Consider the following 71,705-nt stretch of genomic DNA (forward strand, 5'->3'; position numbering starts at 1 on the left):
TTGGTGAAATTCTTTCAAATGAGAGATTAGTACAGAAGGTCTTGATTAGCCTTAGTAAACCTTATGACCCCATATGCCTAGTTATTGAGAATACAAAGTGTTTGGAGACTGTAGAGTGCAGGAGGTAGTTGCAATTTTAAAAAGACAAGAACAACGGTTTGACTTGCATACTGTTGCTGCAATTGAGAGAGCATTCTCCTCTCTCTCTGTGAATCAAAAGGAACAAAAGATGAATGGTGTTTACTACAACACAATCACAGAACCAAAGGTGAATGGAGAGTGGTATATAGATAGTGGTTGTAGCAATCACATGACAGGAAATGTAGATTTACTTGTTGAGGTCAGAACCAATGTAGTTGGCAAAGTTCAAATGCCGACTGGAGATCTTGTGAATGTTGCAGGAATGGGATCGTTGGTTATGTTGGAAGTATGCCCACAAAGCCACTCATTTGATGTAATAGCTTTTGGAATACTTATTGTATTAAACGTTTATATGTTTAATGAAGGGCAAAGCTTATTGTTAATCACTATTTATTGTATCATGTGTTTAAGCAATAAAGGAATCCAAGGAATGTATTTGATCTAAGAGATAAGTGATCTAAGTGAGTTATATTATCGAGACCTTTCTCTTATGTTCATTCCTAAAACGTTCCTAGCCATAGGATTGCCAATTGGGCATTGACAATCCGCTAAGGTTAGTATGTGTTATGTTAACTCAAGCGTGAGTATGACTAGTCTCAAGTCATTTAGTGTTGGACACTAAGACAAACACATAGGTGCTCGAAAGAGTAATCGAGTACACTGAACAACGATCAAAAGAGAGTTCGAACATACATGTCATGTAAGAACTCGATAGTTGCAATATGCAAAGTAGTCCTTTGACCTGAGACATCATAAATGTCTAATGGTTAGGTCATTGATCTTTGATCATGTCAAAGGCATTCCATTGGAGTGTCCACGGCATTGTTGGGGTCAAGCTATCTAGTCATGTAGGCATATGAATGTACAACAAGGAATCTCTAACCTTCCATGGTGGAAGGAGAATACTCTAAGATATGATTCGAGAGTCTTTGGCCAAAGCATATAAATATAACTTTGGAAGTTTGTTCCAAATCATATTCAATTGAATCATATAGAGAAGTATCACATTGGATAGTAGACATGAAACAAACTATCATTCAAACAATGTGATTAAGAGTATTGTATTAGAGAATGACCGTATTGCATTGTAATTGTAACTGGATAGGTTCTCCAACCACTTCTACTTAGCTTGGGTAACCATGACATACTGCTAGGTGTCACTCATGGTTTGTGGAAGCCCTAATGATTAGCAAACACTAATTTTAAGGGAGAATTGAAATGTGGTTTCAATTCACAATCGATTGTTAAGAGTAACAATCGCCCACTACCTCGCTAATTGGAACCTAATGGATCGTACACCGAGTAAGGGCGATAGTGAAGAAATTAAATAAATGGATATGCAATTAAATGGTTTAATTGAAGAATGGTCAAAGATTAATTAAATTAGTTAATTAATTTTACGAAAGGTTCGTATTGGGCTTTTAAGTTGGTTTTGGGTTTCGGGGCCCAAAAGCGTTTTGGTCCACAAGGCCCATTATGTTTAAGTTGTATGACAACTAAAACAAAATGGGCAAATTAGCCCAATAACAAGGTAAGGCCGGCCATTAGGGTGAATGGAGCAAACTTGGATTAATTACAAGTTTGCCACTCACTTGTAATGAAGTATAAAAGCAACTTTATAGCTTTATTTTCATTAGGGTTTTCTTTGAGGCAAAGAGGTGAAACATTTTCTCTCTTTCTCTCTACAAAGAGGCCGGCCACTTAGAGGAGATTTAGCTAGCAATCTTTTCTTCTCTAAGTCATCCATTTCATCTTCACACCTCACCCTTGGTGTGGAGACTTAGAGACACTAAACCTTTGGTGTTTTGGAGATCCTTTCCTCACATCCTCAAGGAGCAAAGGAGCACTAAAAGGGGAAAATCACAATCAAGATTCAAGTAGCTTGGAGGTGACTTGAAGGCCCTCCACTTGGGTGAATCCCTTGTGTAAACAAGGATGAACTTCAAGGGTAAAGAAACTCTAAATCTTTACTTCTCTTTAATGTTGTTAAAGAGTCTTTTTGGTTCACCATATACTAGGCTTTGAAAGTCATGGGTTTTATGAATTGTTTTTTAATGTATGCCTACTTTAAAGTGTTAATAGTTTGCATATGTATTTAAATGTTCTTACTTGTTCTTAGCTAGGACAAAAATTTTCCTTCAAGTGGTATCAGAGCCTAGGCCTAGTTTATGGTGAATCCTTTTGGGTTTTGTGATTTTCATAATATGTGATTTAAATGTTGTAAATGTTACAAGCTTTGTTCTTGCTTTTGAATATAAATTTTTCTTGAAAATTTAGCATCTCAAATGTTGTAGATGTATTTCATTTAAGCATGAATATTAGAACTAAAATTTGGTGCCATGTATGTTGGGAAATTCGGCCAAATCCAAAGGGTGATTTTTGGGTTCATGTTTATCTTGTTAAAATGGTTTTAAAGTGACTTTTGGAACCCCTAAGTACCCTAGGATATTAGCCCTCTTTTGAGTGGTGAAAAATTGAGTTTTGGTGAGTGAAAACACTCATGGAGCTATTATGAGTTTTCATGAGTGTTTTTCAATGTTCTTGAAGTTCTTGCCAAGCACAAAAAGGTTTGAAGTTTTGATTTAAAAGTTTTATGTTTTTCCATAAAGTTTTGGTTTATTATTTGATGGTTGATGGTTATTGGTGAGATGTGATGAAATGGTTTTAATGTTTGTCATAGACTTTAAGTTTTCTTACAAACCATCAATTTCACCTTTACCTCACCCACCAAAATCAACTTGCAAAAACTTTTTAGAAAATTTTTCATATCTTCTCTAAAGGCCGGCCACTCCCTAGTGGGGGTACTTTTGGGGCCTTTTATGCAATTACATAAAGTTTTGATACTTTTGTGTATTTGCACGTTGGCCCAAAAGTTTACGTTTTTTACGTTAAGGCCCAAAAACTCTAAAGGACAAATTGTTTTGATCCTTTAATGATGTTTTTACATTATTAAAATTTTGGGTTCTAGTTGTAATTACATGAAGTTGTGGACTTTTGTGTTTTTACAAAGTGACCCCAAAAGTTTTTGTATTTGCATTGTGGCCCAAATGTTGTGGTCATAGTTTCCTTTTGGCCCAAATAAGATGAGAACAAAATGGTTTTGTCTCTTTAATGAGAATTGGATTTTCATTTCATTTCGTTCCATTTAAATCAATTCTATGGATCCGAAAACCAATTGTTTAAAGTTGTTTTCTTAGTTAATGTGATTGATTAAGAAAATGGTGATTATGAACCAAAGGCCTCGATAATTGAGTTATGTGATTGGCCGATTTACATTATGAATGTTTGGGTTTAGTAGTGTAGATTTGAATGTAATTTGATTAATTCAATTTGTTGTAAATGGACATAAGTCCATCATTTGTGTTGTAAAAGGGCATAAGCTCTTATTATTATTTCATGTATTCCTTTTTGTTTATATGTATGCAAAATGGAATAGTTGGGTTCAACGCCCAATAGGAAATAACGGTTTAATTGGATTAAACCCGTAACTAAAATCAACAACTACCTACCTTAGACCCAAGGTCCAACACAAGGCTCGTGTTGGATCAAATTAAACGGTTCATAATCATCCTAAAACCTAATATGACTATATAGTCCATATGAGGATGCAATGCATTCGTTAGTAGTTCCATATAGTCTCGTTTGTTTCTTCGAAATAGTGGGAGTATTATAAACTACTAATTCATATTAACTTGGACCAATGGTTATGATAGGCCCAAGTTCTTTTAATGAGATTAAAATGATTTTGATGTAGCCCAACACTACTCCCTCAACAAAACGAATATTAAGTTGATAAGCGAGAGATGTTTTGAACATCTCTTTGTAGGCCTTCCACCATGGTGGGCTCCAATCGTTTGTGACTCATGCACCGGCTTCATCCTATCATGGGGGAGTTCAAAGTATGTGCTTACATCCAGGAGGAGTCCATAAACATATGATGAGGTGAGTGTAGGCAACAAGGATAGCCGACATCGTATCATCGTGAGGCTATTCTTGAACCCCTTCACAAACTAAGCATGGTGGGAATAACTTAACTAAGTGCAATGGAGCCGACATCGTATCATCGTGAGGCAACATTCTCTAGAGGCCAAACGGATGGGTAAGTACAAAAGTTGTAAATGAATAAAGCGTTATTCTCTCATCATTATTTTTGCTAACCAACATCGTATCATCGTGAGGTGGGCTTGGTAATGGTGAGTCTCCCATACCCCGCTAAGAGTTCAATATAACTCTCGAATTATATTGTGGGACGTGGAATTTGCCAAAAATAGTGGGTGGTACTATTTGATTCAAAGACCCAATCAAATAGTTTTAAAACAAACAATCTAATACGATTTCTGTTATGTTATGTAGTTAACGACATGCCTAAAATTATACCCACCATTATACTTGACAAAAAGGGCCTTAAGGGCCAACGTTTCCTTGCTTGGTATCGCCACATTGAGAATGTCTCAAAGGTGAAAGACATATTGTATGTGCTTAAGCAATCCCCTCCTCATTTACCTCCTACGAAACTAGCTTCAAAGGAGGAGTGTCAAAAATATGTTAGACACTATGAGGATGACCTACAAGCAAAATGCTTAATCCTCACTAACTTAGTGAGGAGCTTATGAAGCAACATAAGCACATGGACACTTCTTGTGCCATGGTTGAAAGTTTGCATAAGATGCATGACATTGAGACTAGTAATGTACGATTCTCAAATGTTTGTAGTCTAATGAATGCCAAAATGGCAAAGGGGACATCGGTCCATAAACATGGACAAAAGATGGAAAAGATATTTAAAGATCTTAAAAGTTTAGGAACTTCCATCGATGGGAAAATGGCCCAAGACTTTTTCCTTGCATCTCTCTCGGATGATTTCACTAAGTTTATTGTAAACTATAAAGTGAATAGATTCGATCATGCTTTAAACGAGATGATTGACATGTGCTGTAAATTTGAAAAAGGTTTCAAAAGGGACAGTGGGAGCCTCGAACAATGAAATTGTTTTGTTTTCAGTTTATTACCGTTAATTAGTATTCAAATGCTCTTATAGAATAGTCATAAAACAGGGAGTATGATTCTCTCCCCTTCTATTCCCATCCCCTTTCCTCTCACACATTTTTTTTTTGTCTTATTGTCTCTATAATATTAGTTTACTATCCTCAAGTTTTGTGGTTTTCAACATTTGGTACATAAAGTTTTTTTCGTCCCAGAGTCATACCTAAAGTGTTAATTTTGGGATAGTCTCATACATCCGTTAGTCAAACTGTTAACTCTGCCGTTAACTGATGATGTGCCGCCTATGTAGACAATGATTGGACGTGGTCCACGTGAAAATTCAAAATTCAAAAAAATAATTATTTAAAGAAAATTTAAAAAAAAAAAAGCAAAACCCAGATTGTCTTCCCCAAATCCCCTCGTGCCCACCCTCCCACCCACACCCAGATCTTCCCGTCGACTCGTCCCTTCTCTCATTCTCCCTCCTTTCTCTTCCCTGCACCCATCCTCCCTGCAAACCCACCCATTCCACTCATTCTCCCTCCCTTCTCTCATTTGCACTCACCCTCCCCGCACACCCACCCATATGCCCGCTCCTCTTCCACCCATCTGCCCACTTCCAATCACATTCTGATCAAACAAATAAGAAAGAAAGTATCTATTCCAAACCCATTGCAACTAAAATCGAAAGACTTAATAAATGATTTTATGAATTAACCTGATGCAAATCATCACCAATTAGTATAAGTAATTACCTGGATTGACATGGTTTTTTCGTTTGTTTTAAGCTGACTTCCTGTTCAAATCAAACAATTAGCCCAAATCAATATTCGTATTAGACCAACAACCAGATCTAACCATAATTCCTTATAATTTCTCACAGTGGACATTTTTCAATGAAATTTTACACAATAATCCCCAAAAGAAGCTTGCACGCAAGTAAACCTAATTCATGATAGAGTTTGCAGGGATCTCTAGGTTTCTGACGGTGAGATCAACAACTGTCCGAAATGGTACCGGATAGAGATTCGAAGAGGAGGTGGATAAGAGGAAGAAGAAGACAAGGCGAGAGAAGCAGAATCCGAGGAAGAGGCTGATGAGGCAGCAGAGACCGTGGAGTAGTAGTCAGAACACCATCGTCGGCGACTTGCTGTCTGATGTGGAGTCCAACGGCACCGATCCCCTGAAGGTGTTGCTCCGTCGGGTGATATAAGATCCCACATCGCCCAGGGGAGTGATCATTATATGTATATTCTCATCCCTACCTAGCATGAGGCCTTTTGGGAGCTCACTGGCTTCGGGTTCCATCAGAACTCTGAAGTTAAGCGAGTAGTGCGCGAGAGCAATCCCATGATGGGTGACCCACTGGGAAGTTCTCATGTGAGTTCCCAGAAACAAAACCGTGGGGGCGTAGTCGGGGCCCAAAGTGGACAATATCGTGCTACGGTGGTGGAGCGGACCCGAGATGTGGTGGACCCCGGGCCGGGATGTGACAATTTGGTATCAGAGCCTAACCCTGGCCATGGTGTGCCGACGAGGTCATCGGGCCCCTTAAGGGGGTGGATTGTAAGATCCCACATCGCCCAGGGGAGTGATCCTTATATGTATATTTGAAGGAAAAAAATTGTCCTAGCTAAGAACATGTGAGAATATTTGAACACATATGCAAACTATTAACACATTAAAGTAGGCATGCATTCAAAAACAATTCTAAACCCCATGACTTTCAAAGCCTAGTGAATGGTGAACCATGAGACTCTTTAACAATATTAAAGAGAAGGTAGGATTTAAAGATTCATTACCCTTGAAGCTCATCCTTGTTTACACAAGGGATTCACCCAAGTGGAGGGCCTTCAAGTCACCTCCTAGCTCCTTGGATCTTCCTTGTGATTTTCTTCCTTTTTGATGCTCTTTTGCTCCTTGAGGATGTGAGGAAAGGATCTCCAAAACACCAAAGGTTTGGTGTCTCTAAGTCTCCACACCAAGGATGAGGTGTGAAGATGAAATGGATGACTTAGAGAAGAAAAGATTGCTAGCTAAATCTTCCCTATGTGGCCGGCCTCTTTGTAGAGAGAAAGAGAGAAAATGTTTCACCTTTTTGCCTTAAAGAAAACCCTAATGAGAAAATAGCTATAAAGTTAACTTTATACTACATCACATTTGAGTGGCAAACTTGTAATTAATTCAAGTTTGCATCCACTCTCCCCTATGGCCGGCCTTGTCTTTGTTATTGGGCTAATTGCCCATTTTGTTTTAGGTGTCATACAACTTAAACATAATGGGCCTTGTGGACCAAAACACTTTTGGGCCCCATAAGGCTCAAAGCGGACAATATCGTGCTACGATGGTGGAACGGGCCCAGGATGTGGTGGACCCCGGGCCAGGATGTGACAGGTGAGGTAGCTCAGGTGCAAAGCCGAGAGCTTCATAATCTCTCTCTGTTTCTCTCAACCCTAGAGAGGGAAAGCCGAGCTAAGAATTTGAGAGGTGGGCTTGTTTGTTGTGTGGTCTCTGGAGTTAAGAATGGGAGAGAATGGGTAGGTTTGCAGGGAGAATGGGTGCAGGGAAGAGAAGGGAGGGGTTGGGAGGGATCTCATACATTTTGTTGTCCACATGGACGCCACATCATCAGTTAACGGCAGAGTTAACTGTTTGACTAACGGATGTATGAGACTGTCCCAAAATTAACACTTTAGGTATGATCCTAGGACGAAAAAAAATTCATGTACCAAATGTTGAAAACCATGAAACTTGAGAGTAATAAACTGAGATTTAGCCAAAAATTAATATAAGATGTTAACATGACTTAACCGTGACCATTCAAATAGGAGGGGAGGGAAAGAGAGAGAGATTAGGAGCGAATAGAATCCTTTGTGAGAAAGGTGCAAAAAAAAAAAAAAAAAAAAAAACAGGCCTAATAATGTGTGATCATTAACTAGCTTATGCATGTTTTGTGAATGGTTGAACTTTAATCCAATAAAATGTAAAAGCACAAAGACAATAGCTAGCAAATTTTCGGGGTGATCCGAAAGACATAGATGGCGACAACGGTATCCAAAGCACCATTAGGAAGGCTATATATACGAAATGCATAAACAATAATGCAATTTTAATAGCAGTTAAAGTACTGGTAAACCAAGCTGCAATCAAAGCAGAGCTAATAAGTATTGGTTTCACGTACGCTTGTTGTGGAAAGATTCTCACAACCAATAAGTGACTGACTGAGCGCTTGAATGTGCCTCCGTGTATATACGATAATAGGGATGTTTACCACCTGCAAAAGTAGGGATAAAAATATTTTAAATACTAGCAAGAGTACAAGGTTATCGTAGTATAGCAGCTCTAGCAAGGTCGTTCTCCATAGGGACTGAATGAATAATTTGTATCAAATCAAATCTTAATTAATTACTTAAAACAAAATTTAGAAAAATGTGATTTTGTGATTTTAAATAATAAAAACAAATTTAATAGAAAATAATTAAATAAAATGATAAAATAAAATAAGCTAAAAGAAAACGGTGTTTGAAAATTAAATTGTAAAAGCCTAGGGTTTCGCCGTCACCTTAACAATCCTATGTAGTTCTTCCAATTACTTATGAATTACACATGTATATTTTGAAGGTTAGGTTTTCCTGATATATGCCTACTTGGACCCCCAACATAGAGTATATACCAAACATGCAACCCGTCTGTGGTATTCATATCAAATCTAAACATGCATGATTCATTAAGCTTTGTGAAACCTTTTGAAAAATCATACAATCCTTAAGACGTGGTATTCATCTTAAGTGAACTTACACATATTAATCACAAGAAACCTTCGTCAATTTCAGGGACTGACCTCCGACCAAAATTGCATCAAATTACTTTTCTAAAGATCTTAATGGTAGCTAAGCATCAAGACAATTAGACAATTTAAACCGATGATCAATAATTCAAAACTTGCATGCATAATATCATAAGCAAATTGAAAAGAAACTACATATTCTTACTAAGACTCAAGGCATCGCCTTAGCAAACGGAAATTAGTTATTATCAATCATAAACAAAATATTATTAAAAATGATAGAAAATACCTTGAAAATACAAAGTAGTGCGTTCTCCCAATTGATGAGTGTGTCCCCCTGTCTTCTCTAAAAAAACCCTAATGGCTAAAAAGCCTTATTTATACTACTAGAAAATAAAACCCTACCTAGAAAAGGTCTTAGAATAAAACTAGGAAACCAAATAAATTAAAATAAATTATGAAACATAATCCTAAATTGACTAGTAAAATTCGCCCAAAATCTGCATAGTCTCAAAACAGCCACATTTCTGGATCTTCAGGGCTCCAAAATAAACTCAAAATGGCTAGAATTAAAGTTTGAGATGTCCCGAACATAATTGCAAAAGGCCTCGAACCTAAAAAGACACCATCTTGGACACCAAAAAGTCCAAAGAAGCCGAAAATGTCACTTTGACAGCATTGCACGCTGCTCTTTTATTCCATCGCCATAAATAAACTGCTTGGTAGAAAATTATGAAACTTTGACACGAATAAGTTAAGAGACACATGAACATCTTCCAATTAAAATCAATCTAAAATTCATCCGTTTGTCTACTTTTTGCTCCAGAGGAAATCGAATACCCTACATTGAAAATATATAACAAAGTATCAAAGTTCACATAAAATAACCAAAAAATTAATACTAAGATAAAGGTAAAATATATTGTGGAGCCAAAAATATTCAAGAAATTTGCATCCACATATATAGTATAATATCAACTCATCATACAGCACGATCAATTCATGACTTCCACGTCTACTACAATCAAAAGAGTTCATTTTCCATCCACATTGTTTCTTTCGGTTACCTGCAGGCATTGTCCCCACGTTAGTTAAAACCCTGCAATGAGATCAGCTATTAAATCAATATGGCATCAGTCCAATGACTCTAGCTAATTAAACAACTCAGTTGTTGAAAACATCGCAAATAAATATATACCTCATAAAATGTAAATTAGTAATCTGAATCATACAGCTACGTACCCCAAGTAAAACATGAATCCATAGTGTCCTATACTTGAAATCTTTAAATAAAAAATGAAGCATTTTATGCAATTCTCTTGAAACAATGGATTTGGGTACATGTGAAAACTCAAATTCTGCTTGAATTATTCAGACGTAATACAAGTTGTGGTAGCAGAGTAAAAGCTTACTGAATTTTGGAGAGACAGAAGTATTCATAGGAGGTGGCCGGCCACGACGTTAGGATTTTACCCTACACATGATGTCATTCTACTGGCCAAAATATGTCATATGTAGGTTGCGCAAGCAAATAATATTCTCATGAAATATTAATTAGGAGATAATGGTGAGAATATCCCTAATTGATTATGACCGGGATTCCTTACTTGATATGGTTATCTTAAATGGGATGATATTAAAGATAAGATTTAGCATTTAATCCTATCTTTAACGTCTTTGACTTTTCTGTGCTAAGAGTAGGGAGCTTTCAGCAATCTTGGTTCGCTACTTAAACTTCCAGGGATGCTGAGCTATGCACGTGGGAGTATCTAAGAAGCATGCCCATTTTAATGAGGGCATTGTCTTGAGAGAAAAATCCATGTGTCACGTCCAGGATTTTTGGGATTATTTTTTGCTCCACATATTCCCACACCTGCTGGGATGCGCACTGAAAAGGGTAGTAGGTATAGAAATCTAAAGCTGCTTAGGTGAGGAGAGAATTGTTTCCCAATTTGATGTGGTTCTTCCACTTTGACTTCGAAATAAATTATTATAGGAAAGGGAAACCAATTGCCACCAAAACCTATTTAAGCCTAATATAAGTAGAGGGTTATTACTAGTTATAGATGCAACCACAAAAATTTTGAATTAGTTATCTTTAATAACATTAGGACTCTTCTGTATTAATTAAAAGACTTAGACTAGAAGATGTAAATATGCATGAATTCTATTCCCAATAAGAAATATGCAAGTTTGACATCTCATTTAGTTTTCTTTATTTGATTGGCGGAATCGTCATAAAAATATGTAAAATTAGGTTTTGATTCTAGCCAAGGTGGATATTTTACATCTTCCATTGGAGGAGAAATAATATGCCAGAAATCCGTCCAGGTACACCAAGTGCAATAATACAATTGGTTGGAAACTTAAAAAACAAATTTTAACCAATTATATTATTATATTTTGTGTACTAGGCTGTGTTTGTTTAATTAAAGCACCAATATCACTTCCACTCTAGCGTTACAATCATAAAAAAGAAAGTCATTATTATGATTTTATTGAAGTAGAAGAAGAATTAAAGATACAATAAGTTAAGAGGGGATGTCAAGCCATTCCTTAACAATAAGTAGAAACTACTAGAAGAAAAATCAATTAGACAACTCTTAAGAGTATCGAAAATAGATTATGGGCAAAAGCCGCAACTGTACACGGCATACAAGAATGACCCCCGGATCCGTGCATATCAAGTATAATGCAAACGGCAAATACTTGTTATGGGCGCCGGGTCAAACCGGACCGCCATTGAAGATCGTTGCCACCGCTGAGACACCAAACGAAAACGCGACCGATGAAAATTGCACTTTGTTCGAGTCTGAGAACGTCGGACCAAATACCCCCACACAAGTGGTCTTCCGATTTTTTCATGTGCAGAGCAAGCTCTATATAAGGCCAACCTATGTGCAAGGTTTAGAAGGTGTCCTCTGTGCATTGAATGCCAACACTGACGTCAATGGAGTAGCGGATCTCCTTACAGCCGTTGGGCTTCGTTGATAAAATTACTACGTGATGTTTGTGGGAAACGTTTTTGGAAACCCTCACGAGACTTCACTCATCCCATACGGGTCATTTATGGGTTTAAAAAGCTTGTTGCATATGCTAAATGCAATCGAATTACCTGCGAAAGTGGCATCAATTTTCATTGCAAGTTTTTTTTTTTTTTTGGTAGTATTTTAGTTTCACTGCGTGTATTAAACCAATAAACAGAGATCGCATGATCGCATCAGCTATGGTTATGTCCTTTGTGTAGTAGTGTGTTCAATAAAAGTTGTGTTTCTTGCGAAATCCGATGGGTGTAGGGTGATATCTTGCATCAACTTAGGGGTTTAATCTATTTTCATGCATCTTAAGCCAAATAATATGACAGGCCTGAGAAAACTTCGTGAATATGAAAATATAAAGTTTCCTTAAATGTGTCCATAGTTTCCGTAAAGTTGTTCGTATTTTTTTCTTTCCAAATCAAAGTGGTCATACATCATTAATAACTAACTCGATCAAGAATCTTCCAAAGGTAATTTCAAGTTCCGATAATTTTCTAATAGGAGGCACTAGAGCGTCTACACTGGAGAGATGCTAATTTGAGATGTGAATATCATATTTACATCTCATTTTACGATTCTAGAAGATGTAAATATGCATGAATTCTATTTCCAACGAGAAATATGCAAGTTTGACATCTCATTAACTTTTCTTTTATTTGATTGGCGGGATGTTCACAAAAATATGTAAAATTAGGTTTTGATTCTAGACAAGGTGCATATTTTACATCTTTCCATTGGAGGGAGAAATGTTAGTATGTCGGAAACGTGCTCAGATACACCAAGTGTAATAATACAATTGGTTGGAAACTTGAAAAGCAAATTTTAACCAATTACATTATTACATTTGGTGTACTATGCCGTGTTTATTTAATTAAAACACCAATGTCACTTCCATTTCAGTGTTACTATCATGAAAAAAGTCATTATTGTGAATATATTGAAAAAGAAAAACAAATAAATATACAATAAGTTAGGGCAAGGCGAACGGGCCTGGACCGGCAGGCCGAAGCAGTTCAGGGCGGGTACAGGGCAGGTTCGGGTCGGGGCCTTATATTTGATACACGAAACGGGGCGGGGTGGGACATATCCAAATAAATGGCAAGGTGGGACGAGTCCAATTTCTGAGTACATAGGCCCCCCACCCGGACCGTATGCACATGCATTCAATTCTTCTCACACACACATGGGGGTGCCTCTGTGTCACATCCCGACCCCGGCTCCACCACATCTCGTGCCCCACCTCCGCTGTAACACGATATTGTCTGCTTTGGACCCCTACCACGCCATCATGGTTTTGTTTTTGAGAACTCACACAAGAACTTCCCAGTGGGTCATCCATCCTGGGATTGCTCTCGCGTGATCTCGCTTAGCTTCGGAGTTCCTGTGGAACCCGAAGCCAGTAAGCTCCCAAAAGGTCTCGTGCTATATGGAGGTGGGCATGTACATATAAGGCATAGGGGATCCACTCCCCTAGGTGATGTAGGCGATGTAGGATCTAACAATCCACCCCTTTAGGGGCCCAACGTCCTCATCAGCACACTTCCGGCCAGGGATTGGCTCTGATACCAAATTGTCACATCCTGACCCAGGCTTCACCACATCCCCAGCCCCGCCTTCATCATAGCACGATATTATCAGCTTTGGACCCTGACCACACCCTCACGGTTTTGTTTCTGGGAACTCACACAAGAACTTCCCAATGGGTCACCCATCTTGTGATTGCTCTCGTACGATCTCCCTTAACTTCGAAGTTCCTATGGAACCCAAAGCCAGTGAGCTCCCAAAATGCATCATGTTATATGGAGGTAGGCATGTACATATAAGGCATAGAGGATCCACTCCCCTGGGCGATGTGGGATCTAACACTTTGCAAATTCCTTTCTTTGTTTCTCCGTTTCTCCTCAGATTGTCTTCGTCGAATCTTGATTGTCTTCGTCGAATCTTGATCGTCTTCGTCGATTCTTAAACTCAGAGACTTTCCTCCCTCTCGATCCCTTTATCCCAAATTGTCTTCATCCATTCTTAAACTCGAGGACTCTTCTCCCTCTCAATCTCTCTCTCCCAGATTGTCTTCGTCAATTCTTAAACTCAGATACTCTCCTCCCTCTCGATCTCTCTCTACCAGACTGACCCATTCTTGCTATCCCAGACTGACCGAATTCTTGATAGTTGAGCTCCTTCCTCAGCTCCTCTCAACTCCGACCACCACCTGACGATCTATCTTGAAATGTTCAGTGTGTAATAACTGCTGTTATATGAAGCTCGCTCAGATCAAAATCTTTCTTTTTTTTTATTTCGGTTGAAGATTGCATTATTATGCATGTGTTTTTTGAGTTCTTGCTAATTTCGTAGCTAATTTGATATATGGGTTGGTGTTTTTTGCAAGAATTTGAGCTGAAACATGCAGGTAAGACGCTGGAAACTTGAAATTTCCAAAAGCTTCATAGCTTATTTGTTTGTTGTTTATTGTAGGTCAAGAGAAGCACAGTAGGTAGGAAGAACCCAGGACCCGTATGAACTAGCCCGTTTTATACTGGCCAGGTTAGGTCCAGTTCCAACTTTCATTTTTCCTATTCCCCAGCTCAACCCGCCCTTTTTTATTTTCCACATGGTCCATTCCGGTTCCTTCAATTTTGGGCCCAGCCCTACAATAAGTTTGATTGGACATGAAGTCATAACTTAACAATAAGTAGAAAACTATTAGAAACACAAATAGATTAATTAGACAATCCTAAGAGCATCGAAAATAGATTATGACCAAAAGCCGCAACTACGCACGGCAAACAAGAATCCCATCAATGAACCACAATAATCAATGCATGGTTTGCCAAACAATCTACCACCTGATTTCTTTCGAAATAAATGTGAGAAAACCGTATTGCATGGAAGAGAGAATGGTACCACAATTTGCCCAATCAACCAATAAATGCCAAGGCACCTGAGAAGATCCATTAGAAATAAACTGCATTGCTAAAGAAGAATCACACTCAATCCAAAGAGAATACTAACCCTTATCCAAAGCCACATAAACAGCATGAATAATAGCTTTAAGTTTTGCCTCTAAGGCAGTAGCAATGCCAAAAGATCCTACAAAGCATTCAACCAATGACTCAAGTGGTCACAAAAAATATCACCAAAACAAGCCATGCTTGGAGCCATCAAGGCTAACTTTTGACTTGAAAAACTCAAGGGGAAAGCCTATGAACCTTATGAAATATAGATAGAGATGTGAGTGAATTTAGATGGGAGTGTTAGACAACAATTCAGAAATTAAAATAATAACATAATTTGAAAAAACTGATTCTTTATTAACGAGAAACAATAACAAAATAATTACAGACAGTAAATTATACTAAATTGATTGACAAATACAGGCTAGCAAAGCTATTTTCTTCGAACCCTATTTCCGTCCAATTCTTGTGCTTGTGGTTCGATGACGTATGCATGACCAAGATACAACTGTCTAATTCTACATTCCAAACCAGATTGTAGAATTTTGGCGAATTGTTTTGTGTGTTTACTCTCTGAAAGTTTTGTACAGGAAAGAAAGAAAAGAAGAAGATGACTTATGTTGGAAATGAGACTTTAGTTATATAAGTATTTCATACCTTTTCAAATACCCTTTGAATGTATATAAAAACATTGTGTCTCTTAATCAAAACGTATTTAATATTAATTAAAAACTTAATTCTAAATTAAAATTAATTAATTTTAACTTCAAAGACCTCAATGCCCAAGGCCTAATTAATATTAATTAGATAGGGTATAATTCAAAAGCATGATCCACACAACACAAGGCCCAAGCTTTCTATCCTCATTCCAAATGACCCAAGCCTTCCAAGCATGAAGATAAATCCTAATATGAATCCCATTTGAGGAGTAGTGTTCCCCTATGTAGGATACTTTGAGGCACAAAACTCCAACAACACCCCACACTTTGAGCCAAAGATTAGGTCCTTAGGCAAGCTGAGGTGCGAGAGTAAACAATAAATGTGACATATATCAGGAGAGGTGTCTTTTAAACTTGAACCTACCTTAATGTATACTTATCGGATTTACTAGATGACGCAATGAATATGAAATCTGGAATTGTCCATCTCCGAAGTAAACCAAGACAATAAGTAACATGTATGTCCCACAAGCACATTTCAAATTCATACGTTTGTGTTCATTTTGGTCCTGAACAAATACTGGATTCATAAGAGTTGTAGAGAATGTAGTCATGTAATTCTCATAAATGAGACCCCACATTTACTCTCATACAAGTGATATTGATAAGAATAGGCTGCTTCTATCCCACTTGATTTACAAGCATCAATATCATTAGACTAATGTATGCTTCAAACATCAGCAGTCAACACACTTTTTCCATCTAGGAATGGGTCTGTAAGCGTGTTTCTTCTTTGAACCTAGCCAAACCAGTTTGCCTATTGAACCTAGAGTAGGGAATCTCCAATCAACTAGGTTAGGTTTCCGTTTGGCAGACTCATTTACTCCATTAGCTTAAATCCATTCCTTTTGATGTATACTTAACTTGAAAACACAAAGAGAAAGCCAAAAACATCATGAAATATGAAATATAGATGTAATATAGATAGAGATGTAAGTGAACCATCAAGTGTACCAAACTTGCATTTGTTTAGGTGAGTATAGATAGAGATATGAGTGAACTTAGATAATAGATGGGGTGTAAATAAATAAAACTCTGAATAGCAAACGATGCACTCTATCAAGAAAACAAACGTTAAATCAAGTATACAAATAAAAGCCAAATCTTTTTCTCATTTTGCTAACATGTATAATATAGGGGTGTGCTATCCACACACCCCTTTTTACTTCTCACACAGCCTTTGTTAATTTCTGTCCGTTGATCTTCTTCAATTCATCCGATCCGACGGCCGAAAACTAAAAAGGTGTGGGAGAAGTAAAAAGGGATGTGTGGATATCACACCCCATAATATATTAGCATTTAGCAACTTCCTTCTTTCAGATAGAATAGTGAACAAAAAAGTTTAATATAAGCATCTAAAGAATGTTAAGTCTTTGTCATCAAAGTGCTGTAGTATCTTGTAAACGAATGCATCTTGGTTCGAATTCACCTGCATTTGAACCAACATAATCATAGCTTCCTTTACTATTTAAGTCAAAATGTATGGAACCCCCCTCAACCTTAAGCTTTGTATCTTTATTCTCTTCTCTTATTCCCTGTTCATAAATCTGAAAAGTTGATCCACTGTTCTTATAAGCATCATTCATCATCTCTGTTGTGTTTCCTCCTCGGACTTGTTCGCTCATTCTCCATAAAGTTCGATAAAGCCACATTGAAATCCGTTAATTGGACTCTTGTTGCTTCTATATTATCGGGCCCTTTTAAGTCGTGGGTGAGGCCTTTTTGCGCCTTCTCCAATATGGTTTGCAAGTACTTCCCTTGAGCTTCAATTCTCATTTGCAACTTCTTTTGAACCTATATTAAAAATTAGCGACAATGATTAGAAGATGAGCCGAATGTTGAGGTTCTATCCCCAAACCAATTAGAAATGAGAAGTTACCCTCCTTAGAAGTCACGAGAAAATATGTCCGCGCGTTGCAGCGGAACTTGAATGTATTAGTCGCAATAGGCATGAATAGTTTCCACACAAAGCAACTAAAAAAACGTAGCACCTAAGAATCAATGAACAATTGGGACATCTTACTCATATGAGAGTCTCAATTCCTATTTCAAATCCCTATTGGACAAAAGTCCTATTTCTTCTTCAAATTGAATCGACATCATTGATCAAGCAATTAAACATTCCTATTGGCAAATAATTGACCCAAGAGTTGAGCAGATATATAGGGATTGGAAAAAGAGGACGCAATTAAACTATATAATTTAACAAAAGTAAAGGTCAACACAACTCTTCGAATTAAACTAAATATCTAATTTACCAGAAAACTATGTAAAATTGATAGTTTACCTGATATAAGCACTTAATTTTCCTATTTAAAACAGTTTACCCATTCTTGATAAGTAAAATATAGCTTAAGCTTATTTTATTAATAGCTTAATGCAGTTCAAAAGTATTTTCTGTTGTGGCGAGAAGGAGAAGCTACAGCCAACCCCGCCTTAACTTTTAACTTGTTCCAAATGCATATGTATAGTTTACCTGCACCCTCATACCATGTGTCTTGAGCTGTTATCTATCCTCCACTTGTAGCATTTTCGCTCTTCTGCACGGGAACCCCGACAGCAAACAATTTCATATGTTACCAGTTAATGGAGATGTCTTCTGCACGACTGGATTACAAAGGGAGAGAAAAACACATTATACTCAAAATCATCACTAAAGATATTTTCAAACAAATCACAATCCATTACACAAAGTGGATCCAACTCCAAGGCAAGACTAAGCAAACACACAAACTGTATAAAAACCCAATAAAAGTAGAAGTGTAGCAATATTGTTATGCATGTAGATTTATTCTGACAAATAACGAATATAAGAATTTGATGATCTTGTTACTCAAGCTCCAAGGAAAAATGAAATAAAATTCAATGGTTAAAATTAATCCTTATGTAAATGTATTCCCCGCATCTATATCATTCAAGTACAACAAAATTCAATGGTTTCAACCAAAAAAAAATCCTGATTGACTTGAGTTCAGGACATTCAAGTACAACGTAATTGAAATATGTGCAAGAGATTCCATGAAAACATAACATACAAACAAAACTTATTTGAAAGCAGAAAGAAAAACTTGGACTTGAGAACCGATAAACACATTGTACCATAAAATGGCTCTACATGAGAGAGGGAGCGAGGGAAGAAAAAGTGTGTAGAGAGAGAGAGAACGCACAGAGTCATAAATCTTGAAACATCCCAACGTTACAAAAGCAGTAGTACAAAATACCTCACACAAATATAGAAGAGCCCAACAATAAGTAAGAAAGACATTAGTTGCTCCATCTATAGCACATTTTGCAACAACAGTTGGGCTCTTGAAACTAAAAGATCATAAATACATTTATGTAAGGGTAATCGGAACAAAAAAAAATGGAATTGAAAGTCAATTACGGACTACTCCGGTGTTTACCCAATATTGGGGAATCAAAAATTTGGGAGACCGCAAATTTTGGAATCCAACTCCAAAATTTAGAGGAATTGGATTCCTTACAATTTGGTGGAGGTTGAATTCCAAGTTATTGGAATGCATTTTTCCTCCTCATTATACCGTCGAAAAAGATAAAGAATCATTGGAGACCGAGCAGCACACACTCATAAATAAAAGATTAGCAACCTTTACTTGAAGATAAACATAATGCATACAGAAGAATAAAACTGTAACAAAAAACTTTGTACACTAACTTTTGCACTGAAGATGAGAATTACAAGAATCACACCAGACTTACCCTTTCAAAAATAAATCTTGGACCTACAGATTCAGAAAAACCCTGTGAGCCGTTCACATATACCTGTCAAAGTGCACAACACCATTAAATGCTAGAGTTGACATCTACCTGTTCATCCACAAAACAGATACAATGAAGGAGACACAAAAAACAAACCAAGCTTCAAGTCTTGATGTCTAATCTAAATTAGAGTACGCTCACCCAGAAGACAAAGTAATACACATTTCTTAGGAAATTGTTTTGCAGTAGAGGCTATATAAGTGATCATTTCAACAACCTGTTGCTGAACCTGCGTTTATCAAGACGTAACAAAGTAAAGTAAACAAAAAAAGGCTTTGTTAAATCTTCCTAACTACAAATTCATAAAGTAACACCACCAAAACAAACAAAAAAACGCGTTGTTAAATCTTCCTGCATTTAAATCTTCCTCACTTTAAAACAAAAATTAAGGAATATCCCCACCGTAAAAAGTAACACCCCAAAAAACAAAAAAAACAAAAAAGACTCCGTAAAGACAGCACTCTTGTTAAGATACAACTAAATCAGTTAGCAGCAAGAGACCAACATGGTAATGGGAGTCTACAAAAAGGAAAAAGAACAGGAGATATAAAATAGTAGACAAATGGTCATAGTTATATTAATTGAAATTGTTCAGAAAAAAACAATGTTGAATACATACTTCCTTAGAATAAAAAAATGATTAATTCATTATAATGGTTTTTTGTAACCCAAGTAGAAAAGGATACAACTTAATAACGATGGAAGACACAGACCTATGTCATTTCTTATTCGGGATCAAATAGAGCATATTTCTTATTCGGGATCAAATAGAGCATATTTCTTATTCGGGAACCAGAAATTTAAGATTGCAAGCTCGAGACTTCCATACCTCAAACCAAAGTCGGTGTGCTGTCTAGTAGTCCAAACCTTGATCCTTGATAAATTGAACTTCCTTCTTTGATCTAACAATCGAAAAATAGATAAATTAGGCAGCATGTCATTTAAATACAACACCCCTATACGTACACACACATACCAAAACAGCCTACATTCATATTTGCATCATATCCTTGTTTCTAACTCTCTGGGGAATTTTCACAAACACCTAATAGGCAAGATTTGCTTCAATATAAAAGAAATATGATTTAGTCAGAGATCTCAATTGCATGTATATCTGAACGACCATACTTGTTAGTCAGTCATGTTATAGGATGTATTTAACACTTACCAAGCGGTTCCAAAACAACATCCTACATACATATTATGTTGCCAAACTATGAATCAAGACCGAACTTTCCTACTTTGGTAATGTAATCTCCTAGCCTAGTTACGATTTGGTTCCTGTATTTACCTGAAAACAATTTTGGTCCCCTAGAAGTTGCCAATGGCACCCGAATTGTAACTGGAAAACAACTCAACACAGCTATGAAAAATTAAAACTCGAGGCACCATAGCGTGAGAACAAAGAAACCAAAATAGTTAAATTTACCCTTTTATATCATACATACCATTAAAAATTTGTTTAGAGATAAAAATGGTAGTCATAGTAGAGAATCCAACATGACCAAAGAAAGTGGATTTCCTCACTTTCTAGTGCTATTATATTTACCGTGCTTGAGACTATTCAAAGATGAAAAAAGTGGAAATTTCATGCAATATGAAAACAAATCCCTGATAGTTAATACTGCTTACCATAGAAGCTAACAATCTTATTTTGTACGAAAAACATGAAGATCACTAAAAGACAACAGAATATAACTTTCATCAATGACATACTTTATGAGAATTTTGGATCCAAAAGTGGCTCCAATAAAATAAATTTAGGCTCATATATGCAATATATTAACATGTGAAAAAAAACATGCATACCTAATGAAATAATGAGGAGAATGGCCTTTGACCATTTGTTGTCTTTGATACAACTCTTTTCATCCATGCCTTCATGTTTGTATCCTTTGGGACATTGACATGAATAATTTCTAGGTGAATTTATGCATGTTTCAATATCTGTAAAGTAAGGAACCATGGACGAACATCAGTTAAAATCCCAATTTTTAAATTGGTTGAATTGGGAAAGAACCATTTGTACATTCACTTGGTGTTGAGAGAAATAACCTTGAAAATAAAGCACTACACATACACAAAATCTATTCAGTATAAAAAGCAGCAAGAAACTAATGTAATTTTCAGCTTCTAACTCATCCATCTGATTTGTTCAGTTTCTAACTCATTCATTTGATCAATATCATCCAAGTCAAAAAAGATAGAACATAAAAATGATTAGGATATATAAATAGGGGCTTCATCTGAGTCAATATCAGCCACCATTCCCCCAAAAATTGATGTCAGGACTCTGCCAAGCATCTATGAAGCCCCTTCAAAGTAAGACACTTGTTAAGGAACAAAATGGTGAAGAATACAAAAGGTAAGTAGTGACAATCATCAACTCACCTACATATCCAGCACAGTAGCCAATGTCTTCCTCTCTTTTAGTACTATGCAAATCCCTAATCTGCAAACAATAATTTGGAATCTTGAGATACCAAATCAACTTCAAAAGGGTTTGAAGGTTGCATTTTTCATAAAATTTAAAAACTAAAAGCAACAACAATATTAATAAGTGAGCACTCACCAAAAAATAAAGGAATGGAAAGAGCGATGATATTGTCAGTGCTACAAAACGATCATCAAACAATAGATCAGGGTTAAAACATTTATAAAAAAAAGTTAGAAGACGGTGTAGATATAAACATTACTTAACAAAAATGATTTCGAGTGTGACAAAGCAATCAAATTACAGGATCAGCTCTTCCGCCTTCAAACACACTCATCAACACCATATTAAATTTCACATTTTTAGGCAAGGGCAAACTACCAGAAACGAAAAGGATTTATACCTTTTATCAAAGATCTACAACCTTGGTTCCTCCGCCATTGCTTGTCTTCTCCGGTCGGGGTTTTACTTTCCTGGCAGTCTCTTCCTTCCCTGGTAGTTTTTTGTCCTGCAAAGAGAAAAAAATTAGGATTAAATTCTAAGCGCAAGGTTCCTTGATTCTTCCGCTTCAGAAATTTGTTGTCGCATAGCCAAAAATTAGAGAAAATAAGCTTTGGTTCAGAACTTACTCACTCTCTGTAAACATGGGTTCCTCCTCAATTTCGTCATCCTCCTCTTTCTGCGATCTCTCTCTATCTCTCTCCTTGTCTCTGTACAATCGTTTTCTCCCTCTCTTTCTGCGTTCTTCCCTCTGTGCAAGCCCATACTCACCAACTCCCTCAATCAACTCTCTCCATTCTCTGTCCGTGAAGCATCAATAATCTGAAAACCCAGTTTGAATTTTCATTGCTCAGATGGAGAAAATTGAGGAATGAAAGAACAAATTAGGGTTAGCACTAAAGTTGAGAGAGATGGAGAGTTGGGAGAAAGGAAAAGTCTGAAAGAGAGTGAAAGATAAAGGATTAAAGAGAGGTTGAGTGTGACAGAGATGAGGGGAAAACACGGGATGGGATTACCAATCCCTGAAATCACTCTCCCTGCCCCCAAATCCCTGAAATCACTTATCTGAACGTGCAACAGAGCATGGTCCCATCGACCCCATTCCGGTTCAGAAACAAAGGAAATGAAAGTTCCCCTATAACCAATGCTCGTTCAATCACTGACACCAACAATTGATTTGAGGAGAAAAAATCAACCCTAACCCCTTTTTTGGCAGCCTCACTCCTCCCTCTCCGTTCCCCTCACTGCCATCCCACGCCTCTCTCCCTGAAATTCGTCCAAAATTCCTCCCATATATCTCTCTCTCAGCCTAATCCGTGAGTTTTGGCTGAAGCACAACCACACCAAATTTATATCAAACCCTAATTTCCAGAATAATGATAAAAATCGACAAAAAATATATACAATGGGCACGTTACCATTGATTCGATTTCTGGTAAGGAGTGCGGCGGCGAGGTAAGGCGAGGGGAAGGCAAGGTGTGCGACGGTGAGGCGCCGAATCGACTTTGTCGTTGGAGAGCTCTGGAGCAAAATGGGTTTGTCGTCGAAGAGATCTCTGGAACAAAATCGGGTTTGCTTCCATCCCCCACCCCCACCCTTTCAATGATGGTCGATACGTGCACGCAGAAGGATGGCAATTTCGTAAATAAATCGAAATTTTCAATCTAAAATTGAAGAGGTGGTGGCAATTTTGTAAATAAACTGAAATGTGGTTCAAAACGTACAGTGCAATTTTCCCACCTTTAGACTAAAGTAATTGCAAGGTTTATTAAACCTGCGATGTAGGACTTTGCCTTTCACATCCTCACAAGTGAAAGTTAGAATTTTAAAATACAAAGGCATTAGTAGATTATGAAGTTTTCAAGTCAGTTGAGCAAGGAATCTAATTTGTTTCCAGTAGTTCGTATTCCGCTCATCGTTATTCTCTCGGCTTTGTTCTTCGACGAAGTTGTGTTTCCGAGCATGCTGTCCAAGCCTATACTTCTGTGAATTGATGACTTTAGAATATGAGAGTGAATGAAGCTAAGTGTTAAAAGTGAACAAAATAAAATAAAGAAAGAATAAGCAAAGAAAATACCTGCAAATGGCTTTTCAGATGGTACAAAGTTAATCCCTTCAATCCCATGACCCTCAAGATTGACTTTAGAGTTGCTTCTGAAAACAGATTAAACTAACTGGATTAATTAGAGAATTAGAAGTAAGGCTGGTATCGGTTTGGTAAACCGAAAAATTGGTTAGGGCTTTATTTATTGGGAACTTTAACGAAAAGCACCCGGTACTGTTCACTTTAACGAAAAACCACATTTTTACTGACTTTGAGTGCCAAATTTTGACGTAATTTTTATGTGAGTTCGAGTGTTTGAATTCGAGTACCAAATTTTATGTAACTTCAAAATTTAAATGACATAATAAATAAGTTTAATTTCAAGTTCAAACTTGAAATAGAAAGTAACTAGTGAAATTCTCTATAGCCTCTTCGGTCCCAAAGGGCACCGTAGCTTGCCACCAGTTTTCCCCCTTTCTAAGTTTTGCTTACCAAAATTAGACCGAAAAGTTCGGTAATTTTTAGTTTGGTAATTTCCATTTCAATACTTTCGGTTTCGTTTTGATCATTTCCGATTCAGTTTCGGTATTCGATTCAGAAAATGTCAACCTAGTTAGAATTTATCGTGTAACAATATTAGTGGCTTAGTGTGTTTTAAAATTTGAATGGATTAAACTGATCAAGAACAAAGTAGTGACAAAATCTAATACACATTCAAAGTTTCACCATGAGCATAAACATTATGCACGATCAATACTACAAATCCATTTATTAGTGTCGCTATGAAAACCGCCAAGAAATGTGTATTACTATCGGATATTAAGCAAAATCCGACAGAAAATAGATGCAGTGGCGGATATAAGAAGCGACAGAATTGTCAGCGTCAGGAAATGAATTTTCCGACAGAAAATACTCTAAAACCGACAGAAATTGTATCGGATATAACTGACAGAACTTGTGTCAGATATAACCGACAGAGAATTTATTTATAATGAATAAATAAAAACATTCTTGTCGGATAAAACCGACATAAACTATATTAATAATAAAAAAAATATAAACAACTTTCTGAATTATTTCTTTCCCTTTCAAGTTTCAAGTTGAGCCAGAGAGCGAGAGGAGAGAAACAGTTGCTTCCTTCCTTCCCGCACAACATGGTTATCAACTTCTGCAATTCATCCTTCCTCTTCTGTTTACCAATGATACGAAACAAACCAACCAATGTGCAGCCAAAGAAAATTAAATTACTTTTTTTAGACCAGGACAAACATCTTCACCTTTGAAAACAACAGGGACATCAACTTTGATTTAGGGAGCAGAATTTATACATTAGTTGCCTCTTTTAACTGCGTCTAATTGCTTCAATCTTCCAATGAAAGTAGATTTGTTACCTTGCCTTTAGATTCTCCTACACAATCAATTCCACTTAACCAGTGTGAATGGAACCCTATAGCCACCATTTCAGCCCGAGAGTAAAATTGATGCCCAACAACAATACCTTCGTCATTTATATTTACAATAAGCAAAATATCTTTTGAAAAATGGTCGGCCTAATGATCAAGCATAAGAAACAAGCCAACATTCTCTATGTACCCAACTAAAACAAGATAAGACTAAAAAGGTTAACCAGCAAAGCAAAAACAACGAACCCGGAAGATGACCAATTTTCTTTTCAGGGAATAAAATTTGGTTCTTCTTCAGCATCTGTTATGAATCAAAATGACAAAAACAGCAACAAAAAATCGTCACAGTTAGCATAAAAACAGGAGGGGTTAAAAACTTAAAATGGCAGGTTACTATATGTTTCTGAAAGGATATAACGCGTGGTTACTACTAATAATCCTGAATCACACAATCAAACAAGACAGACAACCAGACATTATAATAATCCTGAATCACACAATCAAACAAGGCAGACAACCAGACATTATAATAATCCTGAATCACACAATCAAACAAGGCAGACAACCAAACAAACACCAAATTCAGAATCTTCCCTTCTAGCTTGTTGCAGCTGCTTTTGCTTGTCCGCCAAGTGATTCTCAGAAACGCAGAAAGTAGCTCCTGAGAGAGACTGATCGGAGTGGAAAGAAAGACAGAAAGCAGAAGCAGTAAGAAAAAGAAGGAACATAGAAACAGTAGCAAAAACAAGAATGCGTTGTTTTCAAGTGGTTTATTTATACTCATTTATTCAAACAGCATATGTTTGTAATCTAATGTAGAACCTTAAAGATTTCGTAGCGTTTAACTAAGTTGATCAAAGCAATATACTCCGCTTTTGCATTCGTCGAGTTTAGATTTTCTCCCCTAGTTAAGATTAAACTATAAGAGCACTCAAATCTCAACTAGATACATAGCTACTTAATACGCCACTAACTGGCAATGCATTTTTATAATAATCGCTAACTAGTTAGTAACGGTAATACGGCATGAATCAAACCGTTAATTGTATTGTATATTTGAATCGGAGAGAAAGGTTGGGCGACGAATCTGAAGAGGAAGCAGCAATGATTCCCGGGACACACCGGCAGGAATGAGTCATACAACCTTTCCCGGGACACACCGCTGTGTGGCCCGAGCACAGTGATAAGTGAGCAAGGGCGCTCATCTAATGTATTAAGCTAATGAGTCATACAATGAAGCTCTGGGAGAGAGTCATTGAGCATAGATTGAGGCAAGAGACACGGGTTTCGGACAACCAATTCGGGTTCATGCCAGGGCGCTCAACCATGGAGGCAATCTATCTCTTACGAAGATTGATGGAAAGATATAGAGATGGGAAAAAGGATTTACACATGGTCTTTATAGATTTGGAAAAATCGTATGATAGGGTCCCAAGAGACATTCTTTGGAGGATTTTAGAGAAGAAAGGAGTACGAGTAGCATATATCCAAGCTATAAAGGATATGTATGAAGGAGCAAAGACTGCCGTAAGAACTCATGAAGGACAAACCGAAAGCTTTCCCATAACTGTAGGATTACATTAAGGCTCATCCTTAAGTCCTTACCTTTTTGCGTTGGTAATGGATGAGTTAACAGGACATATTCAAGATGATATTCCTTGGTGTATGCTTTTCGCAGACGATATAGTGTTGATAGATGAAACTCAAGAAGGGGTAAATGCAAAGCTTAACCTTTGGAGAGAAGTGTTGGAATCTAAAGGTCTTCGCCTAAGCCGATCAAAGACAGAATATATGGAGTGCAAGTTCAGTGCAAATGGAGGCCAAAACGAGTTAGGGGTGAGGATCGGAGATCAAGAAATACCAAAGAGCGACCGTTTTCGTTACCTAGGATCTATCTTGCAAAAGAACGGAGAATTAGATGGAGATCTCAACCGTAGAATACAAGCTGGATGGATGAAGTGGAAGAGTGCATCCGGCGTGTTATGTGACCGTCGTATGCCACTGAAGCTCAAGGGAAAATTTTATAGGACGGCAATAAGGTCGGCGATGCTGTATGGCACAGAATGTTGGGCGGTGAAACATCAACACGTACACAAAATGGGTGTAGCGGAGATGAGGATGCTTCGTTGGATGTGTGGGCACACGAGAAAGGATAAGATTAGGAATGAGGATATCCGGGGTAAAGTAGGAGTAGCCGAAATTGAAGGAAAGATGAGAGAAAATCGGTTACGGTGGTTTGGACATGTGCAAAGAAGGCCTACTGACGCTCCGATTAGAAGATGCGACTATGGGACAGAGGTTCAGGGCCGAATGGGTAGAGGAAGACCTAGGAAAACTTTGGAAGAGACTCTAAGAAAAGACTTAGAGTACTTGGATCTAACGAAGGACATGACACAGGATCGAGCACAATGGCGTTCTAAGATTCATATAGCCGATCCCACTCAGTGACTTGGATTTTCCAAGTCTCCAACCGAGAAGTTTTCCTCACTCGGAAAATTAAGGGAACACTACCCCAACCTACATGCTCCACTCAGAAAGCTTCAACATACAAGCTTCAACAAAAGAAAATTCAAAGAACTTAGCGAAGAAGGCTTTGGTGTATTTAACACAATACGTTGAAATGAAGGAAAGCTTATTTATTGATATCCCCGATAAGCTACAAATATGTACATATACATGAGTCAAAATAAACACACAAGAGGGAGCCTTCACAAAGGTTGCTTAGGAGAAGTCTTAGCAGTCGGTAGAGCCCCAGAAAGAGAAGGCACCGGAAGGGGATCATTTGGAGCCTCAGTACTGGACAGAACCCTAGAAGGAGGAGGCATCAGAGGTTGATCATTTGGAGCTTCATTACGCGGTACAGCCCCAGAAGACGAAGGCAATAAATGTCTTTGGAACAAACCCACAAATCTCTGATGATCAAGTAAAACCTGACCATCAGTTTCCTTCATCTGGTCAAGCTTCCTCTTCATGTTTGTAGCATAGTCATGTGCGAGCCGGTGCAACTGTTTATTCTCATGCTTGAGCCCTCTAATCTCTTGTTTGAGACTCATCACTTCAACCGCCAATGATTCAACTTGGCGGGTTCGAGCAAATAGGCGTTGGGCCATATTAGACACAGAACCTGCACACTGAACACTGAGAGCTAGCGAATCCTTAACAGTTAACTCATCAGACCGTTTGGAAAGTAGTCTGTTATCTTTGGGAGTGAGAAGGTTCCTGGCCACCACCGCAGCGGTCATATCATTCTTCATCACGGAATCCCCAACGGTAAGAGGACCAGTAGGGGAGACGAAGGATGGGCGCCATATGTTGTCTGGAGAAGGCGGGGCTGCCTCTTCAACAAGGTTCAAGTCAAAACGACGGTCGGAGGGGCCAGACATTTTCAAAGGTGTTGAAGAGAGAAGAGGTCGGACAAATCAAGATCTTAGAAGTGCAAGAATGAAGCTTCTACTGGTGGAGATTCAAGTGTGCTTTGGAACTTAATGCCAGCCCCTATAAAAATCTGCACTCGACGGAGCTTCAGAAATCGAAGAGGCGCCTGCTCAGAAATCGAAGAGGCGTTTGCTTTCTCAAAAGCTGGGCTGCTTAGAGATCACGAGGGTTGATCTCAGAAATCGAAGAGGCGTTTGCTTTCTCAAAAGTTGGGCTGCTCAAAGACCACGAAGGCCGATCTCAGAAATCTAAGAGGCGCTCGCTTTCTCAAAAGCTGGGCTCCCCAGAGACCACGAGGGCCGATCTCAGAAATCGAAGAGGCACCTACTTTTCCAGCCTTGTCAGCACCTGTCACACGCACACTCAGCTTTGCGGAAATTATGGGCATTCTGTCGAATACTCCTGGGGAAGTAGAAAACACATGAATCTTACTGTTCAATCACCCACTTCCCACACGCAACAATAGCTCATGGGTACCACAGAAAACTTTGCCAAAGTTCTCTGCCAAAGTTGAGCACGTGAAGCTTGCAGCTCCCACTACATCGCTCTGACCAAAAAGGGTAAAAGAATAGCAAAGAAACAGCACTAACAAAGTTTAGACCCATAAATGAAGGTCTAGCTACCATATTATTACCCACAAGGGTAAAGGAACAGTACCACTGCTGGATAATTGGAAAGTCCCTGTGTGTCAACCTCTGTGCTTCGTGGCAAGGTAGGCTAGCAAACATGCCCAACCTTTACTCACATTCGAGAAAACAATCCCAACAAGATTGCTTGCTCCAAAATCGAAGAGGCACCGTCCTCCGAATCTCGAGAGCCAGACTCCCAACATGACTACTTTCTCAAAATCGAAGAGAGGGTAAAGGAACAGTACCATTGCTGGATAATTGGAAAGTCCCTGTGTGTCAACCTTTGTGCTTCGTGGCAAGGTAGACTAGCAAACATGCCCAACCTTTACTCACATTCGAGACAACACTCCCAACAAGATTGCTTGCTCCAAAATCGAAGAGGCACCGCCCTCCGAATCTCGAGAGCCAGACTCCCAACATGATTACTTCCTCAAAAATCGAAGAGACACTGCTCTCCGAATCTCGAGAGCCAGACCCCCAGCATGATTGCTTTCTTAAAAATCGATGAGGCATCGTTCTCCGAATCAATCGAAGAGGCGCTCGCTTTCTCAAAAGCTGGGCTGCTCAGAGACCACGAGGGCCGATCTCAGAAATCGAAGAGGCACCTACTTTTCTAGCCTTGTCAGCACCTGTCACACGCACACTCAGCTTTACAGAAATTATGGGCATTCTGTCGAAGACTTCTGGTGAAGTAGAAAGCACATGAATCTTACTGTTCAATCACCCACTTCCCACACGCAACAATAGCTCATGGGTACCACAGATAACTTTGCCAAAGTTCTCTGCCAAAGTTGAGCACGTGAAGCTTGCAGCTCCCACTACATCGCTCTGACCAAGAAAGGTAAAAGAATAGCAAAGAAATAGCACTAACAAAGTTTAGACACATAAATTTTGAAGGTCTAGCTACCATATTATTACCCACAAGGGTAAAGGAACAGTACCACTGCTGGATAATTGGAAAGTCCCTGTGTGTCAACCTCTGTGCTTCGTGGCAAGGTAGGCTTGCAAACATGCCCAACCTTTACTCACATTCGAGAAAACACTCCCAACAAGATTGCTTGCTCCAAAATCGAAGAGGCACCGTCCTCCGAATCTCGAGAGCCAGACTCCCAACATGACTACTTTCTCAAAATCGAAGAGAGTGTAAAGGAACAGTACCATTGCTGGATAATTGGAAAGTCCATGTGTGTCAACCTTTGTGCTTCGTGGCAAGGTAGACTAGCAAACATGCCCAACCTTTACTCACATTCGAGACAACACTCCCAACAAGATTGCTTGCTCCAAAATCGAAGAGGCACCGCCCTCCGAATCTCGAGAGCCAGACTCCCAACATGATTACTTCCTCAAAAATCGAAGAGACACTGCTCTCCGAATCTCGAGAGCCAGACCCCCAGCATGATTGCTTTCTCAAAAATCGAAGAAGCATCGTTCTCCGAATCTCGAGAGCCAGATACCACAGACCACTTTTTCAAAATGCTCTGACAGAGTTAAAACATGTGAAACTGACAGCTCCCACTACCGTGCTATGACCAAGCAGGGTAAAGGAATAGCATTACTACTTGTTGTTAGGAAGACTCCTATATATGTCGACCTCCATCCCCAATGGACAGGCAGACCTGCAAAAATGCTCAACCCTTCATCATATCTGAGAGGGCACTCCCAACGAAGCCTTTCGAAATATTCAGATTTCTTTCCCCCCGATAATACCTCTGCAAACAAGCTATACTAGAGCAAGAATATCTCATATCATCAGGGTTAAAAGCAAGAGTATCTCATATCATGCTTTTTCCATGTCTTTTCCTTTGGCCTTGTTTTTACCTGCAAGACAAGGAGAAAGAGAGCAATCAGTCAGAACTTGGAATCAAGCTTCCAGCCAGGAACTGACTACCTGGAACCCCTTACCTGATTACTTACCTGTCATTGCTCTCGAGTACTCATCTTCAACATCTTATGTTTCCAGGGAAGATTCCGCATCTGCTTGAGGAACAGATAGGGCAAGTGCGAAGGATACAAGGAAGCATGTGGAGACAAGCGTAACAGCACACGTGCCGATACATCCATTACTCTGTCAAAAGCAAAAGTATCCCATATCAGCAGGGTGGAACGTACTCTAGATTTGATGGACTTGTTTTGACCCTCAAATTCTTTAGTCGGCCTTATACTCTTGAGGAAACCAGAAAACCCTCCAGCTCAGTTCAAGAATAAGCCTGTGGAAAGTTACTTCTTCAAAAGCAAAAGTATCTCATATCATCTCTTCTCATTTTTCTTCTCTTTATCCTTCATGCTGCTGCAAGATATGGAGAAGGTGAACAATTAGTCGGAGCTCTGATTGCTTACCTTGTCTGTTACCTCTTTCAGCAGACCCCCTAGCTCGGCGACTTGGGGGACTCCTACTACATGGTTTGTATCGCGCTTGACCAAGCCTGAAACTACAAGTAAGCTTCAAGTGAAATTGATACATTACCTTATGCATCTCCACCAGTTAAAGATACCACCCATGGATGGAGGAAGATTACTTCCAGAGAAGATGCCACATCTACCTATGAGACAGATAAGGCAAGTCAAGACGACACCACACTCCGATACTTAGAAGTTTCGTGATTACGAGATCATTCTCCCACAATATTTCCTAATGTCATTTGTACTAAATCATTCACTTGTACTCACTAAAAGAGAGCTTGAACCTATGTACTTGTGTAAACCCTTCACAATTAATGAGAACTCTTATATTCCGTGGACGTAGCCAATCTGGGTGAACCACGTACATCTTGTGTTTGCTTTCCTATCTCTATCCATTTATATACTTATCCACACCAATGACCGGAGCAATCTAGCGAAGATCACAAAAAGCGACCGTTTTCGCTACCTAGGATCTATCTTGCAAGAGAACGGAGAATTAGATGGAGATCTCAACCATAGAATACGAGCTGGATGGATGAAGTGTAAGAATGCATCCGGCGTGTTGTGTGACCGTCGTAGGCCACTGAAGCTCAAGGGAAAATTTTATAGGACGACAATAAGGCCAGCGATGTTGTATGGCACAGAATGTTGGGCGGTGAAGCATCAACACGTACACAAAATGGGTGTAGCGGAGATGAGGATGCTTCGTGGGATGTGTGGGCACACGAGAAAGGATAAGATTGGGAATGAGGATATCCGAGGTAAAGTAGGAGTAGCCGAAATTGTAGGAAAGATGAGAGAAAATCGGCTTCGGTGATTTGGACATGTGCAAAGAAGGCCGACTGACGCTCCGGTTCGAAGATGTGACTACGGGACAGAGGTTCAGGGCCGAAGGGGTAGAGGAAGACCTAGGAAAACTTTGGAAGAGACTCTAAGAAAAGACTTAGAGTACTTGGATCTAACGGAGGACATGACACAAAACCGAGCGCAATGGCGTTCTAGGATTCATATAGCCGACCCCACTTAGTAGGAAAAGGCTTTGTTGTTGTTGTTGTTGTAAGGTTGGTTTTGAATGAACAACTTAGCTGATATGGATGCACCGCTAAATTACATTTTGTGTTAAGAAAATAAAGATATGTGAACAAAAATATATGCATAATTTTGTTTCTTTGACATGAAGCGTCATTGTGGTAGTGTATCCTTGTCCAACCTTCGAGTCTTCAAATTATCGAGTTGTTCCAACAAAGGAAATAATGGTGAATGATGGTACACATGATTGGATTAAAATAGAGAACCCTCAAATTGCATAATGAAAGTGGAACTGTGGAATGGTTTTTCATTTGAAGGACACGAGAAAAGGGTTAGCTACGAAGGAAATTCATCCCTTGTAATCCTACCATTTTAAGCAGGATTGGATTGAATGAATTTTCTTCGAGAGTAATCCCTCTTCTATCCTCTAGGCAATCATAATTTTATATTTCTTCTTTCAACATACCTTAATTTCGTAGGCTATAAATTACAGTCCAATCACGTGTAAACAAACCATACATTCTTAATTTATCATTACATTAAAGAAGAAGAAACTCTATCCCATGAGAATGTCAAACATGTTTGTAAGATGAGCCAAGGTCCAAAAGACAGTTTTCCACTAGCAAAATTTGATTAATTGGAAAATATAACTGTAAACGCAAAATTCATGTAGCAAATGAAACAAGAACACATGTACAAAATCATTGTTACACACTCATGCCTTTCGGATTAAAAAAATGCACGAGCGACATACCTAACACTTGAAGATAAACATTCACTGAATGAAAATAATGAACCAGTTACAAGTTTGAGAATTAGTCAATACAACAAGGAGCGCGAAATAAAGCACCAGTTGGGATTAGATTTTGACATAATCGACCGTCCAAGACGACAGGGCAAGTGAAAAAAAAGGGGAAAGAATTGGACAGTCCGGTTGAAAAAATGGTTAAATCTTATGAATCCCCACCAGGGATATGCATATAGACCCTAGATACAAAGACTTTCAAGTTGAATTACCGGTGAGGGGGGGGGGAATCATTACTCTTCGGTCTCGAGAGGCAAATTTTTTGTGAATTGGAAGAAGTTTGAATGAGAAAACTTATTGGGGAGAGTCATGAGTGGATCATTTCCACTGAGTTTTCGAACTGCCAATCCCAACGCATATCCTAAAGCTCGTGCAACCGAAACTGGAACTGCATTTCCAATCTGACAATACCTGCACAAAGAAATAAGACAATCAACGATAACTCATCTTATAGAATATTTCAGTTTTCTCTTTCATTTTCTTCCTCAGTCACATCCTGCAGAAATAACTCATTCAAAGCACAAAATGAAAAGTATATGCAACTGTGTCAAACTGTATCGTTTGGAAGGAGAAATGGTCGTTACAGTGGAGATGAGTGTTTTCCATATTAAAATACGGATCAACAAACCAGACACGAATCATAAACAATTCATCATTTATTGAATAAACTTGCAAAAGGAGTCAAATATTCAACGTCACATTCATAAGAAAAATTGAAGGACCATACCTCTCTTTAACTGTCCCACAGAACCTATAATAATCAGGAAAGCCTTGCAATCTTGCAGATTCACGTACAGTGAGAATTCGGTCCTGCTCCGGATGTAATACTACCTGCAGAAGGCTATAGGGTTACCCCAATATTCAAAAGATGAAATGCCATAAAGAACTAGACTAGAGAGGATGGTTAAACCTGGTTGTGACAACTTGGGAAAGTAAGCACAGTGGGCACTGTCTCATCCCACCATAACCTCGCAAACGGTCTAAAAATATAATTAAATTTAAAAAAAAATAAGAAAAATGTGAGGAAATAGAATAGCAGTAAATGGTAAAACACATTAGAAGGCTAACAAAAAAAAAAAAAAAGAACCTTTTCGATTTGCCTTGTTCAAAAGTAAAGCAATAGTCTGGTACCTGGAAGGAAAAAACACTGGTTACACACTAGCCAATTTTCATTTTACTTAAACACATATTAACATTGAAAAAATACATCAGTTTCAATAGCACTCTTTATTTCAACCTACAGAGGTTCCTGTGAGCAGTTTTGTGTCCTTTCAGTTCCATTCAGCCCTTTAAGATGACCTAAATTCTCACTATATATACTTTCGTACATAGCTAAATTATTTTGTTTCTTATTAACATCTAAGTAACAAAACTTAGAGTATCAACACTCACTAATGGCCTTCCAGATGGCAACAGAGAATGCTTTTCAGTTGACTCTCTCCGAGCCACATTGTCACTTCCAACAACAACACCAGGTAGATCCCGGAAATTTGCTCCCTGAAAATAGCTATAAGTTAGAAACAACAGATGGTTACAAAGTTAACAAAATTTGAAAGACAAAGAAACGTGAAGTTAAACTTATCCATGCTATATAGAGTGTGTGTGTGTGTCCAACCTTTCTTTTTGGAATCTGACAAACTCGTAAGTAATCATCTTCGTTTAAGTGGTAAGTCCGATGGTCATATAGTGAAACTGTTGCTTTCGTAGTGCCATCAAACGCAGATCCCATCATCTCTACACAACCAGCGTAAATGAAAGTTAAAATGGAAATCATTTAAATAAGTGTTGATGGACGTAGAACAGATCATATGAATAGCCTGCCACCCAAACCAAAATAACAAAAATAACAAACAATTACAGGTAGCCCTGGCATAATGAAAATACAAAAAATTCAATGTTGCTAGTAAGTATGATTTGTCAGTTATATTTGCAATTCTACTATACAAAAGTTTCTATATGTTAAACACAGATGTCAAGCATTTAACATCATTATTTTTCAAATGTGGATATGTAGGGGCAAAGGATAAGAACACACTTTCTCATTTGAAATACTTGGAATTTAGCACATATCATGACAGAGGAGCTAAGCCACATCAACCTTAGAAGTTTACCAAGAGCATACTAACGGGGGCTCTAAGGGCCAAGAACAAATTTGGTATATGCTGATGATGTTAAACATTAACTGTATACAACAAGTTCTGAAAATAGTGATATTACCATGCTGTGTTGACCTTATATATCTTTGGAAATCTGTTTCAGGAGGCTTTTGGAATGGCATTTCTTCTCTTTTTTCATTGTTTGAGACCTATAAATTTAAACACAATTAGAATTTTGTTGAATTGTAAGAGAAGAGCTAAGCTTCAAATACGATGAACTTACAGAAGGAAGATCCGATATGGCATCGCAAAGAACAAGAGCTTTTTCTAATAATTCACGAGGTTGTTCTTCATCATAAGCAACAGTGTTCCGCTGCACATGAAGGCAAACAATTTAATTCATTTTCATAAGGATTCGACGTGATCATGGAGTGCCGGCTGTCGACTACCTGACGCCCTCCCCCTCCTCCTTTATCCGGGCTTGGGACCGGCCATGAAGGCAAACAATTTAATTAGTAAAGAAAAATAGAACTGAAAGTTTAAGGTTTGCTTAGAAGTACCTCAAACTCTGGTGGAGGCCAGTATCTCACTATGACATCATGTGTTGGAAGAGGAAACTGTGGCAGATTCTGTGAAGATAAAAAAGAGGGGAAAATACGTCAGGCTCTTTTGGCCTTCCAAAATGAATGAATGCATTATTAATCAGTAACGCGAGAATTTGAGTGAGCTTGAATTATGTTTCATAAGTCTAGTTATGGATTTTATGCATGGGGCATGCCTTTTAGCTTTGTCTGTGCATGTATATGTGTGTGACTCAGATATACTAAAGATATATTTTCTGTTTCTTATTCTTTTTCTAATGTTTGACAATGAAAACAGTTATATGGCCCCTATACGTATTGAAAAGAAACGCAATAACCATACTTTTATTTTGGGAAACCTAAATTGAATAGTAACCAACAAGTATCTAGCTATCACATAAAAGAAATTTCAGGTCAGATTCATGGAATGCCCATTGTATTTTTCGTGTTACTCTCGATCATTTATTAAAACAATGAAACAAAAAGAGATCACCTCACAAGCATGAGCACCCCACAAGAAAACACGCAACCGAAATTGTGGAAGGCCATAACAACCGGCAGCAAGTATTCCCAGCCTCGCTTGGTACTTCATATGCACCAAACGACTAAGTGCATATCTTCCAAGAGAAGCTTTGTCAAATCTCAAAATGTCAACAACATTTTCCATCAGCACAAACTTTGGCTTCAAGAAGTTTACAATATCCATGAAGACTACAATTTGATGATTCCTCTCATCATCCAATGGAGAATCAACGTTTCTATAGCGATTATAGCCACTAATTCCTTGGCAAGGAGGGCCCCCGCAAATTACATCAACATCTCCCTGAAATTGTACATATCTATTTAGGATTCGGATAGCGAAACACAAGATCAGTATATATGATACTACTTTAGCTTGTTCAATCAGTTACTACTTACTGGAAGCGGCAAAATTTTCACTTTCCTCCCATTTCTTACAAAATCCTGTATACTTTCTTGGCAGTTACTGAGAAGATAAAAAAATAAAAAATTAAAAAAATTAGTGCTGATGCGGAAAGTCATATTCATAATCATATCATAAGAAGTGGTATACCTTAAGCCTTCAATTGGTTCCCATGTATCTTCACTGCTACCATAACCTTTCCAATGCACCTAGAAAAACAATACGATTAAATATTATTATGATAAATAATTTTGTAGAAAAATGAGATAATGTTAAGAGTGAATGAGGAATTCACAGTCGAATTGCATGGAGCAAAAATAACAGTAACAACTATGAAAAAAGACTAAAAACCTAACAATGGAAAACGTCACTTTACAAAAAAGAATCTTAGGTTAATAGTTGATATTGAAGACTCCCTAAAATCTGCAGTTACCAATGCCAAGAAAGCTGACCAAAACCTAAGTCAATCCTACAGTTCATCCTGCTGACTTGTGTACATTTAATTGTAAAGATTAGCTGCTGAGTAATTGTATAGACATTTACACGAAATTTTAAAATTATAGACGACTTTTGCCAATTCCCAAAACCTCGCAATGCAAAATTATGGACGTGAGTTTTGTGAATTCCGAAAACCAGCAACTCCTAAACTAAAAGCGGATTTAACACTACAATCCTCTACCTAATGTAAGAAATCATATAAGGTTTTCCAACCCAACTCATGCATTGATTGCCTTACATGGTAACACACAAGTTTTCTAAGTAGCGGTAACAGAACAGTAGCTAAACCACTTTGCATCCCTCAATGACATTGCAGATATTGTCATCAGACATCTTAGAAGCATTTTTGTTTTACCTTAAGGTTCACTCCACGCTTGCCTGTCTTATTAGGATCACCAAAGCAGATATCAACAATCCTCGAAACTTCATATTCACCGGTACCAACCTCATTACCATTCTTTGGTACACTTAAGGTCTTCGATCTTAATGGATGAGTTCTTTCGACATCATTGGCCTTATGCCTTCTGCATAACTTTTCCCATTCCTTCAACAGTTGTAGAAAATCCTCAGCAGTTTCATTCCTGACCTACAAAAAGAAGCATAGAATTATTCTGTAATGTCATTGAAGGGTAAATTGACTATTACCTAGAAACGGATAAGATATCTCACTTGCGTATCTGGATGATTTAACTTCAAGCTTTCACAGGCAGATTTATCACTGTCAAGGGCCCATTTCTACAAAAAAAAAAAAAAAAGTAAGATTAGCTATTCATGACAACATGTTTAAAGGATACAGAATCCAAATACAAATTATAAAAATATTTATATAGTTGAATACCGTGACAAGATTAACACAGGAAAGTTTAGCACCAAAGCACAATCCAGTTGACATTCCACCACAACCACAAAAAAGATCTAAGAGGGCTAATTCTGCTTTGTAAGTTTCAGAGCTGGGCATATTCTCCAGTAAGTTTGAAGTTGACAGTGTACCAACTGCTTGGATTGAATTGCATGATGGCATGTTGTGGCTCTTCACAGAATTATCTGAAGTAAAAATAGACAACGCTGAACTGTCAAATCTTGGGAATTGACGTTTCAGTATAAAGTTTAATTTCTTTGTCTACATTTTGTCCCTTTGGGTAGATCTTGGAGGGCCAATTAGTAGAAATACAAACAAAACGTTTTCTATATAGGTAATACAAGGACTACCAGACTATTTCCGTATCCCATTAGATATAGTTTCTTTAATAAGTCATTCAAGATTGTTTATTAAATTTTATAATAAGTGATGAATGAATTTTAATACAAACGTCCAAAATTACAATAGAGGTGAACAATCCCCAAAATTCTTTTTGATTGACACCATCCGTATGACCAAAAAACTTCCACCACACTGAAGCCCAAGGAGTTCTACCACATACATAGCAACTAACAAAAAAATTTTGGGAATCACCCAACTTGCATGAGCTGTAACGTAAAGGGAGAATGAAGAGAAACGCGATCTGCAAAAGGTGGGAGAATGAAGAGAAACGCGATCTGCACTTTCTTCACCAGCCTCAGAAAGAATGCAGCACTGAGGGCTAACTTTCTCTTTACCCAATAAACATAAAAGAATTTGTATCTTAGGAGACTTTTTCCTTCCAAATCTGATCAATAGGTTTAAAGCATGACAATGCACATTCATTGCATTAAAAAAAGCATGTACATGTTTCTAAAACTTTCGAATTAGTAGTTGCCCTACCCCCTCCCTAATTTTTTTGAGCGGTATAATCCAATCTTATGGTACACCACACCAAACATTGCATGGTATTGAAATAGTCTATTCCAACTATTGAGCAAAGCCAATCTAACCAAATCATGCGCAAAAAAATAGAACCAAACAAATAAACCTATCATTTTCACAGTATGATCCACTAACCAGAGATGAAGGAGCGAAATGTGGAATAGTCCACACAGTATTCCATATCATAGTAGAAGTCAGACGGCGAAATGGAGTTCACTTTTAACCCTACCTGAAAAAGTCAAAAGATTAGTACTTCACTAGTATAATATACAGCACGTGTTTGGCCAAATAGCAAGATACAAGAAATCATTAACAGAAGTCAATTTTTAAACAGTAGAAATAATACCTTAGGGGATATATGTGTAACATTGACTTTTGAAATAATGCAATCTATCAAATTATCGTTCATTACGGTAGAATAGAATAAACGCCTCTTGTCATGAGAAGTTCCTACTTCTTTAATAACCTAAGAAACAAATAGAAAAACCAAAGAATGGTTAGTGGGATATACCTACCATGGGTCCGTACTCAACAATTTCAGAAACTCACCGTATCTTCAACTTTATAAAACCACTGGACTCTAAAATATTTTTCTCCATCAGCTGTCTTGAAAAATTCTATGATCCTTCCCACATGCTTTTGTCCTTCATCACCCTGTAAAAATTACCTTAACATTTATTTCAAATGCTCGTCGGAATGCAAATAAAACTACATAATACTATGCATGAGCTCTCCAGGATAGGTCCAAACAAACTATAAGTCTGCAACTAACACTACTCTGAAGAGTTAAGGTCGTATTTGTTTTTTTCCATACATCATACATCCAACAAATTTTCCAAAATAAGATTATGTATCAATATTCAATACACCCATAACTACAGATTAAGAAGGCATCTACGCAAGTAGAGCATGTGGAAGCAATCTGTAATCGCTTAAAAAAAACCAATGATCAGTAGGACAAAAAGAGAAAGTACCTCTATGTAAGCACAATCTCCAAGATCGAAGATACAATCGCCAATTTTAGCTTGAGAAAAGTGACATTCAACGTCCAAAATTATCTCATCTTCTTCATCTTCACTACAACCATGTATAAATGAGAAAATAAAAGGCATAACCACAATAGATGAAAAAGGATCAGCTTCTCACTACTCGGGAGCACAATGCCTAAGTTCTTAACTAGTGAGGGGGTCCAATAACATGTTCTGTGTAAAACTGTGAGCAAACATGTTTTATTTTCCTTAAAAGGAATCAAAATATCTTTTATAAGACACATACTCCCTTTTTTACCATTTTCTCTTGTGAACTGTCAACATGTCATTGCTCCTTTTTCATCACTACTTACCCAGTACAAAAACAAGAACAACTAATCACATCCCATATGGTGCGGGATAATACATAGCAATGAAGTCAAAACCCCCTTATAGGGAGAGCAACTTACATAAAATGGGGTTCACCGAGAGCACGGCGTCCCGCCAATAGTCATTGACATGTGGAGAGAAGACAATGAGTTATTGGACCAGGACACTATGTGGCGGTAAACCCATTCCATGTAAGTCATTCTCCCTCCTGCACTAGGAAGTGACATACCATGCCTATCCCTCTTTCCAACAAAGAATATTCCCTGCCTGCACATTCTTTTCCATCCAGGTCATGAGTGAATCTATTTTCCAATTCAAAAGAAGAGGCATCTTTCACTCCACATTCATTTCCATCCAGGCTGTGGGTGAATCTAGTGCTTTGAGAACATATGTGATAAGATTAAGAATAAAAATTCTGTGGTCACAAGAGAAGTAGATGTGTTGATCCAAGAGATGCAACATGTAGTTAGCAAGACAAAAGAGAACAGTGGGAGTAAGTCTATGACAAAAGACATATTATACTTTTAAAAAAAAACAATGTTTGGTAACAAGGTTATATGAACATATGCCACTACATGTTTCTACCACCTCACCAGTCAAGACAATGTTCTGTCCATGAAGCTCTGAAGAAAACTATAACCAAACCCTCAAAGAGATAATTTATGAACTATTTATTACTCACTTTAGCTTCAAGCTTTGTCTTTTAGATCTTTGACTCTGCAAAACTCCAACACAGGCACAACCAGAACTAAATCATATTAAACACAATACTGTTGTGGTGTTTAACTAAAAACTCAAGAAACCCTACAACAGAGTTTAATCTATTCAAATCACCAGATGGCTTCACAAATAAAAGTTAAATAGTCAAGAGCAAAAAATTATTCTACCAACATAAAATGAAATAAAAATTGCATGGATAGACATTAATACATGTGCACTCATTTATATACATATAAAGTGCACTTATTTATATACATGTTTTTCATGGATATCATGTATTTATGTAAATGCTTATAAAATCTGAATATAAGTGCAGATGAGGCCTTCACTACAAGAAGTTGAGTGGCTAAATATGCATCTTTTACTGCTTTAGTTTCCCACCGACGATAAGAGAAAAACTTATGGAGAACTTTTTATGCTGTGTCAACTTTAATCATTTTAAATTGGAGGTTTTTTTTAGAAGGTGTTAGAATATGAAAACAAATAGTTTACACCATGTCATGCTTTGATCCAGCTGATGCTATTTGGGAAGCAACTGTTCAGATTATGGTGAAGATTATAGGGGGAATAATGTGATCTGCTACAGAAAGAACTGATGACTTCCTCCTAGCTAGTGCATCGTGGGTAAGATAAAAGGGGAAAGTGTAGATCTCTTGTTGAGAGAGCAAAAAATGGCACACCAGTCCATCGTGAATTTTTATTCAAGTTTGTGGAGTTCTTGAACTTGAATTATATCTATTTTTTATTATTAAGCATTAATGATGATATTCTTGTTGAATTATATTTGTTTTAGTTCATTTTTAAGCATGAATGACATTTTTATGGTATACCTCATAAGTCTTAAAAGGCTTATGCCACACATAGAGGTTAATTATCATGGTATGCCTCATAAATCTTAAAAGGCTTAGGCCACACATAGCGGTACTTCCAACACTTCCCCTTATGCCTCAACAATTTCAAGCTTTGATATGTATAATGTGCTCTGATTGCATAGTGAAGTTCAAGTAAGAGTCTGAACTTAAAGAAGAAAAACGACATGCAAATGAATAAATCGTTAAGTTGATTTATTACCTTCATTTGATACCGCCAACCCCATCTTTCTTGAGCTTCAACATCAGGAATTGGATCTCCAATGAAAGAAGCACTTTTGATGTTCTCTTGTTTGTTTTGCTTGTTCTTTGATGAATCTAAGGTTTTCTTTTTCTTTGGTGTTTGTTTCACATAGGTCTCGGGCAATTCAATCAAAGCACATTCTGATTCTCTTCTTTCAGCCTCAAACATCGATCTGGTTCTTCTTTGGGATTGCCCCAAGTGTGTCTCGTCAAAAATTTTTGAATCAGATTTTCCTAATGAGATCAATATCTTCTTGGAAGAAAACCCATCTTCCGAATCAGACAATCCAATGAAACTAGAATTTAGATTGGAAGTTTCCTTAGCCGCGTCCAAACAAGGGGAAAACTTAGGAGATCTTCTTATGTGCTTTTCATCCAACTTTTCACCATCAAAATTGTCTTCAGGAGCTGACATTAACCTTGAAGACTTCCTCAAGGGTGTAGGTCTCTTATCACTCTCTCCGTGCCATGAAAGAGATAGATGCTTGACTTCTGTGTCTCTTGATGATGTTGCGACATTAGAAGTATTTAATGACAGGGCCTTGGGGCAGCCTTCTTCAGGGGATTCGAATTTTCTTAGAGATCTCTCTTGCGAAGAAACTTTCAGACAGCAGCTTTCCACTGCAGACTGATTCATCAACCTTAGAGATCTCCTCATAGACTTCTCTGCTAAGCTTTCTACATTTGATACTGTATATTTCTGTTCATCATCACTGCAACAAGCAAACATGCAGAAGTCAACAAAATTGACGTATGAATCATATGATGAATGTGAATGCCCCACAGCTAAAATGTTTGAAAATTTAGGACTCACTTTGATCCGATGGTTCCACCCTTGTACCCTTTATGCTGCATAAGCCAATAATCCATTCTTGAAATTAGAATGTGTAAACTGATGTAAATGGTTAACGAGACATAAGACAACTGACATAGCAAATACAATTATGACATATTGGGAACCATCACCAAAAAATGAAACAAACAAACAAGAGCTTCATGGGAAATGTTAAACTATCATGAGGAAGACGAAGGTGTCAAGATTTCAGAGAGATGGCAATCAGACCACAACATTTTCATAGGGACAGGGAGGCCTCAAAATTGCCTACCTTGAAATATTATTAGCTTGCTCATAAAATTATTCTATTTTTCTTTCTGAACTAAAATTTTGAACAATAAGTGTTTGGGCGTGTTCAAAAAGGTTTGCAATGTATTAAATCATATCAAGATTGTGTAAGATGTGGAAGGGGAACATCACGAAAATGTTACAACTCTTGCCAAATTTATGGTTGCTATACATAGGAAGGAGACCTAACTTCAAACAAGGTTTATGCTTAATGAATTTGACGGTTTTGATTCTGGAGTATAATGCCGCAATGTTGTATTTGTGTTAGCATTAACAGGCCAAGTACAGTTAATCGTATTTTTCCAGGCGGTTCAAGGATCACACAGTATTTAAATGTGTATGAGAATCATTTGACTTCTTAACTTTCCCGGCGTTTACTAACACATGAAATTGGAAAAGCGTGAGCTTCCCCTTGAAATTCATAATCAAATACCAAAAAATCAGGAATCATATCAACTAAGGGGGACTAGTTTATCTGATTCCCTTTCCCAAATTCTCTGTTTCTTTAATGTGGCCTTTCTCCAATGAGACCCCTCATGTTTCATAAAAACGGAACTCATGGCTGTCAATCACTTTTAACATTTTTTTTTTTTGAACAAACAATGTTATCTACACTAAAAAGGAGGGGGTGGGCTTAGCCTCACAATGAGCTAGCAATAATGTGGTTAAAATTCGTCTTTGGCCAAAATCAAACCTAAAACCTCTTAGTTACAAGTGAACAGAAATATCACTAGACCGTAGTAAGTGGTTTAACAAAAATTACTTTTTTTTTATTAATAGTGACATTTATTTTATTTTATTTTTTAAAACTCATCTTTTTATTTTTATTTTTACTATTATTAGGGGTTCGAAACTATTAAAATAAGTTAGGGAGGGTTTTGAATTAAAGACATATGGGTTGAAACTCAACACTCTATCCTCTAGGATATTTGACCACATGAACACAAAAAACCTATCTATTTACCTCATAAGTCAAATAAAAATTACTGACTGAAATGCAAAACAAAGACTAGATACATAAAACATCTGAACCAAAAAAATATTCTTTTATTTGTAATATTTTTTAATTTTTGTTCTGTATTAAATCAAAGTATTATTTTAGATGTAAATTAATAATTCTAATAGGGATTTTCTAACAAATAAAGATAAAAACTGTGGAATACGTTCGTGAAGAAATTGCTTCTAATTACTTTTAAAAGCTTAAAAGGGTACAAATGTCACTTCAACTAAAGTGGGTCCGAATGGTTGAAAGTCTGTGGCGCCAATAAGCGTGCGGGTTTAATAAATGAAAGATGAAACAAGCATCTAATCCCTTTTGGACAAAAGTCAAAACTCACCATCCGCACGATTCTTAAGATTCAATGATCCGACGGATGAGAAGCATCTGATTAATACACAATTTCTCAAGAAAAAAGAAAAAGAAACATAAAAGTATTTAATTTTAACGAGAAAAACTATAAAAATATGCAAATAATATGAAATTTAAGGATTAAAAAAATTAAAAAATACTTAAAAGAATTATTAATTAAGAATTAAAAGAAAATTAAAGATAGTAAACGGTGAGTAATGACGCAAGCACCTGAACTGATGGAGTCTTAATCTTGCTGCTCTCAGCTTCTTCCAGGACGGATGACGTAAATCTGGGAGACCTTCTCACACTCGCACGCTTGGCGTCGTCGATCTTCCTGGAAGCTGCATTTGCCGAAGTATCCTTGACGACCTCCTCCTTCTGCGCCGGCGGCAACGGCGACAGTCTCGGCGACCTTCTCACGCACTCGGGCCGCCGCTGCTGAATCTTGCGCGGTAGTCGTGGGTCGTCGTGGTCGTGCGAGTTCAGTGGCACTGCTTCCTCCTCACAAGCCACATTTTCCACGAGCACCGACAATGCCATCGGTTCCGATTCGGATTTCGATTCCGATTTGGAATCGGAGTTGGGTTTTGGTGGCGCCCACATTTTATTTCTTTTTTTTGGGGGGGGGGGGGGAGATTTTGGGCAAATGGTGAAATAAAAGGAAATTATTGAAACGTAAAGAAGGAAACGGTGGGAAGCAGTTTCGTTCTTCCGATGACTCCAAAGAAGAGAGGCTGGGCAAAAATATATGTCCTCTTTCTCGCATGACACATCTCACGAGGCAATGGAGGCGCACGAATAAATAGTGGTATACCCACTCATATTTTACAAAATAAATTACAACTATTGATTTCAAAATACTTTCATATCTTATCTTTTGAAATTAACAATGTCATATCTTATCTTTTAAAATTAACAATGTCATATCTTATCTTACGAATTTGTATCAATGTCAGACATCCGTCAGTTTTCTGTTAATTTCTCTGTTAAATGCTGACGTTGCCCGACACATGTCCACTCACTAATCCAATTGGATTAAAAAATAATTAAATATATTTTTAATAATTAAATATTCAAAAATTAAAAAAAATATATATATTAAATCTCTCTCTCCCCCTTTCTCGCCTCTCTTCTCTGCAACCCAAAAACCCTTCCCACTCGTCCTTCACCACCCTCTCTCTCCTCTCTCCCCCCCTTTCTCGGCTCTCTCTCTTCTCTGCATCCCAGAAGACCCAGACCTCGGAGGAACAAAACCCACCTTCCCATTGCAGCAATTGTTGCCGCAATTCGAAAACCCCAAAACGAAGAACCCAATATTGCTCGACTACTCCGCCACCCTCAATCTGGAGATCGCAATGACGTCATTCCACGGCATCATCTTCCTCGACTACTTCGCCTCCCTCACTCTACCACCCTCGATCTGCACCTAGACGCCCAAAACGATGGCGTCGACCTGAAGTCGGACTGGGAACCAGTCTGATTTGTGACGAAGTCCGAGTCTGTGGGGTAGTGGGGGGGGGGGGGGGACGTGGGTCAATGGGCAAGATTTTGGGGGGACGGGTCAATAGGCAAGAGTTTGGCGGATGAAAAAACCCAGGTGGGTTTAGGCGGTTCTGGGCACGGAGAGAGAGAAGTGGGGAGGAAGGAAACTACGATGGAGAGGAGAATGAGAGGCAAAAGAGAGGGTGGTGGAGGACGGGTGAGAAGGGGTCGGGTGGGAAGGGGTTTTGGGTCTTCTGAGATGCAGAGAAGAGAGAGAGGCAAGAAGGGGGGAGAAAGAGGAGATAGAAAGAGAAAGAGAGAGAGAGATTTAATATATATATATATATATATATATATATATATTTTTTATTATTATTATTTAATTATTTTTTTAATCTAGTTGAATTAGTGAGTGGGACACGTGTCGACCCACGTCAGTATTTAATAAAGAAATTAACAGAAAAACTGACGGATGTCTGACATTGGCACAAATTCGTAAGATGAGGTATGACATTGTCAATTTTAAAAGATGAGGTATGAAAATGTCGTGACACCAATAGTTGAGGTAGTTTTTTGTACTTTACCCAACAAATTATTTGTATTTTGAGGATTTTGCACGAACTCAGATTGAAATCTATCACTTAAGTTATTTTTTATTTATTTTTTCATAAAAACATGCATGTGACTCACGTGGAGAGATATTTTTGTCAATTCACTGCCTAGGGCTCTTTAGAATCAATTTATGTGAAAGCAAAAGGAATTTTTAATAGCGTTAGAGTAAGGTCATGAAGAGCAAGGGAAAAATTGATTTTGGCAAGCGTTGTTGAAGAATTGAAGTGAAAATTATGCTAAAATCTAGTCCTTCATTTACAATAAATTTCAATTTTTCTTTTTTTTTGTAAGTCAGCAAGTGGGTGTGTGATTAATGTATTATTCAAATATTAAGTTTTCGGGTAAAAGACTGTTTACTACCCTCATGTTTCGTGGTTTTCAACATTTAGTACATCATGTTTTTTTCGTCTCAGAGTCATACCTAAAGTGTAAATTTTGGGACAGTCTCATACATCCGTTAGTCAAACTGTTAAGTTTTTCGTTAACTGTGACGTGGCGCACTGATCGGACGCCACGTGTCATCCACGTTTTTTTTTCCTTTTTTTTTCTTTCTTTTTTTTTCTTCTTCTTCCTTCTTCTTCTTCTTCTTCCTCCGACTGCAACTTTTTTTTTTTTCTTCTTCCGTCTCCTTCCTTCCTTCCTCCTTCCTTCCCTTTCTTTCCCTTCTTCCTTCTTCTTCCTTCTCATTCTCCTTCTTCTTCTCGAATCTGGGGAAGCTTTTTTTTTTTTTCTCTTCTTCTTCTTCTTTCTCTTTCCTCCTTTCTTCTTCTTCTTCTTCTTCTTCCTCCGAATCTGCCCAGATTCAATTTTTTTTTTCTTCCTCCTTCTTCTCCTTCTTCCTTCCCCTTCTTCGTTCTTCTTCTTCTTCCTCCGAATTTGGGGGAAGATGAAAGTGTTTTTTTTTTTTTGGGGGAAGAAGAAGAAGAAGAAGGAAGAAGGGGAAGGAAGAAGGAGAAGGAGGAAGAAAAAATTGCAGTCGGAGAAAGAAGAAGAAGAAAAAGAAGGAAGAATAAGGAAGAAGAAGAAAGAAAGAAAAAAAAAAAACTTCCCCAAATTTCGGAGGAAGAAGAAGAAGAAGGAGAATGAAGAAGAAGGAAGAAGGGGAAGAAAGGAAAAGGAAGGAGGAAGGAAAGAAGAAGAAGGAAGAAGCAAAAAAAAAAAAAAAAGAAAGTTGTAGTCGGAGGAAGAAGAAGAAGAAGGAAGAAGAAAAGAAAAAAAAAACGTGGATGACTTAACAGTTTGACTAACGGATGTATGAGACTGTCCCAAAATTTACACTCTAAGTATGACTCTGAGACGAAAAAAACTTGATGTACTAGATGTTGAAAATCACGAAACATTAGGGTAGTAAACAGTCTTTTACCCTAAGTTTTCATACTCTTATGTAGGGAATTGCCGGATTGGGGCTGTACAAACCCCAAATTTGGAGCTATATTAACTGAGGCAGTATTACTTTGCAGTCAATTTGATTTTAGTCAGCCCCATTAAGTGAATTGATGAAAATATCCCTACATGTGACATGTTTTAATGGCAAAATGGATGAAAAGTAACGCAAGTGATAGATTCTAACTTAAAACAATCTAGTTGGAAAAATTAAAAATTAAAAATTTAGTTGCAATATTGCCCATGCTTACAAGGTCAGGTGGTACTTGCGCAAAAAATCTTTGTATTTTTAATATTTAATATTAATTAGACCCGTAAACGGTATGGCTGCTACCATACTTGACCCGTTTAACTATCGTAGACAATGTGCCAATTTCACCACACCCTTTAGATCTTCAGATGGGTAGATGAACATAGAAAGAGAGAGACCAATAATTACCTCAATCATCCTTGGTCATGGCTACAAGCAACCCCTCATCGCCACAGCCGCCACCGCCATCGGTTCCATCTTCTGCCTTCCAGCCAGTTTTTTCAGAAACATATGGTTCTTCCTACAATACATTGCCGCCATAGTTTGTGCCAACGTCATTGCCACTGCCTGCCACACCCACCACCTCGGCCTTATGATCTGCGGCTTCACTGGCAATCCAAAAATCCAACATTCCAAGCCTGAAGAGGAGTCTCTCTTGGTTCTCGCTCTACTACGCGGCCGACTCATTATGCTCGGCCGTCTTCTCATCCTTTAAAGCTGCCGGCCATGTGAGGCACGACAACAAGCGAGGAGGCTTGCCTGTTAGTGGCCTTGATACTGCCTGTGAGACACAAGAACCGGCAGCTGTACACTTAATTGGCGGCACCAGACGCAGTTACGAGAAAAATAATGAACTACATCGTTATATATTGTTTTTCTACACCATTTTCAAATGCCGCAATTTGGGAAAAGCGTCGAGAACAAGGTGCTGCACATGGTCATAAACACAAATGCTGCAATTTTCTAGTACAAGTATTGCAAGAGATCACAAATGAAAGGAAAATTGTTCTCCAAATGCTTCAAGACGGATAATCTATATCAATACTTGAAGCTTGAGTCGCATCGAAAAAGTTGTTATTTCTCTCTGATACATTCCAGTATTGCAAAAAACGCTCGTAAAAAACTTCTCCAAGCAGTTACAAGTTTAAAAATACAACTATAGCTGATTGTTCTCATCAGCTAATCAGGTATAGCCTCGAATTGAACTTGTCAATAGTTAAAACCTTCTAGCTGCTAAATCACTGCTTGTTCAAAGGAATCAGAAATGGAAACTAAAGAAAGAAACCGGTAGCACCTACCAGGGGACTCAAACTTTTAACCGCAAAAATTGAGCTTCTTCATCACTGTAGCATAAGCAGGATGGACAAGGGCAGGTACTCTGAGTCTACGCTTAGATATCTTCGACTGCATAAGATATAAAATTTCATTAATTTCAGGAACAAATTGGTACGTCTAGAGCTCTGGTCTACTAAATACCATTCGTAAATCATGAATGTACCTCGGACCAAAAATAAAATAAAAAAATTGTGAATGCACCATTATAATGAGAGAAAAAAGGCATTTGCAATAAAAGGAACGAAAGTCTGATCGAGCAGGTCAAGACACCAATAAGAGATTTAGCTGCACTAATAGGGCAATGGACAAGAATACATACTCGTTCATGTTGCTTCCCAGACAGAGGAGCTAATCAACATATTGATGACCAAAATAAACATAATCCACAAATGAGGTAGGGGAAAAAGAAAGAGAACTGTGACCCTAATTACAACAATGCCAATTCATCCGGAATTGTTTCACCAGAAACAAACATATACCAAGCAGCATGCATCATGAAATTAAAGAAATAACTAGTCCAAATTATAATCAACAATCGACGCACCAATATAACTCCTTTTTGTATAATGTCTCAAATTAATGGGGATCAATCATGTGCTTACAAGACTTTATTTTACTCGAATCTTTAAAAATCTTGTACCCTTTAGTGCTCCCAAAATCCGTTATTTAGGAACATTGCAGGCCACGAGATACCAGCTAATGTAACAACTTTTCATCAATTTCATTTAAAAATCACAACTCAGGATAAGAGTGTCCTTTTGCTAACAAAGCTGTGCAAATAGCGTTGCTGTACATTCTTAAATAGAGAGAGACGCTTTCACATCTTCTTAACCGGAAACGGCTGGGGAGAGGAAAGGTTTCATTTTTAAGGGCTTGTATAGGCCATATGCGGGATACTTATAGATAGACATAAACCAAGGGTGCTGGTCAGCAAATGAAAACTGGTTGTAAGGGAACTTCAAACTTGCTGAGTACCACTCTAAGTAACAAAAATAGTGAAAAAAAAAATAAAAATCGCTTGTTCCGCATGTGACATCATGACTTGTAGGTTTCAATGGAGCAATATTGTAACTAGAGCAGTCGTTCAAACAACTCTCTTTTTATTATATGTAGAAAACTTTACAGGAACCTGAAATGTGAATAAGCAATATGACAACACTTATCTAATGCTTTGGGAGACACCTAACACAAAAAAACACACACGTGCTAACATATAGTGCATGTATCTATATGAATATATGAAATGAGAAACCAAGATGATTGACCACCTATATTGCAAGTTGAAGCCATCGCTAGTTTTGTATTGCAAATCATTCTCAAGGCGATTATTGGATGATTCTTGTCCTTGTCCTTTCGGTCCCTCTCAAGCAATTCGGGAGGCTAAAGTACAACCTAAAGTAAAGGTATTAGCTTGTGTTATTGCATCTCCAACTTACAGGTATTAACTTAGTGGGAAAAGGCTTTGTTGTTGTTGTTGTTGTTGTTGTTGTTGTTGTCAGATTCCAGCCACTTATGCAATGGCGTAGCCACCCACAAGGCTAAGGTGGGCTGTAGCCTAGGGAGGTTTTCTGTAAGAGTAGTGTTATCCATGCACTCATTTTTATTGCTCACACACTTAATATAATTTTATATGAGCAAAAAAATAAACATATGATTTTATGGTACCATTTTCAGCTAGCCCACCCAAGAAAAAAATCCTGGCTTCGCCCTTGCACTTATGTGAAAAGTTAAAAAGTTTTTTGGAGGGAGGAAAGGGTTTGGTGCTAGGGGCATGCTGTTTCAGAAATTGTTGTGGTGGTTTGGCTGGAAAGCAATAGAAGGATTTTTATAGGTGGAACTTTTCACAAGAGTTTGCTTCAGTTTCCTGAGTTTAGGGATTGCTCTTTTCATGCTATTTCTTTTACTCTAATGCCGTCATCTTCTAGACTTCTATACAACTTTTTTTTTCTTCCTTTGGAAAAGAATAATTATTAAAAACAAAAATTGCTACCAGTGAACAAGAAATCCATCGAATCCAGATACAGTAAGGGTGTGTTTGGATGAGGGACTTCGAAGTTCCATGGAACCTAGGCTAAAGTAGCTAGGAATGTGCTTAAAAAATTATGTGGAAGGAATTTGAAAATGACTAGATGTTATACATTTAAGAAGAGGTGTCATTTTGAAATTCATTTGTTTAGAGTCTTTGTAGTGCATTTGTAGTGTTAGAGTATTTCACTTCTTGTAGTGCTTCTTTAAGAATAAAGCCTGAAGTTCTTCGTGACATTGAAAGCCCTTGTCATAACATAGCATACAGAAATTAGCAAGACCTACAACAGCCACATAAATAAAAGCTATGAAAGTAAGATTGACGAAAGTGAATACCAAAGCCTAAGGCGAAGACCAAAACCTAAAGCGAAGACCAAAACCTCACCCTTTCCCAGAGCTCTTCTACCCCACCCACTTATTTACCGTTAAATATCCTCCTATTCCTCTCCATCCAAGTCATCCATATAAGAACCATTCTACAACAGCCCCACAACAATTTAGCCTTTTTTCCTTTACCGAACACAGTAATCTTTCACTAAGAAACTTGTTGCACCCTTCTGATATTACACAACTCACCCCTGCCTCCTCAAAAAATGAATGTCACAAATTAGAGCTACTGGCCAGCAAACAAATAGATGATCACATTCTCTTCTTTCATCTTTACACATAATAGACCAATAAGGGGAGAGACGGCAATTGGTTCTTCTTTGTTTATTTTCTGATTGCAGATGCTCACCAGTCTGCCCTACATCACTATGTGGTCTCAACAAAACCAAAACGTTTATAAGGAGGAAATCGCCATTATTGTCACATGTGTGCCATACTACCATGTCAGCAATGGAGATGGAAAAGTAAAGAAAGATTGAGGTAACTTCACACGCACTTAAACTTTGAGGGGCAAAGTGAGACACAAGTGATATTTTGAGAGGCATTGCGATAAATAACCCTATTTTGTATTTTTGACATTCTATCAGCATAATATGCAAGTTTAATACCTAAAACTTTAAAAAGGAGCTTATAATTGTAAATGTCTATAATTGTAATTGTAGATAAAATTAACAATTAGAGATATTTGACAAGATATCTAGCATATTAAAAGAAGACAACCTAAAGTGGACAGGCAGTAGACAGGTAAAACCTTTATACTTAAAATTTGCAGCAGACTATTATTTGACATGATGAAAAAGGTAAACATGTCCTTTCAATAATGCATCAGCCTCAAAAAAAGAATTACAGCCGAAGCACTAACAAGACACGGTTATCTTATCTTTATCACCAGATTCAATAAGTGCATAAAAGCAAGGCACACACTACCTCGAACGTAATCTAATCACTAGCCCAATTAGTAGGCAACTGAAATGTAGACAAAACTAATTAACATCAGCACCGCAATGCAAACAAAACTAATTAACAAAAGCACCCTAAGAACTGAAAGATGACCAGAAACAAACTCATCCTCCCCCTTAGCACCTTGAACAATCTCTGAATTCTCTACATCCAAACAACCCAAAATATTTTCAGAACACTACATATCCAGCACCATGCCCCTTTTCTTTCCTCCAAGACTTGGGCTTCTCACAAAGTAATTCAACACAAGATTCAAAGATTGCCCAATTCAAAATGGTCTCCCTAAACAGCCGTGTCCATAAAAGACACACAAGAGGACAATGGAGCATTAAATGATTGAAATTACATGCCAATGAGAAGAAAGATACCAAATCACGGTAAAACCAAGTTATGAAATTACATACTCATTACTCACTAATATAGGGGACATAACCTCACTAATATAAAATTATCCTCTATTGAAGCTCTCAAATTAGTCTCTGGAATGCTCTAGCCATGTGCAAAAGGTGCCATGACGCTGGGCCACCAATTTCTAATATGTATGCCATTAAAAAAAAAGGTCGTACCCAGTGCACAAGGCTCCCGCTTTACGCAGGGTCTGGGAGAGGTGAATGTCGGCTAGCCTTACCCCCATTTATGGAGAGGCTGCTCCCAAGTCTCGAACCCGAGACCTACCGCTCATGGGCGAAGGCACTTGCCATCGCACCAAGTGCGACCTCTATGTATGCCATTAAAAATGAATAAAAATCTAGGCCACGCAGGTTGCTAGTATCAATTTATTCATGTAAATCGGATATGAGTAAATCTACCTTTGGTTACACAAAATTAGCTGTTCAGGGAGATGAATAAGTTAGGTCATTGCAAGTGTTTGCTTTTTCCTTTCTCTACAAGGACCATAAAAAGGTGCGGACGAATAAGAAGCTCAAAGTTATGTGGGGCTGTTTGGTAATGGCTGTGATTTGGGTGGTTTAGATGGAAAGGACACAAGGACCCCAAATGATAAAGAGAAATTGGTGCTAGGTTTGCAAATTGGCTCCACTTGAGACAAGCAAGACATTCCAGATCTGACACAAAGACAGGAAATCTTTCATTTCCTGCTCACCGAAATTACATGGAAGCCAAAAATTCAGACAGAGATAAAGAAGACCAATGGCAATGGAATCATTAAGTATAAAGGTTTTACATATGTTTACACAATATTAGTTCACGAGCATCGACTTGAACCACTAGCTGCGATCTTGGGATTCCAGACATTCTCATGCAGCCCATCCCCCAAAGGGAATTTGACTATGTCTGGAACTTCCACAACCACATCCCAAGAATAACTTCATTTCTTTACTACCCTTAAGGCTCCTTTTTCCTTAACTCGAGCCAACTCATTCCATTACTAAGTGATCCTTCTTTTCTCATAAAAAGTTTATCATTATCCATTCCAATCTCCCTCCTCGCAAATGAAAGTGTTTTTGTTACTATTTAAATTAAAGGAACAACAACAATACAGCCCTTCATTAGCTAAGATACTGTTCAAAAGGCCCTGTAAGTTTATCAGTAATTCGTGTTAACACAGCAACTGGAATCAAGTTTAGAAGTTGGGTAGTCAATTTTGTGTTCAACTCAAAATTTATCAGGTTCATAATTTCTCAACTCAAACTCAACCTGAGCCTTTTTTTAACCTGTCCATACGGGCAGAAAGTTTGGATTGGCTTCATGGAGATCAGGCAGAGCCCGTTCAAGTTGCACCAATACATGCATCACCAAACCACTTCCAGAGAATTAAAGTTAATCTAAATTAGCAAAGAAGTTTGGCCCCAAAAAAAATATATCACCAAAGAAATTTTCTTGTGTAGTTGTGTGTACTGTATGTGTACTGAAATTCACCATCCCGCATGTAGTAGACCATTCATTCATATAGACTTTGAAACATGACTGAAATTTACTACTAGCTAGATGAGAATTGACCAACTGTACATACGAAACCCAAGCTTTGAATAATCAAAATGCAAAGCACACCTTCGAATGGGCATTGTGCCGCTTGCCAGCCCTCCACCGCCGAATAGTCCCATCATTCATTGTCCTAAACCTGGACTTGTAAGACCTGATCATGAAATTTCAAAACCACTTATTACCCAAAACTGTAATAACATTTCCAAAAGGAGAAAACAAATCACATAATATGATGGCTGAGAAAACAAAAACCTACGAGTAAGACTTTAATTTGGTTTTCTTTAACTTGGATGTGACGGGAGTCATCGGCTTTCTCCGCTTCTTACGCTCCCTTGACGAAACGTGCCGCACTTGAACCATCTTAACATACACAAACACCACACCACTTCTCTTCAAAACACTGGTATATAATTGCACATCAATGCACATAACAATACCATATCTAGACCCCCAATTCACATTGCCCTTTGATCGATTACAAAACAGACCAAAATCAAATAAAACCCCCAACTAAGTCCGGTATTTGCTGCAAAATTTTCTTCATTTCCTAATGATTCAAGAACACGAATATATCTTTCTCAGGCATTTTCTCAGTAACCAAACAGGGAAGACCACCCACTGAAAAAACCCAACTTACCGAGAAAGGGAATGGCGAGGAGCGAAGAGCAGTGACAGCCAGTGAAGGTTGGGTCGGTGAATGGGCACTGAAAAGGGACCTGACGATCCATCTGTTATCAATTGATGCGAAAGGGAGAGGCTGGTGAAGCAGCGGAGGGCAAGACCGAAGCAATGAAGGAGAAGAGAGAGATGATGGGAGAGTTTGGGCTGAGTGCACAGAGAAAGAACGAAGCTTGGAGAATAATCTCTGCATCGCCATGGTTTCGTCCTCCAGAGCAAAAGGGTTTTACAGAGCCTTACCCAGCCAGCCGCTATTGGGTTTTAGAGCTTCTCTTTCGATTCGGGAATGCAAAAATGCGAGCGACTCTGTTCGGTATTTCAGTCACTGGAGACTGGCTTCCCCATCCAACGGTCAGATATTATTCTCTCTTCACATCTGACCGTCGAATGATAAATGTATGGCATACAAGCACTTACCGTATAAATTTCTGAGTCACAATCATAAAGCACTGACGAGGTCATGTCACTTCAGTTATATTTGTAAATAGCAACCGATAAAAAGACATAACTCATATACAAGATAAACTCAATCCAGCAATTCATCAGTAACAAAATTACTTTCAGGCAAATTTACAAAATCAACTTTGATGAATAAGAGCATGGTATACATTACCAAACTTCTAAAAGATCCACTTTTGCATTTAAAATTAGTTGTATTATAAGCGTAGATTCTTATTCCATAATAATTTTCCTAATTCTATTATTCCATGCAAGTTGCATCTTGATAAAAACACCTCTTACTTTAGTACATAGAATCTCACTTCGACCAAGATTAACACAGAAACCAGAGATCCATGCACTCAACGAGTTTATAAGGACATCATTCTCCTTGCGTTTGATTTTTAAAACCCACTTGTTCCCAACGGCTTTATACCCAAGCGGAAGGTCAACTAACTCCCAAACAATATTCTTATCCTTGGTGCTCATCCCTTCCTTTATTGTATTTATCCATTTATCTTTGGCAGTTGAAGGCAACACTTATTTGTAAGAAGAAGGTTCATCTTATTCTGAAAGTATGAAAATGTAGGCTTCCCCAGCCTCAAAATGACATTTGGGAATGTGGTCTCTTTTGCTCCTTCAAACTCCTCCAATAGGTGGGCATATTCTCTTGAGTGTCTAAGGGTACACTCCTACTAGGATGAAGTCTTCCTACATCATCTTTAGAGCAAGTCCACCCATGGACATTGCTCGGGGACATGGGAGAGGAAAGGGCCCGAGGCCTTGTGAACTTGCTCCAGCCTTGAAAGAGCCCGAGCGGAGTTGAGGCCCGAGCTCCGGGCCTGTGACGAGCTGACAGCCCGAGCCCCTAAGTGGGTATGACGCCAGCCCTGGCGTCTGCCCCTTTTTTTTTTTTCTGTCAGGCGCGTGCACCCCACTAGCGTGTGGGGGCGCATCGCCCGACCAATTTTCAGAAAAGTCGGTCAACTTTTCAGACAGAAAAGTTACCGTTGGGAAGCCACGTGGCTTCCCACTGTCCGTTCGATCTCAACGACTCTTTAATTTGGACCGTTGGATCTCAACGGTAAAAAAAATAAAAAAAATATTATTTAATATCAACCGTTCGATCTAAGATCAACGGTCGATATTAATATGCTTTATAAATAAAAGAAAAATAGTTTTAAAATTAAGAAAAGTTACCGTTGTGACACGTGGCACAATCTGAAGTGTTGGAATTTAATTTTTTTTAAATCCAACGGCAGAGATTAATTATTTGAATAAAAAAATTTAAAAATTGTAAAAAATTCAAAAAAAAATATCTGAAAATTAAAAAAAAATGTTTCTACTTTTCTATAAATACCTTCTCATTATCATCTACTTTACACCACAATTTCTTATTTTCTCAATTACTTTCAATCACATTTATATCTTTCTCTCAAAGTTTCAATCCAATTTTTTTCAACAAAATGACTACTGATGCAGCACGAATTGGACACTTTTTGAAGATGTTGCATTGTGTACTAGCTGGGTTGAAGTTACTCATAGTTCCCGTACAGGTAATGAGATGCAGTTACGAGAAATGTGGAGTCTTATCCATACCAATTATCTTGAAAAAATAGGCTGGAGTAGAACCAAAGAATCGATGTCTAGTCGTTGGAAATTACTTAGCCATCGTTTAGTATTTGGAGAGACGCCTTGGCACAAGCAAGTAGTAATCTTCGAAGTGGGGAAAATTACACGGATCAGGTAATAATATATTATTTATTTGTTTGTACTATACCCAAATTTACATTGTAATTATTTGTTTGTATTATTTATTTGTTACATACTTTAATTATAATTATTTGTTTGTATTATTTATTTGTTACATACTTTGATTATAATTTTTTGTTTGTATTATTTATTTGTTTCCTACTTTAATTATAATTATTTGTTTGTATTATTTATTTGTTACCTACTTTAATTATAATTATTTGTTTATATTATTTATTTGTTACATACTTTGATTATAATTTTTTGTTTGTATTATTTATTTGTTACCTACTTTAATTATATTTATTTGTTTGTATTATTTATTTGTTACATAGTTTAATTATATTTATTTGTTTGTATTATTTATTTGTTACCTACTTTGATTATAATTATTTCTTCTCCCCCATTGTGTAGCTAATTCAAGCACAAGCTTGGTATGGTGCCAAAACCAAAAGCAAAAATAAATCATTCAACCGGTGGGAATGTTGGAATATTGTCAAAGATTGTCCTAAATTCAGAGTTGTGCCTGTCGGTCCAGAAGTTGTCATGAACAGCACCCCACTATACTCTACATCTGATAATGGCTCGCATGAAGATGATGCAGAAGAAGTGCCTGAAACGTCCATCCCTAAACAAGCGTCGGGTTCGACCCGTTATCCAATTAGGCCTCAAGGTAAGAAGGCTTCAAAGAGAAAAGGAAGTGCTTCCAAGCATGATTATGCAAAGTACATGGAAGAACTTACTCGTCATAGTGAATTGACTTTGGCGCGGGAAATTGCGAAATTTGAGGCTGATAAGGCTAGAGAGGAGGCAAAAGTTGCAGCTGTGGAGAGAAAATTTCAAGTTAATCAGAGAGAAAGAGAGCTACTTGGAAAGAAAGGGAACTGGTTAGAAAAGAAAGAATGGCTCAACGAGATCGTGAGATTATGAACACACCTTTAAAAGGGAAGTCTCCAAATTCTAAATATTTTTGGAAGTCGGAGAAAGAGGATGTGGTGCGTAGGAGGCGTGCAAGAGAAGCGAGAGCAAGAGGAGATGGTCCTAACAGCACAAATTGGTTAAGTGATGATGAATATAGTACTTTTTGTAATCGGAGCCCATAGTTTTCCAATCACCTTGGGTTGTAATTTATTATTTATTTAATTGAGTATTTTTATGTTGTTTCCAATTTATTGAATTTAGTACTTTATTTAAAGTGAGAGTAAATTTATTTAATATGGTAATATATTTATACTATAAGAGAATCTTTATTCAAATGACATAAACACACCAAATAAAAAACTCACGAAATGAACACCAAATAAAACGTACCAAATAAAATTACATAAACACACCAAATAATAAAAACCTCACTAAGATAAAACACACCAAATAAAATTACATAAACACACCAAATAATAAAAACCTCACTAAATGAACTAAAATAAAACACACCAAATAAAATTACATAAACATACCAAATAAAAAAACCTCACTAAATGAACTTAATTATCTTCAGCTTGTTTCAATGCCCACTGGTGCTCTATCAAGTCATTTTGCCTGGCATTGTGCACCCCAAATAAAATTACATAAACACACCAAATAATAAAAACCTCACTAAATGAACTAAAATAAAACACACCAAATAAAATTACATAAACATACCAAATAAAAAAACCTCACTAAATGAACTTAATTATCTTCAGCTTGTTTCAATGCCCACTGGTGCTCTATCAAGTCATTTTGCCTGGCATTGTGCATGTCTGGCCTTTGAAATGCAATATATCGTTGAATGACCCTATCATTGTAACGTCCATCCCTTTCTAATGGCTCATGTTGCACGGGCTCATCGGTAGCGTCATGAGCACAATATATACGTGTTCTTGAATTGTTCATCGTGTATGGCTTATATTCATCAACGGTTTCATAATCGTACTCATCTTCCACAATCATGTTGTGAAGAATGATGCACGTCATCATGATGGATCGAAGCGACTCTACATCAAACAATCTGGCAGCACCCCTAACGATCGCCCAGCGAGCTTGAAGGATACCGAAACAACGCTCCACATCCTTCCTACACCCCTCTTGACACCTTGCAAAGTGTTTTTCCTTTGCACTTCGCGGATGTAACACTATTTTGACAAATGTTGACCACCTTGGGTAAATGCCGTCAGCTAGGTAGTATGGCTCGTCGTACATACGTCCGTTAACCTCATACATGACTTTTGGTGCCTTTCCTTGCAGGACATCGTTGAACACTGGGGATTGGGCAAGGACGTTGAGGTCATTTTGAGCTCCCGGAACCCCGAAAAAGGCGTGTCAAATCCATGTATCAAAAGATGCCACCGCCTCCAAAATGATACTTTTTGCCCCTTTTTAATCTCCATAAGCGCCTTGCCATGCACTTGGACAGTTTTTCCACGTCCAATGCATACAATCATCCCAGGAAAACCTCGCATCTCGACCTTCTTCAGAAGCCTTTCCAAGTCCATGTGAGTAGGTTTCCGAAGGTACTATGCGGTGTAGATATATTTGATTGCTCCACAAAACCTCATCACGGACTCAAGAATGGTTGATTTCCCCATCCTCGCTATCTCATCCACTTGGTCTGCAGCTGCTCTATACGCAAGCATCCACAGCGCAACAGTAATTTTTTGCTCAAGAAGGAGACCCATAGCACCACAAGCATCCTTCTTTTGCACAAAGTAAGAATCATGGTTGCAAACAACAATCATGATTTTGTTGAACAAATTTCGTTTCATTCTAAAACGACGTCTGAAGTACGTATCAGGAAATGCACTATTATGGACAAAATAATCGTCCAACAGCTCATCACCTCGTTGTTGCCTGTTCTATCAAGGTTTTTGGAACGGGTGAGCCTGCATATCTGACCCACAACTTGGATGACTCGACGAGAATGTGAGTCTTTGTCCATTCTTGCTTCATCATCTCTTATTCTCCGCTCATCATCCTCTTCCTTATCATTTTGGGCTATATGGAGATTGAACATTCCTTCATATTAGTTAAGCAATTCTTCCTCTTCTTGATCGATGTCCCACATCATGCTTGAAGAAGAAGACATTATAAGTAGAAACTATGAATAATGATAAAGATTTTGATTTGGTGACAAAGGAAGCAGAAACTATGAATAATGATAAAGGTATTGAGAAAATTGGTGTGAGATTGGGCAAGGACGGATGATGGATTATATGGAGGATTCTGAAATGATTAGGTTGTAGATAGTGCCACGTGACATGCCGTCATTTGTTAAAAATCTCATCGAAATCTATCTTAAAAGATTCTGAAAAGATAACGACACGTGGCACGACGACATTGGATAAAAATCTTATCGAAATCCATCACCAATAATTATCTTTTTGGATAATGACACGTGGCGCAATGAGAACGATTTAAAATCTGATCGAAATCTATCCTCAAATATTCTGAAAAGATAACGACACGTGGCACGATGACACTGGATAAAAATCTTATCGAAATCTATGACCAATAATAGTTGTTTTGGGTAAATGACACATGGCGCAAAGAGAACGATTAAAATATCTTATCCGAAATTACCAATAAATTTATTTAGTATTATTTTTAAAAAAAAAAAATTAATAATATTTTATTACCTATTGCCAGGGCTATTCAAGTGCAAAAGTGAAGATGCAAAAGACAGTTACTGTTCATTAGGGCAATTACTGTTCACATGGTGGATTGAATAGTGGATTGCTTGGGGAGAGGGCTCTAAGGGTGGAGTTGCTCTTAGCAACCATCGGCTTAGAAATTAACTCCTTTCATTCGCTTGAAGATGTTGTGAGTTTATCTTGCTCCAACTTATGGAGAACAAGTTTCTTGACCGTATCACCAAGTTTTGGGAAGTCATTCTCTATGAATTCCACATCACATGACTCGATCTTGATTCTCCCTCAATCTAGATGTTCACCATACATCACATAACCTTTTGAGTTTTTACAATATTTTATAAAGATATGTTTATTCGCTCTAGGACCTAACTTTCCAAACTTATGTGATGGATATGAACAAAACCAGAACAACCCCATGAACGCAAATTACCCAGATTGGGTTTTCACCATTCCAAAGTTGGTATGAGATTATTTCCTTAAAGAAGTTCGTGCATTGAACCCACAGACCCCGAGGGCCAGAGGTAATTCCTTGAGGCAACACTGCATGCTCTTCTAAAAAACATGACTTGACCTTAACAATTCATTTAAGAAGTCTGCTGACTGGTGATTTTATAGATTATTTTGACCCTTTTCTCACTTTTGGTTATTATAGCGTTTTAGCCAAGGCTATTTCTAACTACGGAATTTCACCGAGTGCTAAGGGGCGACCCCAACTCAAAAATATTTTTCGTTTTGAGAGGGTTGGGGGGGGGGGTCGATGTCTATTGTAGGTAGTTTTACGTTTACATTACAAATAAACTATTTCCATGGCCTTGAACAGTAATCACAAAAGAGCAACATTTTCTTTGCTCCAAGGCTTGTCCTCAAATTTCACCAAGTGCTATAATCTTAAATTTTAATGCCTTTCTGCTAGTCATATTTACAAGTCACCATGCCAATATGTGTACAATTGGTTTTGTTTTATTTGAAATCTTTAGAATTTGTTATCAAAATGTAATTAAGTTTTTTGGTGAAAATTTGAGGTTTACTGGGGCATTAGCAATTTCAAAATATGAGAGTTGTCAATGAATGATTGAACGTTTGGGTTCAAAATTGCTGATTGAAAGGAGAAGTTGGATTGTGATACCGTCCGTAAGATATTCCTTCAGGGTGCGTTTGGTACGTGGGACGGGACGAGGCGTTCCGTCCCGCGTTTGATGCGCCAAAAATGGGTGGAACGGGTTGTTCCACGGGACAGATTTTGGGTGTTTTTGCGTCCCACCTCTCCCCTGGAACGGGTTTGTTCCACGTATGTGGAACACAATGTTTTACCATTTTAAGACAAATATACCCCATGTCTTTTTCAAAAATTACACCTTCGTTCCGTTCCGTCCCGTCTCGTCCCGTTCCGTTCCGTTCCGTCTGCGTACCAAACGCACCCTCAAGGAATGAGCAACTTTGATGGTGTACAGGTACTTGATATATTCCAATGCTCATGTACTCTGACGCAAACTCAATTGGAACTTTTTCAGTATTCAAAACATTATATTTCTCCTAGTCACTTATGGATTGCTTGGAAGTCCAATTGCGACTTTGTAATATTACGTTAGAATATCATGTGCCCACTAGGGTTTAGTGAATTTGAGTAATATGGGCAAAATGGGCTTAGTGAATTTAAGGAAAGGAAAACTAATGAAAAGGGCTTGAAAACTTTGAGTTTTAATGATAAAGACAAAATAAAGGGTAAAGTGAATAGTACCAGGATTGACTTTTTAGTGTAAAAATATGGTTTTTCGTTAAAGTGAACAGTACCAGGTGTTTTTCGTTAAAGTTCCCTTTAAGGAATTATAGATACATAAGGATTTACAATGGGCATCTGATGGGCGTATCATATTAGGGTTATGTACTCTATATAAGTAAGGACTCCCAATTTAATATTGTAATTTACTGTGTAGAAACCAATACAAGAATTCTTAGTAGCATGCATTGAGGGATTCAACAAGAATAAGATGTTATTGGAACTCAGCGATCCAGGATAGTAGTCTAGTGTGTTTTAATTATATGAACATCTTAAATTAACGACATAGACATGATTGTTTTTTTCGTTGCCACAATAAAACGTCATCTGCTATAAAAGATAATGATTAGTTGTCATGCATCACAATAAACTGTCCACTTTTCATGTATCATGACAAATATAATTGTCATTTTGATGTTGTTATGAAGATTCAAAAAGGAGGCATATTATTTCTATACAGTTTATAACTATCATCATCTAAAACAAAGGAAATAGAGGGCACTAGACTGCATGACCAAAAAACTCAAGCGGAGGGAGGAAAGTCAACAAAACATCGTCTGCAGTATTTCCTTCACGGCCGTTCAGCGGGTACCGTTTGGTATGTGTGACGGAAGGGAATGGAGTGGGACAAGGCGTTTTGTTCTATGTTTGGTGCGCCTAAAACGGGTGGAATGCGCTGTTCCACGCGACGAATTTTGGATGAATTTTCGTTCCATCTCATCCCCTGGAACGACTCATTCTACATCCGTGGAACACAAAATTATAACCTCTGCGTCTCTTTCTTCTTCCTCCTTGTTTCCATCCGAGGGCATATTTGCCCCCTCTCCGTTCTGTCACGTCTTGTCCCGTCTGATTCCGTCTGGTCCCATCCCATTCCGTTCTATCTCATCTCATCTGTATACTAAACGATAAATTCACTACAGTTTGTAATTAAGAAAAAATATAAATTGACAGATTACGATTTAACGGAATTACCAAAATTATAATGTTTATGTACCTTGTGCGGATTCGATTACCGCCGATCTTTCTTCATAACATATAATAATTTAGTCTATTAAGCTATTGTTTATCTTAAAAGTAATATATAATCCTGTACAATTATTAGAGATTGTCATAAAAAAAAAAAAAAAGTACATAAAATCAGATGGCGGATTATATGGCGTAACTCTAGCAAATTCCATTATGACATGCAGCTTTCCCGCCGCACAGAACAGGTGGAACGTAAAAAGAGACAAAGAAATCCAGTGGCATGATTAGGATCCTCTCCGGATCATATTTACGGGAATCTTAAAGGTTCTCATATCATAATCGTTTATTGTATATCGTGCAATCAGTTTTTATTAGATACTATTTATATTTAATTTTAAATAAATAAATTTTAAATAATTTCTAACCGTACGATGTACGATAAACGGTAAGAATATGAGAATTCTTAAAGTCCTCACAACTTGAATCTGAATAGGATCCATCTCTGAATGAGATATCCTTTTATTTTATTTTAATTCCTGTATTAATGCAATACATTGACAAGAAGCAATGCCAATCAATTAGCTGAATAAATTGGATTTGATGCCATACAAAAGCGACAACCAGCCCCCACCCTTTTTTCTCCTCCTCGATTAATACTGATAACAACTTATATAACACGGATTGTTTTTTATCCTCAATCAAACGTCATCTACAAGATACCACGATGACATTATGAATACAATGACACAAGTAGTCAACTACGTCAACTAATCACGCTTGCACATGCAACTAAAATAATAAGAAAACCCATGACCCAAGCACACAAAAAGCACACAATAAAGGAAGAATAAAATACACAAGAAAAATGATAAGTTTAGCCATGTTTAGATAAAGAAATTTAAGATTATTAAGGAATTTTAAAATGACGGAAATTTAAATAATGGAATTTTATTCTATAGAATTTGTGAATTTTCTTGTTTGGGTAACCTAAAAAAACAATAGAATTGAATACAAAATTTGTTGTTTTTAAACTCTCAATCATAGAAATTGGAAAATGACACTTATTTACATGGAATTTAAACTTGGGAATTCGAGGTCCCAAATTCCAAGTTTTTTTCCATGCGGAAATTCTAAATTTCTATTTTTATGAATCCAAATAAGGGAATTTGTGCATGTCAATTTATAAATTCTGTCTTTAATTCAAATTTCAAGTTTATTTCCTTTATCCAAACATAGTGTAAGACACAATATTTTTTGCCACTTATACTACTTTTTAGTAATATTATTTTTTACTTGTAAGTGAAAAGTTTAATATTCGATTCTCATTAAAAGAGAATTTAAATCAAATTATTATTAGTTTATTGTGAAATTTAACTGCTTTATGATAATGTTAATGTAAATAATATCATTTGTTAGATAGATAAAAAGACACAAACAACCTTTGGACTAGGAGTTCACTTAGGCCATCTCCAACCGAAGGGTCCAGAGGGCCAGATGGTCGAAAATAGCCCAAAAATCGTCTCCAATCGAGGGCTAGGCTAGAGGGCTCTGGAATCTGGGAGGGCCACATGGAATCGGGGAGGGTTAGAGGGCTGGCTCCAGCCAACCAGCCCGGGGTTGGCCATTTTTTTTTTAATTTTTTGTTATTTTTGTTGGTTCTAGCCGACAGAAATAATATATACTATATTATTAGTGTCGGTTATAACCGACAAGAGTTCTTAAAATTTTTTTTGAATCCAACGGCTAGCTGGCGCCAGTTACCGTTGGATTCAATTTTTATTTTTTTTTAGGTTTTTAAGGCCTTTTTTTTGTTTTTTTTTTAATTCTCAAAAATTCTATTTTTTTTCATATAAATACCTAAACCATTCATTCACCATGTCTCACAAAATTTTCACCATTCCTACACCATTTCAATTCTCATATTTTCCTTCCTCTTTCAAAAATCTATTCTTCAATTTTTTCAATAATTTTCAAATGGTCTCGTCTGCAATGAAAGGTAGGGATTGGACCCGAAAAGAAGATGAATCTCTTTGCAAGGCTTATAGATGGGTGTCAGAAGATAGTGTGAGGGGGAATTGTCAAACAAATGACGGTGTTTGCACTCGTGTGTCCAAAAAAATACTTAGAGTTCTATGAAGGCACCACTCCGGTGAATATTCGAAACCACGAGAGTTGTTCTTCAAGATGGAAGAAACATCTTCAGCCAAGTTTGAACAAATGGCATCAAGCATTGTTAGCAGTCGTAAGTAGACATGAAAGGGGCTCTAATTACTACGACGAAGTAAGTGTTTTCACAATTTATTTTAAATATTTAATTATATTACATTTAATTTCATAAATTAATTTCCTTTAATTTTTTTCTAGGTACGCCAAGCGGATGAATTATATATGGAGAGTAGCTTGAAACCCTTTCAGTTTCACAGTTGTTGGGAAATTTGTAAAGGGTGGGTATTATTTGAAGATCCACCACAGAGAGCTCATACGCCGGTGTTCGGAACTACATCCTCAATTGCAGATATGAATGAAGATGGATCTCCAACCATTCAACAAATAAGGGTAGAAAATCTGTTTTCGAGTGAAGGTTCCATACCTAGGGCTATGGGACGAAACAAGGCGCGAAGGTTGAAGGAAAACAGCAAGGCAAATGATGATTACGCCGCTCAACATGAAGTGGCGGCCTCATTGCAATTATTGGAGAAGCAAAATGCCCTTGAGGCGGAAGAAAGGAAATGTAGGCATGAAGAACGGGCCAAACAAATACAAGAAGAGATGGATGATAAGAATATGGAAAGGAACAATTCGAATTACACTCCAATGAGTAAGACCTATTTTGATAGGAAAAAAAAAGAAATTATGAGCCGATGGCAGTTGTTTACCTCTGACTATACTCCTACGATGACGGATGATGAAGATGATGTTGATTATAAATATTAAATTTAAGTTATTGTAGTTTTTAAATTTAAGTTAATGTTGTTTTCAAATTTAATTTGTAGTTTTTAAATTTAAATTGTCGTTTTTAAATTGTAGTTGTAGTTTTTAAATTTAAGTTGATGTAGATTTTAAATTTAAATAATAAATTATGTTTGGTCTTATGGTCCTCGGTTGGAAACGATGTTTTGTGACAGGACTAAAACGAGCCATCTGGACCTTTGACCCCTGATTGGAGACGGAAGCAAATATGGTTATGTATTGTTCATTAATATATTAGAGAATCTTGAAGGATCAGAGGGCTCGTTTGAATCCTTTGCCAACCATCGTTAGAGATGACTAAGGAAACAGAACAGATCACGAGAAACCCACTTTTGTACAAATTGTACCAAATACAAAAATATGTTACACAAAAAGCTCAATGTTCTTTTCCTTCTTTCTTCCTTTATCTTCCAATCCAGAGTTGCAAATATTGGACAAAAAGTTCAATATTCTTTCCCTTATTTCTTCCTTTATCTTCCAACCCAGACCAGCAGAGCAGCTTCACCTTTCCTCCTTCTCTCTCTAAACTCCATACACAACTCTCTCTCTCTCTCTCTCTCTCTCTCTCTCAAATTTCATACTCTCTCTAAATTCTGGGTTTTGTTGTTGGTAAATGGCGACTCTGGGTGACATTGGGGTGTCAGCTTTCATCAACATACTGAGTGCCTTTGCTTTCCTTCTGGCCTTTGCCCTCCTCAGAATCCAACCGGTGAACGACCGGGTATATTTTCCGAAATGGTACATAAGTGGCGGCAGGAGCAGCCCCCGGCGCTCCGCCAACTTCGTCGGCAAGTTCGTCAATCTCAACGTCAAGACTTACCTCACTTTCCTCAATTGGATGCCTCAGGCCATGAGAATGTCCGAGTCTGAGATTATCAGCCATGCTGGCCTCGACTCCGCTGTTTTCCTCAGAATTTATATTCTTGGGTAACTTTTGTTCTCACCCTTCAATTTTGCTTTTTCAACCATTTTTCTGCTTCTTGGGTTTACTTATTTAATTTATATATATTTTTTTAATGAGAAAATTTTGGGAATTTTGATTTGGAGACTTGGGGGTTGTTTTCCTTCAGTGATAAGTTTGACTTGGACCAGAAAATTTGGTATCTTTTGTTTTGTGTATAAGTTGAAGTTGATATTACTTGATTTTGACTCTCTGGGTTGTTTCTAGTGAAAATATCATTGGGAGGGAAAGTGACTATATAACTTTTTGGTTCTATTGGTTAAAGTTTGTTTCTTTGGATTAAAATAATTTATTAGGAATTGAATTCCCCATTATTTTGTGGTTAGGGGTTATGCAGATGGTGTGTTTATATTTTGTTCTGCAAAATAAATTTTTTGTTAATTGTGTAGTGACGGAATTGAGATGTTTTAATAGAACTGCATTTTTGAAGACTTTCTGGCTGGTATTTGTCCATTGATAGCTTGCTTAGAGTTTGAATGTTAAACTAGAGGTGTTCACAAGCCACAATAAAAGGTCAAGGCGGACGTGTTGTCGATACTCTAGTAAGCTCGTTTGAGTAATTTCGATTGCATCGTAGTAAAGATGAGACCTTTTAAGGTTTAAGTCCAGGTCAATCTATTTGTTCAGAGTGCAAGTTGTTTGGGCTAGTATGAGCTTATCAGAATTGTTTGCCAAAGTTTCTGCAGCTTTCGAGTTTGGCAATAATGTTGACACGGAAGACTCCCTGAACTCTGCAGTGCAGAAGCCGAAAGAGCAGAGCAAAAGTAACTTAATTTAGAAGTTCATCCGCACCCTCCTTGAATAATCCTAAAATATCATTCTACTTTGCTTCTTCCATTTGACCCAAAAAACCACCATCACCCCCAAACAGTGATGGCTTTCGTGTCTTTTCCCAACACCTTGAATTGCATACTTACCACTCATAACACCACCCAACTTGCATGAGCTTCATATCATATATGTTGGTAATTCTCTTATTACGAGTTCGGTTTTGGTGTATACATCTTGTCTTACAAGCACGTTAGCCTCTTATTTATGGACTAACACGCAACTAATGACGACTTAAGTTTAAGGGAAAAGTGGATTAGAAGAGAACGTCCTTCATAAGTCAGCAATAGCAATAGCAAGGCCCTCTATCTTATTACATGCATTTATGTGAATGTCTATACTTGTGTATAGGAGTACATATTTATCATCGATACTTAGGTAGCAAGCTTTTAGAAATTACTGCTTAATATCTTGTGCATTATAATAACTATTTTTTTCTTTCTATTTATTTGCAGCTTGAAGATTTTTGTTCCAATGGCTGTCCTAGCACTTCTTATTCTCATTCCAGTTAATGTGTCAAGTGGAACATTATATTTCCTAAGGAAAGAATTGGTTTTGAGTGACATTGATAAGCTCTCTATATCGAATGTGAGACCAAAATCCATAAGGTAACCCTGTGGCTCTTATACACTTAAATATTAAGACTTGATAATAACTGATTACCGTATGAGGTGTAGAGTTGACTTTTCTTTGACCAAATTATGCATCAATGAAATGAACTTCATGATATTGCGAGTAAATGAAGGTCAAAACAACATCATAGTTACGTGTAATTTTCTTTACTTGGTTGATTGTATTGAATATATAATATCTGCGGCTACATTTGTTTCCTTCTGTTTTGTTTTTATTTTTGTTTTCGGTGAATGTATTGTCTTTTATCATGTAAGAAGCTTTACTTATGTTTTAAAATCAATACCATTTCAGGTTTTTTGTCCACATAGGATTGGAATATTTGTTCACATTCTGGACATGTTACATGTTGTACAAGGAGTATGACTATGTAGCATCAATGAGGTTACAATTCTTAACTTCCCAGCATAGGCGTGCAGAACAGTTCACGGTGAGAAAGTCATCAATTACCGTACAATTGTAGAAAACTAGTATGTATGTTATTAATTGAGGAGAAATTAGCACCTGATTTAATTTTTCTATGCTTCTATTTCAACTTATATTCTGGTTGAGCTGCTACGATATGTCACCTTAGAGTGTCATTCTGTTTCTGAGGGCAAATGATGCTTGTATAAATCCTTGCGATCTTGAGTCATAAACTTACTAAGCGCAACCTGCATGAGTCTGTGTTTCTATTTCTGTTTTTTTTTTAACTAATATATTCTTCCCTGCTTTGCCTACATGTGTCAATCTCAAGAAAATGTTTCCAAAGTACTGTTTGTACTTTGAAAAGTGTGGTCAAAGTTCTTTTTCTCACATGATTCACAATCTGATAAATTCTTATGACTAAAATAAAAATTCTATTCATTGAGCTAATGTTTCATTTTTTACTTTTTCTTACTTGAGAGATTGATCAGGTAAAGTAATTTTACTCTTAACTCTCTGTTTGGAAAATGTCTTTGAACTCCAAGGCTAATACTATAATTTACATTTTTTTTCCTTTATTTCTTTCAGGTAGTGGTCAGGAATATACCACATGTCTCGGGTCGCTCAATATCAGATAGTGTAGATCACTTCTTCAAAACAAACCACCCGGATCATTATCTTTGCCACCAGGTATTGAAATGTTATCACTAAAATCTGTTTAGCTCACTAGTAAGGAGTTTGATGGACGGGCGATATATACAACAGCTGTGTACTTTTTCCACAGCACACTCTTTGGTTTTGATTTATATCGGTTTTCTTTATTCGCTCAGGCAGTGTACAATGCAAACAAATTTGCCAAACTTGTGAGAAAGCGAGATCGGCTCCAAAATTGGCTAGACTATAACCTGCTTAAGTTTGAAAGGCACCCGGACAAAAAACCAACAATGAAGGTAGTGTTTCCATATGTGCTTACATGAAACAAACGATTCATATTTGTATGCATATCACTAGTGATATTGTTAGACAATCAATGTATGTGTATGTACTTATTTAACAGTTTGTCTGCAATTTTTTTGTCTTGGACGCTGATAATTTAAAGTGCTTTTCATTTTCAGAATGGATTTTTGGGGCTTTGGGGTACAAAAGTTGATTCCATTGAGTACTACAAAAAACAGATACAGGAGTTTGAGAAAAGTGTAAGTTGTAGTAACATTACGTTTTATTCTATAAGCTATCGTTTTCAGCTTTCTTTGTACGCTTTAGGGTTAGTGTTTTCTGTGTACTGCAGTATGGTTTATATTTTAGGTTGGATTTGTATTTATATGCATTATATTTCATTCCTATATTGTGTTTTAGATGACGCTGGAACGACAGAAGATTCTCAAAG

General features: G+C 37.5%; 4 protein-coding genes and 2 long non-coding RNA genes across 8 annotated transcripts in view; 1 reads left to right on the forward strand and 5 right to left on the reverse strand.

The window, feature by feature from the left end:
- Positions 1–20,152: 20,152 nt before the first annotated feature.
- LOC139197192 (uncharacterized) lies at positions 20,153–22,935 on the reverse strand. The gene is made up of 7 exons (XM_070823975.1): positions 22,895–22,935; positions 22,467–22,633; positions 22,237–22,341; positions 21,972–22,012; positions 21,791–21,851; positions 21,209–21,346; positions 20,153–20,301 (listed from the first exon to the last, which is right to left on the reverse strand). Exons 1-7 carry the CDS (start codon positions 22,933–22,935, stop codon positions 20,153–20,155), a joined length of 702 nt encoding a protein of 233 aa, XP_070680076.1.
- An 829-nt stretch (positions 22,936–23,764) lies between these two features.
- Positions 23,765–24,035, reverse strand: LOC103405747 (uncharacterized). Its single transcript, XR_011582481.1, has 2 exons — positions 23,911–24,035; positions 23,765–23,816 (listed from the first exon to the last, which is right to left on the reverse strand). It is a non-coding gene; the product is annotated as an uncharacterized lncRNA (long non-coding RNA).
- A 1,120-nt stretch (positions 24,036–25,155) lies between these two features.
- On the reverse strand, positions 25,156–25,874 carry LOC139197248 (uncharacterized). 2 transcript variants are annotated; one of them, XR_011582483.1, is made up of 3 exons: positions 25,804–25,874; positions 25,527–25,581; positions 25,156–25,375 (listed from the first exon to the last, which is right to left on the reverse strand). It is a non-coding gene; the product is annotated as an uncharacterized lncRNA (long non-coding RNA). The 2 variants fall into 2 exon arrangements; XR_011582482.1 differs by lacking the exon at positions 25,804–25,874 and having other exon boundaries at positions 25,527–25,708.
- Positions 25,875–33,385: 7,511 nt separating this feature from the next.
- LOC103409483 (DNA (cytosine-5)-methyltransferase CMT2) lies at positions 33,386–45,951 on the reverse strand. 2 transcript variants are annotated; one of them, XM_029104417.2, is made up of 23 exons: positions 45,351–45,951; positions 43,463–43,497; positions 42,608–43,361; positions 41,499–41,533; positions 40,433–40,535; positions 40,008–40,112; positions 39,805–39,924; positions 39,594–39,687; positions 38,514–38,719; positions 38,345–38,410; positions 38,031–38,261; positions 37,328–37,386; positions 37,174–37,240; positions 36,749–37,078; positions 36,235–36,303; positions 35,958–36,047; positions 35,796–35,883; positions 35,194–35,312; positions 34,971–35,075; positions 34,666–34,709; positions 34,489–34,558; positions 34,306–34,409; positions 33,386–33,989 (listed from the first exon to the last, which is right to left on the reverse strand). In XM_029104417.2, the coding sequence occupies exons 1-23, from the start codon at positions 45,723–45,725 to the stop codon at positions 33,812–33,814; spliced, it is 3,447 nt and encodes a 1,148-aa protein (XP_028960250.2). In that variant the 5' UTR covers positions 45,726–45,951; the 3' UTR covers positions 33,386–33,811. The 2 variants fall into 2 exon arrangements, with proteins under 2 accessions (XP_028960250.2, XP_028960251.2); XM_029104418.2 differs by having other exon boundaries at positions 41,499–41,541; positions 45,351–45,916.
- A 3,671-nt stretch (positions 45,952–49,622) lies between these two features.
- On the reverse strand, positions 49,623–56,410 carry LOC103441791 (uncharacterized). Its single transcript, XM_029104419.2, has 4 exons — positions 55,919–56,410; positions 55,538–55,641; positions 55,348–55,432; positions 49,623–50,034 (listed from the first exon to the last, which is right to left on the reverse strand). Exons 1-4 carry the CDS (start codon positions 56,156–56,158, stop codon positions 49,945–49,947), a joined length of 519 nt encoding a protein of 172 aa, XP_028960252.1. The 5' UTR covers positions 56,159–56,410; the 3' UTR covers positions 49,623–49,944.
- An 11,462-nt stretch (positions 56,411–67,872) lies between these two features.
- The window catches only part of LOC103436835 (CSC1-like protein At1g32090), a 7,336-nt gene continuing 3,503 nt past the window's right edge, over positions 67,873–71,705 (forward strand). The window contains exons 1-7 of the mRNA XM_008375280.4: positions 67,873–68,421; positions 69,739–69,891; positions 70,208–70,343; positions 70,907–71,008; positions 71,149–71,268; positions 71,434–71,514; positions 71,675–71,705. The exon at positions 71,675–71,705 is cut by the window's right edge and continues 310 nt beyond it. Of these exons, the coding sequence (XP_008373502.3) occupies positions 68,108–68,421; positions 69,739–69,891; positions 70,208–70,343; positions 70,907–71,008; positions 71,149–71,268; positions 71,434–71,514; positions 71,675–71,705 (937 nt within the window). The 5' untranslated portion in view covers positions 67,873–68,107. The remainder of the gene's footprint in view (positions 68,422–69,738; positions 69,892–70,207; positions 70,344–70,906; positions 71,009–71,148; positions 71,269–71,433; positions 71,515–71,674) is intronic.

The sequence above is a fragment of the Malus domestica genome, chromosome 06 (genome assembly GCF_042453785.1).
Source record: "Malus domestica chromosome 06, GDT2T_hap1".
NCBI lineage: Eukaryota > Viridiplantae > Streptophyta > Magnoliopsida > Rosales > Rosaceae > Malus > Malus domestica.

Excerpts from the sequence above, each read along its gene's own strand:
- LOC103409483 (XM_029104417.2), bottom strand. The coding sequence starts at position 45,725 with ATGTGGGCGCCACCAAAACCCAACTCCGATTCCAAATCGGAATCGAAA. Across the intron at positions 43,498-45,350 it reads TTAAGACTCCATCAGTTCAG|CATAAAGGGTACAAGGGTGG; the intron begins GTGCTTGCGTCA and ends TGGCTTATGCAG. Across the intron at positions 37,079-37,173 it reads TGAAAATTTTGCCGCTTCCA|GGAGATGTTGATGTAATTTG; the intron begins GTAAGTAGTAAC and ends GTACAATTTCAG.
- LOC139197192 (XM_070823975.1), bottom strand. The coding sequence starts at position 22,935 with ATGGGGTCGATGGGACCATGCTCTGTTGCACGTTCAGATAA. Across the intron at positions 22,342-22,466 it reads GGAACCCATGTTTACAGAGA|GACAAAAAACTACCAGGGAA; the intron begins GTGAGTAAGTTC and ends TTCTCTTTGCAG. Across the intron at positions 22,013-22,236 it reads TTGTAGATCTTTGATAAAAG|CACTGACAATATCATCGCTC; the intron begins GTATAAATCCTT and ends ATCGTTTTGTAG.
- LOC103441791 (XM_029104419.2), bottom strand. The coding sequence starts at position 56,158 with ATGGCGATGCAGAGATTATTCTCCAAGCTTCGTTCTTTCTCTGTGCAC. Across the intron at positions 55,642-55,918 it reads CCTCGCCATTCCCTTTCTCG|ATGGTTCAAGTGCGGCACGT; the intron begins GTAAGTTGGGTT and ends GTGTATGTTAAG. Across the intron at positions 50,035-55,347 it reads GGCACAATGCCCATTCGAAG|TCGAAGATATCTAAGCGTAG; the intron begins GTGTGCTTTGCA and ends TATCTTATGCAG.